At 42.4% G+C, this 72,089-nt stretch overlaps 1 protein-coding gene across 1 annotated transcript; it reads right to left on the reverse strand.

The window, feature by feature from the left end:
• Positions 1 to 33,315: 33,315 nt before the first annotated feature.
• TNFSF11 (TNF superfamily member 11) lies at positions 33,316 to 57,992 on the reverse strand. The gene is made up of 5 exons (XM_054207056.1): positions 57,677 to 57,992; positions 49,617 to 49,784; positions 42,951 to 42,996; positions 42,770 to 42,868; positions 33,316 to 35,635 (listed from the first exon to the last, which is right to left on the reverse strand). The coding sequence occupies exons 1-5, from the start codon at positions 57,896 to 57,898 to the stop codon at positions 35,214 to 35,216; spliced, it is 957 nt and encodes a 318-aa protein (XP_054063031.1). The 5' UTR covers positions 57,899 to 57,992; the 3' UTR covers positions 33,316 to 35,213.
• Positions 57,993 to 72,089: the final 14,097 nt, after the last annotated feature.

Raw genomic sequence — 72,089 nt, forward strand, 5'->3', positions numbered from 1 at the left:
CAGAGTCCGTGGATCTTGCTAAGTGAACGCCCTGCTGTCTTGTATTCCAGGTTGAGCTGTTTCCTACTATCTCCCATGAAAGCTGCTGAGTCTTGGCTCAAGTACTTTATTCACCAGGTTGAAGGGAAAAAAAAAAGGAAAAAAGAAAAAAAGAAAAAAACACTCTACATGCATGAATGAACCTATAACCTCCTGTACAAACCACCAGAGGAATAAATAGGGTTTCAAGCCTGGTTTCCAAGAAAGCGTTCTTGCTTATGCAAACAGTACCTGCCCCAGCGTGTCTGTCCTATAACGTTTAAAGCCCTGTTCTTGGAGATGGGATGCTCAGATTTAAATGTACCAGAGAGCAAAAGTATTGCTACTTAGATATCCTGCAGCCTGGGAGAGTGCCCTCACCATTGATCCAGGAGGGTGGCGACAGCTACCTCTGTGTTGTTTTTGTAGATGAGGTTTTGAATTGCTTTGCCATTATTAAAAATGAAATTAAACTATTTTGTCTGTACCAAGAAAAGCTCTTTTTTGCCCTTTTTTCCCCCCCTCTTGCATTCTGTTTAACAACAAAACCAGTCTGTTTTCTTTCAGCATTATCTAAATCAGTTAGCTCTCTTTATTTGGGTTCTAAAACAAAACTCAATTATTCACTCAGACTTTATTCATCAAACCTCCAGCCTGTAGCAGAGCTGGTGCACAATGCCAGCGCTGTGGAACAGGGATCTGCTCTGGGAATTCTGGAATAGAGGCAGACTTTCTCCCACCATCCTACCCGTCTATTTAGATATTCCATCGTTGTTTGCTGTCTATAAGTAAGCAGCTTTCCATCGCATGAAAAAAAAAAACAACAAACAGAATGAAAAACAGTTCACAATGCTGATGGAAAACTATTTGAAGCAGGAGCCACGTGGGCTCTCAACATGGGAACAAAGGAGGATTTGAAGTGCTTGCTAATCCTTGTGGACCTTTTTATAGGGCCAGTTTCGTTCACTGACTAGAACAAAACACAACAGATGAAGACTGTTAATGTATGTTAAATTCTCAGACAGCATTCTGCAGTACAGTTTGGTGAAATCTTGCCGTTTTGCCCGATAGACATGAAGTTCTTCAAAAACGGGACAGGAAAAGCTGACCTCACTATAGTAAGCAGAATAAACCAGTTATACTTAGTCTCGTTGGTGTTTATAAGAGGTTTTAGCTGGCTTCCTTCCTGACTGGCTATAATTGGCACAAACAATTTCCTTCTTTGAGAGCAGCTGTCACTGGTGTAGTTTCTCTTAGGGCCAGGAATGGAATAAAGCATTTTTCCTCTTGAAACATCCCTCTTCGTGTGGAGGCCTATAAACAAAGGGTAACGATAACCAGACATTCATCAAATTGTGGGAAGGCGATTAGTGGGCTGCCACAAGAATTAGTGTTAAGCCTAGGTATAATTAACATCTTTAGTCTCTTCCACAATCTAATAAAACCTAGCTGCTGGAAAAACTTTTTTAATATTCATGCAATTTTCTAATTTTCTTACTTCATAGTGTCGACGTAAAGATTGTTAGACCACCTACAGCAATTCTTTTTTACTGTGGATTTTTCCACTGCTTGAAAATGACTGACTTCGTAGACGTGTCTGTCTATACTAGAAAGCAAACCAAAGTAGTTTAAAAGTAACATGCCAGTGAAAGAAGATGTTGCTATTTGGTACAATTCAAAACCTGTAAGTCCAGTGGGGCCACTGTGTGTAAGCCTGACTTTTATAGAACTGAACCAAAGGCATTTTTCTGAATTAGGAACAGAGAACATAGAACCAGATAAGATGTGTTGAGCTGATGAGTCCATCTCGGGCTTGTGGACAATTAGACCAAATATCTCCTTTTAAAACTTATGAGGTTCTATTTCTAAGAAAGCAACCTTGTGTCTTCTCACCATTTCTTCTGGAATTCTGTCCCAGAACCCCATAGCTCTGTCATTAAGAAAATTTCCAACTCAAATTTATTCACGTCCAATTTATGACCATACATTTGGAGACTGACTGTAAGTTTCTGAATTAGGAAAGAGAGTTTATTGTGAGAGCTTCCTTAGAGGTCAGGCTCTACTTGCAGTTTAGACTCTAAAAAGCTTGGGGCCAAGCCACAAAAACTTACATTGCATTTTTCACAGGTCTGATTTTGCTAACTTTGCTATATTCCCATATTCCCATAGCTGAAAGTGGGAAGAAATATCTCCCTTATTAAAGCATTCCAAAATTTTGTATAGGAAACCTTAAAATATGTGTTTGGTCAATGAGAACAACATAGCATTGGTTTGTGCAATTTCATACAGAACTAAACCTGCAATTAAAATTTAACATTAGGAGGTAAGTGTTTTTGATCATCTAAAAGAAAGAGTACGCAAAAGCAAGGGTGCAACTTGTGTTGACGACAAATGAAGATTTGATAGTTTAATTACGTATTAAATACTCCATCAGCTTAACAAAATATGAAATCAGGTTAATGAGTTAATAAAGATTACAATTAAGCAAATACTTTATATATATACATCTCCATAAAAAGAAAGTGATAATTAAATGCATACCATTATAACAAAAACATTTTGAAGAACATTTGGGGTTTTGGGCACTGTTACACCCCGTCCCACCAATGATTGTTGTTGTTTGAACTAAAAAGCCCTATATGCGTCATTCACGATTTCTTTACCAATGTTTGGCCCAAATACAGGTATTTTTACGTAACTGGCAACTGGCTATTTAGTGGTCTCGCTAAAAACAGAACCTACATAAAATGTGTACAAGTGCAGTGCCACCTCTAATGTATCATGAAGATGTAAACATCTTAAGTCCAACACATGATTTGCAAGACTTAACTTGGACCTCAAATGTTTGTAGATATGGACACAGTTTACAATTGAGGAACAGCGTTTACCAACGGTAAAGAGCAAAGCAATGACCAGAGAAACAAATGGGAAGGATTTTGGTTAATTATCCATAATGAATGAGAAGAACAGCCAAAAAGAACATTCCAGTGCAGAGCAAAACCAACATAGGAATAACCAAGAAGTTGTGGTTATTAATTGTAAAAAAATATGAAAGTGCCTAGATTGGAAGAACGTTACAGCTACTACATTTTACTTTTATTTTTTTTGTCACAGAATATGGCTTTTTTTTTTATTATTATTATTCATATAAGGCGTTAAAAAATAATCCCTGAAATGCATTAATTCATTGTACTGAAATGAGTTTAGAGCTGAGGAGGGTGTCTGATGGTAAGTTTCTATTAGGATATTTATGAGGTTGTAAATAATAGCACAAAGGATTTTTTTTAAATACCAGTAAGGTCATTGTCCCCTTACTACGCTGAAAATATGGAAGTTATGTTTGATGGATAGAAGAAGATATCCAAATACGTTCTGATATGTATGTAATGAATATGTGATCAATATATGTTGGGGCATTAAGTGACCTATCTGAAGACACTTTGGAGCTTTTCTCAGGATGATACCTTGGAAATCTGTTGATTTTCTTTCTTTGCCAGGCCAAGAAAGGTATGAGTATAAGAATGTTAGCAAATCACAACCGAGATTTTGTTTTGTAAGGGTGTCTTTTTTATATTAGTGCTAAAGGATTTTAACTCCTAATCTCTGCTTACATAAGCAGAGTTTGTAATGATTTTTGTAAGCCTGGATAGAGTTGACTCTAGAAAAGTATTGAGTGGTAATTAAGTTTTATCTAATCCCAAACAAGTCTGATGGTTAAATCATTTTATGTCAGCACCGTTTCCTTGATGTTCATCATGGCTTTACCTCCTGAAGTATTTAGAGAAACTACATTCTTCATTTTGCTGTAATAAACAAGCCTCAATTCCTTACGGACAGTAAGATTTTTGTGAGATTCCACTGATCATTTCAGTAGCCCTTATTTCTTCTTCCATTTATCTTGAATATGGTTAACTACAATTAAACCACAAACGGCTGCAAGGCTTTGTAAAACAACGTTAGTACTTTACCTCTACAAAGAACATTTTGTGCAACATACTCGAGGGTCCATTTGTCTTTTTCATAGCCATACCGTAGTTCTGACTGATGGGATGCAGCTCCAGAAATGGACTCCAAAATTTAGGTGTCTGTATGTGTGTGTCTATATTATAGACAATAGCACCTAGACAGCTATTTATCTCATCCTTAAATGAGCCTCTGCAGACTCCATTTTCTGTAACGACTTGATCTTTCTTGACTATATTGGGACCTCGACAATCCAGCTCACATTGAGGCACATATGTTCTAGAGGCTTAGATTTATGCGTCTGAATCCACACCCCCATTTTACACCACATAACTGGCTAATACATCAAGGTCTTTTCTTTCATAAAATCGTAGAATCATACAAATTAGAGAATAATTCAGGCTGGAAGGGACCTTGGGAGATCTTTTGTCCAGCCTTCTGTTCAAAGTAGGGTCTACTTTGTACTATTTGAGCTATTAGAGCAGTCCAGGCTGTCCAGGGCTTTATCCAGTCAGATTTTCTTCATTTCTAACTGATGAGCTTCAAGCAGTGACCTTCACTTTTGTACTCTCAAAGCCCATTCTATTTCTATTTTTCCATTTCTATCTCCTTGTATGCATTCTGGAAGGCATTCCAGTCTTTCCCTCAGATTCAATTTCTCTTTGAACTTAAATATAATTTCTAAAATAAAAATGCTATCTTCACCTCTAAAAAAATCCAATGACGAATTCACCAAAAGCCTTGGTAAGTTGCTCGTTACCTTCTTAAATTTGGTGAGTTCTAACTTCCAACCCTGCATCTAACCATTTCTTCAAATGATGGATGGAGGAGCCTTCAAGAAGAAACTTCCCATTCCTTTTTTGAAACCATATGTGAATATAGTATATTATGTTATGCTATGCTTTGCAGACAGAAATCCAGTTCACCGCTTTATTGCCACTCACTGGGGAGCAACTTCATCAGGTAAGAGTGGAGGGCAAGGCACATCCATCGGGCTACAGCTGAAGAGTGGTAACTCCGCAAGGCATTTCTGGAGCTCTCATCCACACTTAATGAACTTCTTTAGTGGAGAAAAATCCCTGGAACACAGATGTCACTGCTGTATATAGCACTGCCAAAAATGTCAACAACAGGTAAGCATCCAGGCAAAAAGTACCAGGATGATGAATGATCTGAAGAGAAAGATTCGCAGGACAAGTCAGAAGGACTAAATGCAGATGTATGGTTTGTCTAAGTGACATCTAGGAGAGGCTGATCTATGGCTTCATCTGGTTTCTTCCAGTTGTATGGGCTGAACAGCCTTTCTGTTGCAGGCTTGGACCAAAATAGCCTTTAATATAATGACATCTGCTTCTCTGGCAAATGTTTACTTATGTGAGAATGAAGTATGTATGTGGCTAGTGACCGGGAGAGGTACAAGAATGACTACATGTTCCTATTACTGCTGTTGCTTACAGCCTGCTTTAAATCCCCACCAGGGCCCTGGGGGCTGAGATGGGCCTGACTGTCCCTGCCCAGCCCCCTGGGGCTCCCCACCACCCTGCCCAGAACCCCATGTCAGCCCCCCAGGGCCATCAGCCCCTGTCCCAGCAATGCCACAGCACGGCCGGCCTCCAGCTCCCCACAGACCTGCCCTGCCCGGCCATGGGCCCCCGTCCCAGCCCAGCCTTGGCCCATCCCCATCCCCATCCCCATGGAGGTGCCTGATGTCTGGGGCTGCCCCAGTGCCCCCCAGCTGCCCTGGTCCTGGCTGGGGTGGTGGGACAGGACAGGCCCTGCCCTGGTGGGGAAGCCTCCATGGCACCCAGCCCCAGGGAGCCACCAGCCTCCGCTGCACCTTGACAGTTATACTTCTACTCCACGTAGTTAATATGACAGCCATCTTCAAGGTCCTCTTTCACTAACATGTATAAAAATCACTTTAAGACTGGAACTTCTTCTAACTTCTTAAAATCATGCCAAATTAACTCCTATATTGTGAGTGTTTTGGTAGAATAAACGGCTAAAGCTTTGAAAGTAACAACCAAAATAATAGGAACAGCCTGATGGAATAAGATAAGCAGCTTGTTATCCCATATATTAATTTGAATTTTAGGTATCATATTAATTGTTATCAACAACAGTTATGCTATATTTTGCTGGTATAATCATCCCAACTCAGCTGTTTCAACTTTCAGGCTGTCACAATAATTTACCAGAGCAATAACATGCTTAGTTATTCTTAACTGAGCTGTGATTCCCTTCAAAACTTTTCTCATAGTGTCTTCTTTCTTTTTATGAAAAAGCTAATTCTGCTGGAATCTGCCCTCTCAGATTAGGTGAGGAGGCACTAAACCATACCCAGGTGACAAAACTATACAGCAGTGGTGCAGTCACAAATCCCAAACAGCATATGGACATGATATCTTCTTCTTACACGGTGTTGCATATTCACCCCAAGGGATTCACTCCCCGGCAGACTCATTGCAAGGCACATGCTCCAAGAAGATCCTATGTAGGTCCCATCAGTGTGAAGATTTTGTCGCACACAGTCCTTGAAACGGTTCTTCCATGACAAGGAAAGTCTTGTCTCTTTGGAATAAACTGTGATCAAATGCACAGCAGGGCTTAGCCACCCAGTCACTGATCTGTATTTTGACACTTCAGATAAATATGACAAGGTGTTTTGCCTTCCATCTGAAGCATCTCATCTCTCATCTAATAAGCAATTTGCTGCCAAATTTTTAACTAGGGCTTCATCAGAAAACATTCTCCTTTGTCAGCAAATCATGCAACATCTGCCTGGTAACATACTTTCCCCTGCTCCCCGATCCAGAGCAGCAAATGAAAAAATTATTTTAAAAATCATCACTTTCCTGCCTACTCAGGAAAAAAATACAGCCCTTCTTCAGTCCTGACTGGTATTGCCTGACTCCCAGATGCGTCAGTCCTTCCATTGTTATCCCCTTCTTGTGTTTGGAATTGAACAGAGCTGCCCTGAGTAGTGGGTGGCCTGGGAGGAGGCTTTCTTTGCTTAGAAGAGCAAAGAGCCTTAAAGCTGGCTCTGGTTGCTGTGTGGGGCTGGCTGGCAAGGCTGGTGGGTGAGCCAACCCCATACAGCACAGTGAGGACACCCACCATTCCTAGGGGACAGGAGCCCATCCAAATTGCACGGCTCTTCCCTGTGACCCCAAGAGCCAGACATGTCCCCATTTGTATGATCGGTATGGGTCCCATCACAGGGAAAGAAGATGCCAAAACCGCAGTTGCCCTCTTGTATGCGCTTGAAGCAGCTGGACTAGCAGGGGGATTCAGGGATTCTGCAATAGTCTCATTTTGTCTCCCTAAAAACATGCTCTTGGGAACATAACTACGGAAATTCCCGCACACGAATTCTTGTTGGTGTGTATGGACATCACAGGGTATCCACAGATGGATTTATACACATTAAGAAGACTTGTAGCAGTTTCTAAAAATGTAATCCTTTCCTGTCTATGACTGTGAGGCCTCAGAGAGGAACAGACCGCCCAGGCTATCAGGCCACCCTGCTGTAAGAGGCAGCTATACCTTAACACCGTGCCATGCACAAAGATGGCCCAATGATTCATGTGAAGGAGACCTTTTCTCCAGAGGATTCATCAGGAACCTCACATGCTAAGCTCTGATGATTCATCTTGCATGAGAAGTGTGGGTGTTTGGAGGAATCCTTTGGTCCTTTCTCGTCTCTGCCCGCAGAAACAGAGCCCAGCTGTGCATCCATCTTAATTACAGCATTTGCCTTGCAGCAAATGAAAACAGGCAGACATCCCTCCATTGTTTCGGATGCCACAATATTTGTGATGCATAATTTACATGTGCAGATAGGTAGACCCGGTCCAGATCCTTGGAAATATGCAGGTGATTAGGGAGAATTACACTCCTACACACCTTCAGAAAAACAGATTTTCATCCCCCAAAAGTGGTATTTGCAAGCAAATTCAACGTTGCCAAAGTGTTACCTTTAAGCCATTGGTATTCAGTAAAAGCAAAGGCATTGACTTCAGCGGAAGCAGCCACGAAATGACCATTTGACAACTGGACCCCAAATACACAAACAGTTAATGTTCACTTGCCCAGAGAATCCTGCCTTCAAACTCTGCCTGGAAAATAGGCTGAGATAGACAACAACATCTGAATTTCTTTTTATTGCATCAATAATTTTCATGTGGGTATTTCTTTTCCCTAGCATCAATCCCAAACACTACTTAAAAGCAATCTACTCCTTGTCCTGATTTCAGAAAAAGCTGGTTTACTACTGTTTATATAGCAGTGAAATCAAGTTTATACCCCAATGCTATCAGTGTTTCTTTTATATCACACATGTACATAGAAGAAACTTCCTGGGGAACTACCATTTCTAAAAGGTTCATTACTGAAATTTCAGTCTTGAGTATTACTTCTTTGCACAATCGCCGGGTCCATTCCACTTGGGTAGCATTATTCTGCTACATAGATGGAGGCAAGATATTTCCATTATTCACTAAGCTAACTAGTTCCTCAGTTTCTGCTGACAAGTTTGTTTTCCAGCTACTCCGACCCCAAAAGCTGGCAAGAGTTTATTAGGAACATAAAGACACAACCCTCAGGATTAGTCACTGCATCTATGCAAAATGTTTTTATTTCTGTTCTTAGAGACCTGGAAATATGGTAGATGGTGAAACTGTGGCTTCTATATTTTATAGTTGATACAACAAAGCAGTAAGGTCTTAAGTTGTGTAGGATGAGTTTTCTCCTGCAGGTTGCATGTTCACACACTGACAAAGCCCAACCAGTTTTTTGCCTAGGGGATACGTGCTTTGTACCAAATTTTCAGGCAGTTTTAGGACAGTCTCTATAATTAGTGGTCTAATTTTGTCCTGCACAAATGACTTTAGCCACCCAAGTAGGAACACAAAACTCGTATTTGTGAACTCAAATTGTCTGAATGTGTGTCCTCAAACAAATGTACTGTCAGTCTGCTGCATACATAATATTAAGTATGGCAGACTCTGAAACTATAGTCAACAAATTAATAAAAAACACTGCAAAATTATTTTGGTGCAAAATAGGTGAGGCTAGGAAACAGACCAGAAGGAAAACTTTGACTTTCCTAAACTGGCTCCTGTCCAGATCCCCCAAATATGAGCAAGTTCTCCCAAGAGAACATTCAGAGGATTTTGCAATGTCGGTGTGTTGCCCTATAAGGGTGTTAACATTTGGTATCACGATCTCATCATTGCTTGAGCCTAGCAGGATCTAGGACCCCATCGCTGGACCTCGTCCTTCAGAGGCACCTTGAGGCCATGCATGAAGGAGGTCTATAAACCCCTGTGAACAAAGGACTCTATAATAAACACCAGAAAGAATAGATTACCGATAATTCCATTCACCATCCTAAAATACATTTGCACCCCACACGTTCTGCACTGGCATTTGCAGTCTTGATTTTCATACTGTGCCTGTTTCTGTGTTTTATAAGCTGCCTACCAGTACAGCTCAAATGCTTGATGATTCTTTAACAATTGTCCATTCCTGTTTCCAATCTTATCTCTTCCGTTGAATTATCCAAATACGACTAAAGGAAAAAGTGATGAGAAATCATTCTGGCAAATAATGTGTGAACCACTAAGGCTTGATTCCATATGTGTTTCTTGTAATATTCCATAGGGAAGGATAGTGCAGTTGGAACAATTAATCTTATTCACCTACCAAATATGTGGGGGTTATACACCCTTCTGATTTTATTCTTGTCTGCACCCTTTAGTGCTATCTTCTCTATGTAAGTAGAAATTGTAATTATAGCAATTATTTTTATTATTATAACTAATAGCACATTACTTAAATTGAGGCTATTTTGAGTTATAAGAACACAAAAGGCTTAAAAGAGGTGGAATGATTTTCTTTAAAAATCACAAAACACAAACCAAAGTAATCTTTTTTTTAAGTTCTCTTTTGAGCTAAAAACATTGTCAAGTTTCACCCTAGAGCAAATATCTATGGATGAGTTATAAATCTCTAAATAATGAGGTTTTTAATGAAAACAAGACTAACTCAGTGTGAACTGTAGCAGAGCAAATTGTGTCACTATAACTGTAACTTAATGGAAAACTACAGAATATTGAAAATGTTTTCTGATTATTGCTTAATTTATCAAAATCCTATCATTTACAGCACACTCCAAATGAGGCAAAAGCATATTCAAGGATGTGAAAGAGATAATTATAAAAAGGACCAAGCAGCCAAGTAAAGAGTAGGTAGAAGAGTAAGTCACGTGAGACGAGAAAGTATTATTAGGCTCAATGTAAATCCGGGATTCCGATGGTTATATCAGCTATGTGTATGGGAGATGGTGGGAAGAAGTGAGGACAGGGGGTGGTTAGATGGAGGGAGGGATACAGAACACGAGCAGAAACGGCTTTGTGACTGGTGAGTTACTAACATCCTCTGTAATGTTTTCTTCCTGGGGTACGGTATAGCTGCTGTACATGTAGGCATTTCTAACTGGAAGCTCGAGATGCAATTAAGCAAATGAACAGCTAAAACCAAAGTGCCCCAAAATATAGGAGAGGTTGGCAAATTAGCTCTGAAGTAAATAGCACTCATCATTTGTGCAGCATTTTACATTTTCAAGGCATTGTACAAACATTGACTAATGAAGGGCCTTTTTCTTTTGTTCTCCCTGGAGTTCACAGGAATTAAAGCATCTACAAATGAGCAGGAACAGGCCCAAAATGAAGTAGTGCATCCACCAAAGATAACAGAGGAGGGGATACCAAGCAATAGCTGACTACTAGGTAGACACATGGAAGATAACAAACCTAAAACAACCATTAATGGTGCGGTGTGGAGCTGCTACAGAGCCAGCTGGTCCCGTTACCTGGTGCATTAACACTGTGCATCCGTAGAGGCTGCACCTGAGCGGAGAAGTCCTCCCTCTCATCCAGGCAAAGCGCTGTGCTGTGACCAGCTATTTCTCCATCAGCCCTGCCTCTGTGCCTCTGAGCCTCTGCGCCTCCGCTCCTCCGTGCCGCTCTGCATCGCACATGAAAGATGTGCCTGAAGCATCCCGTAGTGCACCGAGAGGATTACAGACCAAGGAATCGCATCGAACAGGAGCTCATGCCAAATGCAGGGAGAGCCCACAACCACCACACTGACAGCATTGCTCTTTCCTCTCTTGAAATTCAACCACCAGCCAGGCAAGAACGGGAGATTCGTGGAATGGAAAACACTCTGAAGCCTAATGCTTACAGAGTTCACTTGCTAAGGGAACAGCCTGGTTCCTGGGCATTGATTTTATGTTACAAACTCTTACAATAAAAACACATAAACTGCTGTGGGAACAGGGGAAGGCACACTTGCCTGTGAATGCCCTTATCATAAGATGATTTCTCAAGGGCTCCCTCCAGTCTCACAAATCTTTCCATTTTAGTTGTAAAACGATCCAGTTTTCATCTTTCTACTGTTTTTCTTCCAACCAGAAATTTCCCATAGTACCCTGGATTGTGGGAGAAGAAAGTACAACCCCTTTGTAGCTGAGGACACCAGAAACTTGGTTTTACCACCTCAGCCAATATTCCAGCCACCAACCATTTTGATGTCTCCTCTTTCTTCTGAACAAAAGCGGCTTTGATGGCCCACCATCCTGCGAGCTCAATACTCCCCTAGTGTAACTTAGGTGTGCTAAGAACAAACCTACCAAACCTGACTGCTCAGGGTTTTGGGCACAGACAGACTTTTTGGATCCCACAGGGGCTTCAGACTAACCCCACACCCAGCTGAGAATGTAGGAGCTCTGAAAATGGACTGTCAAGGCCAAGCAAAACTGCAAGCACTTGAGTATTCACTTCTACTGAGGGGTTTGGCACATTACTTGTGCCTCAGTTCCACCTACATAGCATTTGAAGTACATAAGTGTCTTTTTGGATCTAGGCATGAGTGTTAGAGATGACATTAAAAGCACACAAGCAGGAGCCCTACATGTCCTGAACTGTCAAATGTTGAGTTCTTAGTAACAAATATCTTCTGAGCCGCGAAGGCTGGATCACAGAAAGACATGCTGAGAGCGTACAAGTCATTTTGTGACTGTGTCGTGGCTGCTGGTGCAAAGCATATATTTTCAAGTGTTTCCAGGACTACAGAAGCCTTGCAGCTGGTTCTGAGTCATTCCGAGCACCAGAAAAGGTGATGAACATTATAGGAAATGATCTCCAGTTACTTCAAAATATTATTCTGGAATGGAAACTTCTGTGAGCTATTTGCTCTCGGAGGTATTTTGTGGTTATTAGGCTCATTTCTGTTCTGTTTTTACGGAAACGCACTGCCTACTCTTGCCCAGGACTTTGCAGTGATAGGTACAGCTGCCTCCCATGAAGACTATGCAAAGCATCATTTAAAGAAAGCCAGTAAACAAAACAACAAATTACAGTTCACCCAGCAGATATTGAAGATAACGTCTCATGCTGGCACACGGTGGGGTTCTAACTCCTTATGCCACTAGAGTGAGTATTCACCAAAGCTCTTGCACATCAGCGACTACAGCACCTAAGAGGACCAGCCCCAATTATTAGGAGCTGCGCCAGCAGATCCACTTAGCAGCATCACCACCATTCTTCCGGTTGCTGTCAGTTTTCCTCTCTGTGTCCATGCTTCCAGGATGATGGTCTGTTCCTTCCTGCAGTAATTTGTCTTCTCAACTGTTCAGCCAAGGGACGATCTAACACGGACACATGAGGTCTTACTGCAGGTGGGGATTGCTCTGAGGTCTAGGAGCTGAGACATACAGGCCAGCAGCTGGGACTACCTGCTAATAGTAAATGCAGTGAAGATACAAAACACCAGTCTTGCAAATTTTCAGAGAAAATTTTCCCGAAACTGACTTCTCTTCTATTGAGGTCTAATATCTCAAAGGAAATGGTAGAAGCTTCCTGACTTTAGGCACGTAAGCCTCAACTGCTGAATAAAACTTAACAAAATAGACTGCAGTGAGCAGCTTTTCTTTGGCAAGAGACAGCCTCATCATAAGGGCTTGCCCTCTCGCACGTCTATGATTTCTGACAGATTACAGTTAGCCAAGTAATTAAGGTAAAGAAAGTAGCTTAAACGGGAAGCTAAAACTGCAAGAAAGAAGAATGATTATAAACGGTGCAGACTAAATTAAGGGATTATAGTAAAAAGGAAAAAAATGCCTCAGGAGGATTAAAGTGTTAAATAGTAGTTAAAGAGCAAAGAGGGAGAGAGAGGAAGAACACAGTCTAATGCCTCTTTTTTCTTTCTGGTTTTTCTTTTTTTTCCTTTTCCTTTGTAATCCAGATTTAGCAGCAATTTTCAGATGTCTGATGCCCTGGTGTGTGAAAATTGGATGCATTTCCATGAGATTAATTTCCTCAACAGGAATGGGGTCAGGTGAGGGAGTTTTGTAATTTCTTACTGCCAGACAGCCACTGGGACATTGATGGAGGTCTTGATGCAGGTCTTACACCTCGCTCATCCCTTCGCTGAGGGGGAATATTTGCAGGAAGGAATGGTTGTGCTTCCTGGCTCAAGCTGAGCAGCACTGTGAATCATAGAATCATAGAATCATAGAATTGTTAGGGTTGGAAGGGACCTTAAAGATCATCTAGTTCCAACCCCCCTGCCATGGGCAGGGACACCTCCCACTAGATCAGGTTGCTCAGAGCCCCATCCAGCCTGGCCTTAAAAACTTCCAGGGATGGGGCTTCCACCACCTCTCTGGGCAACCTGTTCCAGTGTCTCACCACCCTCATGGTGAAGAACTTCTTCCTAATGTCCAGTCTGAATCGTCCCATCTCTGGTTTTAATCCATTCCCTCTAGTCCTACCATTACCCGACAATGTACCCAACAGTGAGTACCACTGTTTACTTGAAGGGGGTAGATGTGGCACAAAACAATCCTTTTAGTATCTGGTATCGACAGAGAAAGATAGATAATCTTAAAAGAAAGAAACAGAGAAGACTTGTCTAAAAGTGAAGCACAGATTTAACAGAGGACACCTTATACACCCCTAATGGCGTGGTAACCCAAAAAAAGGATGGATTTCATCGGAAAGCAGTTTATGACCACAGCTGATTTACAAGGTGAGTCACTGAAGCACGTACTCGAAAAGAAGGCAGTGCCCAGTGAAAGTTGACTACATGTGGCAAACCACACGTCAGCCCTGCCCCAAATTCATCTGCGCTGGCTATGCTCCTGTGTCCAACCTCTGTACCAAACCTATCCCAGAGCGAGCCAACACTCCTCTCAGGCTTGGCAAAGCCTTGGACAAGATTTTAGCTCGGATTCAGCTAATATGTATCAAGCTATTTGCACTCTGTGCCTTTGTCAGTTGAGTGAGGAAAAGAAACCAACCGAGAATCTGTGTTTAAATATAATTTAGCCTGTCAAGCAAGAGTGGTCCTCGGTTGGGGGTATTTAAATGGGAATTGAGGCACTTTTCACGAAACAGCAAAGTCAAAGGCACTCCCCCGCTGCTGTTTGAGCCCTGCTTCCAGCTCCACGCCCTGGGGCAACAAGAGAGGAGCCTCAGAGAAGAGAAGGCAGCACCTGGGAGAGCCGAGGAAGCCCTGCCGCAGGGGTGGGAGCAGCCAGCTCCTGGGGCTTGCGTTTCCTGAGGCCAACATCCCTTCTTGTTTATCCTCTGCTGCTACCCACCGCCAACGAGCCTGTCTGCCCATGCATGTGTGCAGCTCCAAAATCAGCCGCCTCCAGAGGTTTTCCCCATGCGGAGCTCCCAGGTCTGCCTTGGAGAGGCTGCCACCGGGGAGGGAGACTTACCCCCTTGCAGGCATGGGGACTGGAGCGGTGCCAGAGCACCCTTTGCACATCCTGCTCTGTAGGCAGCCAGCTGGCAGCAACCGAGCTACCCTAACCCTTAAAAAAAAAAAAAAAACACACAACATTCCAAGAAAAACACCTCCTTAAATAGTGGTGATTTGGGTGACTGTAAAATGCCACCCCACTGCCGCATAGATCTGCTTTCTGTGGCTGAAGTTTTCTGTACTGTCATTCACTTCCCATTAGTACTGAATCTTGCATCTCCAGCTCCGTGTATTACTTTGAAAATTTGCCCGTATGTATCTTCCAAGATCTATCAGCTCAGTTTACTGACACAATCAAAAGTTTACTGCTTTCAGCGCTGCAGAGCCAATATAGCTGAACAGCAAGCTATATCTACTTCTTGCAGCATCATCAAAATTGCCAGCTAAATTTTGATTTCTGAGGCCTTATTATTGCAATGAAGATGTATGGAGCAAAAAAAAAAAAGCTTTCATTTCCAGATACTCACCTGATTCTTGAAACTGACATTGAAACAAAAAATACCCACCTCCACCACCCCAAAAAAAGAGGACATATTTTTCCTGAACAGTAAAAGAACACCTAAAGGCAAGAATAAATTATATAAGGAGGAACCAATAAGTCATTTTTTACTTTAACTCCATGTGGAACTAAATTCTCAAAAACAACTGTCAGTATTGTGAGCACAAATTTTGGTGCCCATGATTATAGGCAGTTAATAACTGAAAATCCTGACATAATCCATAGCTCATCTCTTTAGGCATCCTCTATGTATTTAACTGAATGTACAAATAAACATAAGCACAATTGTTCTTTGCAAAATGTGGGATGGCCTAGTGAATATCTGGTTTAAAAAAAACCCAAACTGGTTAAAACAAACAAACAACAAAAAAACCAAAACACGTTTTCAAACTAAATGCATCCAGTACAAGGACCGTAGGGACTAAAGACTGAATCATCTGACTTGTATGTCCCGATTCCTGACGTGGCATCTAGGACCCAAAGTTCGGTGTTTTGGGACTTCTTGAGCTATGAGCTGCCCAACTGAGTTCACAGTTCACTGGGGATGAGAAATAAAAACCTGAGACTTCTTTTTTTAAAGGCTTTTCTACAGGGTGGCTGTCTCCAACCCCTTGCCTGGTGGTTAGGACTCTTCCTGAGGAAGGACAGCCTTGAACTTCTTCATGCTGAGGACGGACCAGGAAGCAAGCCTCCTGAATCCCCATTTCCCTCGTCTCAGAGCTGCTAACCAGTACCCACAGTCAGAAGGAAGGTGGGGTTTAAGAGTCTCTGTTTCCTGCCTGGCTGGTTGGCTTCTTTGTCTTCTTCCCATTCACACACAGCCCCATGGGCACCTGATGTTGAAAAGCAAGGCCCATCCCAATGAAGCCATCATCAGGACACAACCCAGCACCGTCCTCACACACTTCTTCAGAAGTGACTGGTTTTAAGCTGGAGAGTGTCTTAGTCCTGCACATCTGAGCCTACCACGGCTCTTTCAGATCCACATCCAGGTAGTGCTGAGCAAGAGTGGAGTCGGTAGGGAAAGCAAGCACGAAATACTATGGACAGGAGGAGGGCAGAAAAGGATACACGTGAAGGAGAAATATATTTAGGATAGCGAGGTTGCTGCTAGCGATGAAATCCCGTGGAGGTCTGAGAGACCAGAAAGATGTCTGTGCAAATGTACCTGCTACCCACTTAGACCTGTCAAGTCTCAAGCTTTATGTCCGAGGGGTATTTGTTCAGCTGCCTCCTGGACTGGTGCTGTGCAGCCTGGAGAGCAACAGCAACACAGATTTTTCTCTGTCTTTACCTTCATTGACGAGCTATATCCAGTGCAGGAGGCACAAGGCCTAGGGGAGGCTCTGGCAAGGGACAGAGGCAATGGAGTTTGTATTCCCATTGGGCCCTCACTGGTTGGTACCCTCTGGTTTCATCTAGCAGCCACAAGTAACGTAACATAGAGCTGGATGGGGAATATGTGGAGTCAAAAGTTCGTTACCTCAGAAATGGCTGGATGTCAGTGCCAGGTGAAGCGATTCTTATGTTGAGATTGTGAAGAGCTTCAATTTAATAAAATAAGGCATTATCGTTGTTGTTGTTATTACTATTATTGTTATTATTATTATTCTTATTGCTTGTTTGGCACACCTTCTAGTTTTAAAGGCCTGGAGAAACCTGACAGCTGATATGGGGATTAATGTTGTCATTTGCTATGGTTACCAGCAAACCTTTCATTAAATTCATTGCTGCAAGGTAAACTGTATTTCCACAGTCGCTCTGGTTCTATAGCTGCAGCAAGCTGTTAAGGTAGGATTTGGGATTTGGCTGTTCAAACAGAAGTGTGGGCAACTGATTCATTGTAATTTGGCTGTCATGCTATTTGGCGTTCGTTGGGTTTTTCCAGCACATACGGATAACGATTACTGCACAGGCAGAGATATTTATGCTAACTTTCAGGGACCCTCAAGGCAGAACTCCGGTTCTGATCCATCTCTTGTCAATAATTCTTTCTGTTTTTAAATAACTGAGACACATTCTTCAGTCACCAGGCATTAAATGAAATGTATGAGATTGAAACATCTACGGTGAAAATAACTAGATGGAAATAAAAGGGCAACTACTTTGTAGTTATAATATTAAGCAGCATTTATAATGCCCATTTCCGTTAAAATATTGCACATTAAAGGTCACAGGAAAGGCCACACTGCAGCAATAGTTTGATTTGTACTGCTTTTCTCCATAGAGTATGTAAGTCCTGTCTTAATTTTGTCAGATGAGATGCCAGCCTAGAAAAGGGTATGCAATTAAGAATGAAAAAAGCACAAATAAACAGTGCCATCTTTTGGGCACCGCTTAAACTCCACATTTATTGAAGTCCAGATCCATGCAATGTATGAATTCTATACAGGAAGGCAGATGATACACACTTATCTGTGTGGCAGGTGACTTTAGGGTATTCGCTTTATTGTGTCTAGAGGCGTAGTGATAGGGACTCAAAGCCTGAATGTCTCCATCCAGGTCTCTGCTGCTGGACCTCTTTTCTGCGGTGGCACCCCAGGCTCCTGCAGCGTAGGGTGCAGAGCGATGCCTTTTTCTGAGGCTGCCCGTGGGACCTCCCTGGTGGATGTAAGTCCCATTGAGAAGCAGATGGATGACTGAGCATCCCTTGAGAGTTTTTGTGTATTGAAACACAAGGAATATGAAAGTAAGCCAGAAACGCAGTCTTTTCATTTCTGAATGGGGGAAGAACAGCTTCACGTTTTACCACCATGAAGTCCGAATGGATTACATGTAATATCAGACTGTTAACCTCTGGGATAGGTTTGCCAGCCAAAGTTGTCCCCCTGCTTGATACAGGCTTTCCCTCTGTCACCCACACTTCCAGGACTGCTGGGCTTGACTATCACAACACAGGGCAACCGTGAGCTCCAACCCCATCAAAATGAACCTCCCAAACCATAAACACCACCATCCCCGTGCCCCAGGCACTGCCTTAACGTTTTCTGAATGCCACAACAAATTCCACCGGTTAGGAACAGCCTGTGCAAATAACTCCAAAGGCAAGCACAGGTTTTCAGGTGTATTTATATTTCCAATGCTCATTTGAACGGGAGCCGGGTACTCAAAAATCCTCTGAGAATCTGTTCTTACCTTGAAAGGAGAGTGGCTGTTCAGCCACACTTTACTGAAAAGGTATCCATAGAAAGAGTTTATACAAGATTAAGGGCTAATTACAGAACGTTGGAAAAGCGTTGCGCTTACCAGTGATATGGGCATTGCAGCAGTCATCGCCATTGTGGTGGGCAGCATCGTGGCTGGTGGTAAATCCACCCCCTGAACCATAACAAGGGATTAAGCAGTTCTTCAAACATGCAGGAGCACTCTGGCCAAGAACGGACTGTATAAGGAGATGTGACACCACTCAATCTGCTCCCAGGTAAATGCAAAATAATCATTTGTACCTGACTTGGGTAGCCTGTACATCTCTGATCAAGGTTGTGTTTAATCCTGAATAACACTTCAGACTCAATATTCAGTGATTCTGCACGAATTGAATATACTATGAAGACCAGAAGGTAGAGCCCTGGCAGCTCCTTCCCTGACTTCACTCCCTGGAGACACGGCACTAAATCCCACAGTGTTGTGCAGGCACTGGCATGCACTGGAGTCCTGCCCCCAGCTCCACCAGAGTAAGTGTGGACAATAAGGCAGAACATTCAGAGACAGAAGAAGTCTTGACCCTTGAAATAGTGAACATTGCAGTTAGGGACTCCAGAAATGCAGACAGGCAAAGCCTGAGCTCAAGATAGAATCATAGAATGGTTTGGATTGGAAGGGACCTTGAAGATCATCTTGTTCCAACCCCTCTGCCATGGGCAGGGACACCTTCCACTAGACCAGGTTGGTCAAGTGGAAGGTGAAAGGTGAAGATGCAGCGTAAAACAAAATAAATTCTTCTGTGCCACAAATTTTTAAAGATGTTTAGAAATCAGTGGTTGGTTGGCTGCCTCTGAGGTTTGGCTTTACAACAATCAGGTTTCTTTGACAGACATGATCCTGCCCATATCCTGTGTCTGTGCCCTCTCTCCTTTCTTTCCCCTGCACAGCTCTGTGGTGGAAAGGCAGCTGTACCCCACTACATTTCCAGATAAAGATACAATTCCTTGACTTCTCTCTCAGGAAGGCCTATACAGAAAGTCATATTTTGGGGAAAGGAGAATTAGACTATAAAGAACCAAGACTTGGACAGGGGTCCAAGACTAACCCATTGAATTTTGACATCTCCAGAGTCCCACTGCAGTTCTTTACCTGAGCTGGGATCTGGGTGATGCTTCTCTCTTCAGATTAGTTTTCTCCAGCTAACACTGTTCTGCTCTGGATTTTTCTTCTTACCACCCCCAGATGCTGAATTTGCTAATATTTTCCCAAGAATGCAGAGAAGTTTGATGATGTGCTCTCTTTATTTCTGTAAATTGATATGCTCCGTTCATTTGCTCAGAGGAGCTTGGCAGCAGTAGCCACAGCCCATTTCTGCATGGCACACAACGCACATTGCAGAGCCATCGGCATACAGATATGCCTATTCTGCTTACCAAGCGTATCGTTTGCTGCTTTGCAAACAGTGAGAGGCTTGATTAAATTCAGGTTTTGTGTGTTTGCCAACCTGGCTTGAGGTCATGGTTGGTGGAATCAAAATCTCATTAGAACTGAAGTGTACACTCAAGAATAAATCATTATCTTTTTCATCTGCAGACACTCTTCACTGTCTTACATGCATTGTTTCTGTGTGCAGTGTCTTTTTGTTGAATTGGTCCTCAATACTAAACACTATATCCACTTACTTGCTGGTGACAAGAAGACATTGTTTGACACTGTATGGCTCAGGTAGATTTTCAGGTTGTTCTCGTCTATATTATTGTTACGTTGAAGGTGCGGGATCGGCAAGGAGGGATGCCACAGTAGCCATCTGCTACATGTTGCCTGGTCAAGAAGAGGGAGAGCGTGATGCCTTCTTTAAACAACTGGATGAAGTCTCCTGATCTCAGGCCCTGGTTCTCAAGGTGGGGGTTTATCCACTCCAGTATCTGCTGAAAGGGCAGCATGTGGGGCTCAGGCAAGCCAGGAGATTTTTGGGATGCATTGAGGACAATTTTTTACACAGGTACTGGACAGGACAGGGAGGTCCTAGGGAGGGTCTCAGTCAATTCAGCTGATCATGGATAATTGAAGACTAATCTAGGAAGTGATAGCCGAGAGCAGCCTTGGCTGTGGGGACTATGAGATGGTAGAGCCTAAGATCCTGAGGGAAGTGAGGAAGGCAACTAGTGCAAAAATTATTATGAATTTCAGGACAGCAGACTTCATTTTTTTCAGGGCAGTAGTCAGCAGGATCCTGTGGGAGGCTGTTCAAAAAGCCCAGGAGAGCTGGCTGAGCGACCACCTCGTTGTACAAGAACAGTCCACCCCAATGTGCAAGACAGAGCACGTGGCATTGACACAGCAGGAGACCGGCCTGGTTGAACAGGCAAACACTGAGTGAACTCACGTGCCAAAAGGGTATATAGGGAAGTGGGGAACAGAGATAGGCTATGAGGAAAGAATATGAAAACATTGCCAGAGCATGTCAGAGGGAAGGACGGTTGAAACCGGTGAGGCACGTGAAAGGCAAAAAGGAGCGGAACAGCTTGGACGGTCATGACACTCTGGGCTCTCCAGTCCTTGAGAGATTCACCCCACACAGAGCTGTTGCCTCACAGTGTAGTATGTCAGCCTTGCACCAGTAACACAAAGACAGCTGGAATTATTTTAGTGAGAAAGTAACACCGTCCTCACAAAAAGGCAATTTTCCATGAGAAAATTTTCAATTTTGCTCAAAAATGTTTTGATTTTTCTGTCAAGCAAATCGAGCGGACAGCAACCCAGCTGCTGACTTGGAAAGCTCTTTCAGCTGTGTTTCATAGTGGCAAAAAGTCAAATCGACCAAAGCCTGCCAAAGGGTAAGCTAAAGGCCACATTCATCCTCTTTGGTTTTCAGTTCGCTCATCTCCCTCAATTTTGAGTGTCCAGCAGGGAAGGGTGAAGGCCTCAGCCCTCTGCCTCGCCAGCTCGTGCTCTGCACGTTTCCAAGAAGAAGGGCAGGAGGGGAAGGTGGGCAGCCCCAGCTGCAGCTGCTGGAGCTGTGGGGACCAACTCTTTGCTCCTCCCACACCCAAGCCCTGTGGAAACCGTCAGCTGATTTCACCTGGCACCCACTACCAAGAACATTCAGGTGAGCAGCCAGAAACTTTCCCCTGACGTTACTTTGGTCCTTGACATCCCTTTTGCAATTTTCACCTCTACTTAGCATGTTTTGCTGGATTTTTTTCAAATGCAAAGACATTCCTTCTAAGGAACCACCAATCTCCAGGCCAGAATGACCACAAGTTGCTTCTGCTGAGTCCTTCAGGCCACATCTACACTGCTACACAAAAGAGGCCCATGGACAAGTCTGAGGCCAAGCCCGCAGATGGGCTCCCAGCCATCCTGGAAGGAGCTATACCCTGTGCAGAGCAGGGCTCTTTGGTGGGTGGTAGTAGCTGCAGCATCTCAAGACGGAGCCACAGCTATGCAGCACACAAAACAAGAGAGCCTGTGCTCAAACTTGCTCCCTGCTCCTCTTTTATTTAGCAGCGCGGCCATACCCTTTGGCACAGACCAGGACCTTGCTGCAGACCACTCCAAGATAGGTGCTATTGCCTGACCGGGGGATCTTACAGCATCTTCCGAGCTCTCCCTGCTCCTTTTGCCACTGGCAGGAGTGATCTCTCCCTCTGGGCTTTCATCTTCCGGGGACCCCGTTTTCCCCTACTCTTGGCAATTTGTCCCCAGCTCAGGGAACCATTTGTCTGTGCTGGAAAGCTTCTGTGGGGTGGCCCCAGAAATCTGGGATTTGCCAGTGATACCGAAGGCTCACCAGGAACAAACAGGTCCATCTGGATAGTGAAGTCTCCTGGAAGTGTCTAAAAATATAGTTAAACAGTTAATGCCGAACTAAATATGGAGTCTCCATGAGCCAGTGAGACAGACACCTCCACAAGGAACATCCTCCCACCTTTTCTATCTCCTCTTTTACGGCAGATTTTGTCTCTACTTAGGGCATCTGCTGTCTCCACTGACTCTTTGGAGAGTGTGGATACAGGCCTCATTTAGATGGCTGAAACTGAAGTGGCTTCACTACTAAGTCGATTTCATACAATGCTCTTTACTCCGATTTGTGCTAAAATTCACCTCCTTTTAAAGGGACAGCCCAAGGCCTTTTTACCTCTTCAGTCTCTCACACACCTCTTCTTACATCTTCTGGTCCTGTTTGTGTCTTTACATGGGATTTAAAAAATGTAGCAGAAACCTAATCCTCTTATGACTGGCACTAGAAAGGCCAAAGACCATTGTGCCCTACTGTTGCCAGTCCATTTTATCTAATCAGTTAATGGTAGTGCGTGTCTCTGACATCTATAATGTTTAAACATTTATTAAGGGTTATGTCTCATCAGACAGCACAAGAACTTTCTTGGACTCATTCGTGCTGCTGTGGTCCCATGGAAACAAAATGCACAGTTAGTTCAGAAGTGAAAATTTTCATTTGCGAGTGTATACCTAGAAAATATGTCTGGACGTATATGTATATATGTGTATTTCATCATAACCCTACTGCCTAATTTACATTGATACCTGTGACTTTCAGCTCCTAGACGAAAGCCGAAAGTGGCATTTTGGGGAAATAACCTACAGATAACAGAGTAGAGTGTGCGTGTCTACACCTTTACTGGGAGAATTTAAATAGCTCATCACAACCGAGCTGATTTCAAGGACTGGAAGGCAGGCGACGAGTTCTAGCATGCACTGAGGTTATACCAGATAACAGCGTCATTTGAAATTTTACCAGATAACCCGTTTCCTGCTTCAGATTTTTATTATGTAGTTCAAACGAAGAGGAAATTCTAGGTAGTGCAGCTGCCTTGCTGCGTTATATGACTCCAGCCTGCCAATGGCTGATTTCTGGTGCAGTTTTAGCGCTGTGGATGCTGGCTCGGAGTGCGATAAGCAGCATAGGTCCCGGTTAATGCAGACACTTCCTTTGGTTCTGCGACCGAGGCCAAATCAGATACTGCAAATATCTCGATATCTACCCCTTGCTTGCTAAGAAGCAGCTGCCAACACACTACACAAAAAAAAAGGTCACTAAATCTGGGCTCTTTATGGCACGTCACGTTTGGGGAGCTTTGTGCATTTTAGGGTGAGGAGGAGATTGATAGGAAACAGGAGTCTACTTGGACCTTCGTGGTATTTAGATTTTGGACACAAAATAGGAGAAGGAGGCAGGGTGTCCCCACGGACTGTCACTGGAAAAGTGGGGCTAACACCTCCCTAGCCACAGGAGATGGAGGGACCCTGGGAGGACACAAATTCTTAGTCATCGAAGTCACTGCAGTGATGCTGGGAGAGAAGAAGAGAGGATGAGTACCCTCCACCTCCCTTGGAGGGATATGTGCTGTCCCATCCGTGCTGCAAAGAGGGAAAGCTTTCCAATGCATAGATATAGGAGTGGAAAAAAAACCCTCACTTGTCTCATCTACTGACCCACTGGGGCAAGTTACTTCAACTCTGTGTAAAATATATACTTAGCTCTAACTACAATTACTACAGCAATGCTTAAGAACTAACAATGGATCCCACCAGACTAGGGGCTGCACGGACACAAGGGAGAGGGCTTTATCCTCAAAGTCTGTACCCAAAATGTGTGTTGATAGGGGCAGGCAGGACTCACGGCAGATGCAAAACAAGTCATCATGGCAAAGACCGCATCAGTCCCGAATGGATGCAGGGCTTCTGCAGGGTGGGGAAAGGGTTGTTGTGGGACAGATGAGCTAAGAAAGAGTGAGGAAGAGGGAGAGGGTACAGAGGAGAAGAGGACCCAAGCCGAGCAGAGGTGAAGCGATGGGGAGGCAGAGACGCTGCAAGGAGCAGGATGTGAGCAAGCAGACTGTCAGCGCAAGGGAGAGAAAATGAAGACGGCAAAAGTCCCGCGGCAAAAGTCCCTGGCGTGTTTTTCTCAAGCCTGCTGGCCGCAGGGTTTCCCCAGGACCCTGAGGCGTAACGTATGTTCCCATGCAAGTCAGAGAGGATTTTGATTCAAAAGGGCTCATCCCCTCCCCACCAGCCTGGGGCAGGAGGGAAGGTACTAGTTCAGGAAAATGTGGCCTGTTTTATTTCTCCCCAACAGCCATCCCAGCATTGTTCATCATCCCTTACAGACATTAGTCTGGACGCTGCTCTTTCCATCCCAGCATTGTTCATCATCCCTTACAGACATGAGTCTAGCCACTGCTCTTTCCACCCAGCAGACAGAAGGACTCAGAGGAGAAAAGCTCAGCCCGTGTTTTTCTGAGCCAGTGAAGCTCAGCTCTCAGCAAAATTAGTAGCTAGACCCCTGAGTTTAGCTTCAAAAATCTCAACCAGATTATTCATTGCTGCTGTTATTCTGTATTCAGATACTTTTGGCCAGGCATATAGTTTATGATCCTGAACTTATGATCCTGAACTTATGATCCCAGTTATTGTTTGCTATGACACCAAGTTAGGACATAATGGGAATGTTAAGAAGAGCCTCCAGATATCAACCCTTTCTTGAACAGAGAGCAATGCTTGCAGGAATCAGCACAGAGATCTCAAATTGTCAGAAGAGTTAGTTTTAGTCAATTGATTCCATGGACGTGGTGGGCATCTGAGGCTGCTTTTCCCATTAGTGAGTCTAAAGAACCTATTGAGCGTTCTAGTTTTCAATGCATAATTCCCAAGAGCTACCTACTTTGCGTGGTATTGTGAGGATTATTAATGTTAAAATGACTTGATGATGATTTTCAAAAGTGAAGTTTTACTTTTCCTCTCTGACCCCTGCAAACCCAAGTGACTTTCAAGCTTGGAAGAGCAAACCTCCCCCTTACTTACGCATTTTACAGGAATGAACCCAGAAAAGTCTGTGTTGAATATTCCTGCTCACAAAACTTTAAATGACTCAGTATCAGCTTAAACCACAAGAAGCATCAATGTTTGCACCACCAATTATTTTCAAAAGGAAATACATTTCCATTTTCATGAAGTGGAGGAAGATAAAGCGATGTTTTATGAGCTTCTCTTATGTGTCAGGCCGGCTTGGTTGATTTTTTGGATAGCACTTAATCATGTTGGGTCTTTTCCAGGAAATGATAATTCACAAGCTTTTGAAACTCATACTCCCCCTCTTCACTAGTCAGAAAGTATGACCCAGTTTAAGTTACAGCCTGAAGATGTGACCTAGTTTTACAGGTAGCCTGCACCCATTGTGCTCAGCTCAGCATTGTAATAATTTGGAAATCTTCTCTTCGTGAAAAGTGAGCTGGACTGTCACCTTGATTCATTGCTCCTTTTTATCTGTCCCCTGAAAAGTTAACAGTATTGACCAATTTAGAAAGCTCAGGACAAAAAAATTTTGGAGGTACTTTATCTCCTAGATTCCAGATTCTCCAGAAATACTTTGCTGCCCAGCACCGGTGATCAAAAAAGGCCCCGGGGGCATCCCTGCAAAGGATGGTTGTTGAGGGTCACAGTTTGAGACCACTTCGCCACTGAAGACATGGCTGGGTTGCCCAGTGGTTGAGGAGCTCAGGCAAAACGAATGCCTGTCACTGCTGACAAAGGAACAACCTGGGGGAAACACAGAGGGACATGGGGGGAGCACAGCTGCCGGATTTTTCCTTCTCACACAAACAGTGTGCAATTACAGAGGAAAACGCTTGTCCTTGCTTGTCTGGTCTCTCTATATCACGGCAGAGTGTTTATGCACCTCTGAACATCGAGCAAATGCAACGTTTTATAAAGAGCCTGGACTCACTCATGGCTTTGACGCTACCTTAGTACAGCAGCAGGCTTATGTCCCCTGGGGCAGGGAGCACCAAGTGTGCTCTCTCTCTACATCTCTACCTGGATTAGGCAGGAGCTGCTGAGGTGGGGGCAGTTCTGACCATGGGCAAAATCAGAAAAATTGGCATCCTTACAAGCAAAGAGAGATGGTGATGGTAGGTCCTTCCACACAGAAAGGGCCTGGCGGGTTTTCTGCAAGCAGGCTTCCTCTTCAATGCTTTGATCCTAGCATAGCATGTCACAGCCCTAGCAACGGCGTCAAAACCTTAATAAGTACGTCCTAAGTGCTAATTACCATTTGCAGAGATCTCCATGCGCTCTCCTACGACTTTTCCAGGCTTTTCACTGCATTGAATAAGGTTCTGCCTTAAACGCTGGAAATAACTGGGAGCACTGCTCGTTGTCACATCCAGACAGATGAAAAAGAAGAGGAATAATATTAGAAAGAAATGTTTGTATTGATTAATCAAGGAAGCGTTGCTGCAATTAAAATGGAGGTTCCTCTATGTGGAAAACTATACATGATCGCATCTATCACATCAGTGGCTTTGGAGTGACAAGCCAGGCATCCAACAAACGGCTCGCTTCCATAGCAGAAGAAACACCAAAACGTGCGGCACTGAAATTTAGAAGCGATGGAGAACCTGAGCCTTCAGAGGCATCTACTGAGTTAACTTTCCTCTTAACAAAAAATAATTACCCTACAAACACAAGTGCGGGGGAGTCATGGTGATGGTTATTTGTCACCTCCTTTGCATATAAATAGGAATGGGTCAGGTGAACAGGGTATTGCAAGGGTTATTTGCACCACCTAAATCTAGGTCACATCAAGAAATTCAAAGAAAACTTCTGAGTTTACTGATACATTTTTAGTAAATACCACAGTTCCGAGTATCCAGGAGTTGATAATATGAGAAACACCAGTATTTTGTTTAGCTTAGCCTTTTCTCACTTTAAAATTAGTGCTGTGGTGAACTTTTGGGTAAAGGTTATATAATGTGAAAGAAACACGTAGGAAGGAGCTTTGGTCTAGCCCAAACTCGGCTGCCTGTTTTCATGGCTGAAGCAGCACGACACTCACTGTCACCTTCAGTCCTATTTTACTCTCCATGAGAAGCCGACTGGCATGTGTTGGTCTTGATGTCCAACCCAAGCTACTGACTCCAAACAAAAGACCACGATGAAAGATAGTTCATCGGTAACCGTTGGGCAACATCAGCTATAATTACTTCGAGAGGAGGAGCTGGTATTAAACCCATGGTACATTCTTGGTGTTGGTCCTTATTTTAGTGGCTCTTATAGTCTGTTATTTTTTCCTCCCTCTAATGGCCAAGAGGGAGAGGAGATCCTGCCCTGGCAGCGGGAACTTGCTCCAGCAGACTCTTTGGTAACCGGCCCGTTCCCATTGTTGATTCAGACTGTCTCGTGTTGGGAGCAAACCCACATTCATATACTTTTTTCTTTTTTTCTTTTTTTTTTTTTTTTTTCTGTAAGAACTTAAATGGCTTTTCATCGAATGTGTCTCCAGCCCATAATGGTCATAAAGGCCATCTGTGATCCCGGGCATTTGGCTCGCAAGTGGAGTACAGCAGATGCCGACTGGAGCCTCCTCTGATGTCTGCCTTTCAGTTTCATGAGTGTCATCCATACCTGGGCAAAACCAAGAAAAATAAACAAAAAAAAAAAAGCCTCCCTACCGCCGAGGCAAAATTTCTGCTTGGGTCATATTTTACACACATTGCATAAGCACATTTGACAAGGCAAGGTGAAAGTCTCTGGCCAGTCAAGTGTGTCACGTCTCTTCTGCCTCACTAGATCATGGCCTCAAGAGTTAGGACGGAGCAACTATGAGCCCTTGTTCCTGTTCTTGGCCCGTTCCTGGCTGGGGGGGCCGGCAAGAGATGTGTCAGTCTGGACATTTGGTGAGCAACGACAACATTTCCATCACCTGTTCGATTGTTGTTGATGCTGCCAAAGACATTCAGTATCATCCTTTTAGTATAGGCACAGAAATGCCAAAACAAGTTATAATCTTCCTTCCCGGCAGGTCTCACGAAAGATACAAAGATAAGATGTGTCACCAAGGAGCAAATATTATTCCCAAATATCCCAAATATTATTCTTCTCAGTTACATATAGACTATATATGCTACATTTGAAATAGATACAACAAACGTATCTTACATCGAAGAAATATTATTTGCATGGTTGCTATGTTTTAAAGCAGTTTATACTGCACAGAGTGACAAGTACAAGCATACACTAAAATAGCCACCTCCTAAAAAAAGGCTTAAAAACCAACTGTCTCATATAAAACTATTTATAATACCGATCTTATTGATGTCTGCAGGGAAACATCCACTGATTTTAAAGTGAGAAGCTAAGCCCTGTCTTACCAGTACGATATTAACCAAGATTAATAAAACTGAATGAATTGTAACAAGCAATTTATGTATTTGGGGGGAATTTTTCGCATTCAGCAAGTCTCACGGCACAGCTGGGCCAATGGCGTTCTCAATTATCTTTTTTATGTGAGCTGCTTTGTCTCACAATCTCACACATCAGCAAAATTCTGCGAGTGTGCAGATGGCACATACCAGAGAACAAGAGCAAACTTGAGGAAATTTGTTTGAATGTTTTCAAATAAATCACGGGAGCACTTCTATTTGGCTCGTGTTTTTGAAAAAAAAAATATATTAAAAAGTTTTTAAATGTTATTTTTAGCCAAATTGAAAAAAAACAAGAAAAAATGGACAGATAACGAAGCAGAAATAGATATAACAGAAATAACAAAGCCCGCCTACAAATCCCCAGGCAGCAGAATGCTGGACCACCGTCCGGCACGCTTGATGCTAATTTATAATATTACTTTTTCTATTTATAATAAGGCTAATGAGGTTTAAATAAAATAGTCTCCTCTTATTCATAGTGGTATAATAGGACTGTTAGATTTGAGAGAAAATGCAGATTCACGTAAATAGTAATTCAACTATACACTTGCAGGTGACAATAGACGGTAAAATAGCTGCTTTCGGGAAATAGTAAACAAAATTAAAAATGTTTTGTGCTGCCAGATTATTCTGTGATTTATTCCTCTCTGTTGACAGCGCTAGATCAAGGAGGGAAAAGGCAGAAGCTCAGGCCTGGACCTTCGTTGCCCCACACGGGTTGCTTTTAGCTCCCTTGCTGGCTCTGTTTTGATCTGCTTGGAGGAGCCCTGTCTGTGGAGCCCCGGGGGGGTGCAGCCCATACGCTCAGTGTCACGCCATAAAAACACAACTCGGGAGTTTCTTCTGCTTAAGAGGGAGGCTGGCTTAAGCTGCAAGGCTGTGGGCCGCTTGGTGCCTCGAAACTCCAGCCCTCTTCCAGTTAGAAGGACAGAAATAACCTCACTATCCATTTCCAGAACTGCAGTTGTTTTTCCAGAGCAAAGATCTGGAGCCCTGACGAGTGATAAACCATTAAACCAGATGGACCTTGTTTTCTTTAAGCTGCGTTACTGCCTGTGATATTGTACCGCAGAAAAAAAAAATAATGAGTGACGCTCACGTCCCCAAATGCTGCAGGTAAGCAGGGAGCTGCTGAAACTTTGGGGTGACACTGAAAGCATTCTACTAGGGAGAAGTTTATACAAAAAAAAAAAAAAGAAAAAGAGTCGAGAATCTGCAAATGGTTGCTGACTAAAGCAGTGTCATTAGTTCCCAGAGGGCAAAATAAGTATTTACAGGTTACGCCATTTGCCGTACATCAGCTCCCCGGGACGTCAGCAGGGTGGAGACCTGCTCTGATGCCGGCCCCCGCTCTGACGCTGGGGTCAGAGCAGACACATCAACCTGCACCAGGCCAGCAATAAGCTATGGACCAGCAATGAAGATCTGTGCCCATAGGAAGTTGCCATTCTGGCATCTGGCAGGTTTTTTTGTGACACGGTAAGGAAAAAATCATAGAATCACAGAGTGGTTTGGGCTGGAAGGGACCTTAAAGATCATCTAGTTCAGGGACACCTCCCACTGGACCAGGCTGCTCAAGGCCCCATCCAGCCTGGCCTTGAACACCTCCAGGGATGGGGCATCCACAGCTTCTCTGGGCAACCTGTTCCAGTGTCTCACCACCCTCACAGTAAAGAATTTCTTCCTAAAATCTAAGCTAAATCTACCCTCTTCCAGTTTAATACTGTTACCCCTCTTCCTATCGCTACAGTCCCTGATGAAGAGTCCCTCTCCATCTCTCCTGTAGGCCCCCTTCAGGTACTGGAAGGGCGCTATAAGGTCTCCCCGGAGCCTTCTCTTCTCCAGGCTGAACAACCCCAGCTCTCTCGGCCTGCAAGCATTTAATTCCAAGCATTTCACTCAGTCAAATTAACAGTGAAGTGTAGGTTAAAATCCTTCAAACTGGTGGCACATGAGGTTAAAAGCATTGTGTACAAGAGAGTATCTGAACTTCCCAAACTGTTTCCTTTCACTTGGTCATGTTTCAGTGCTCCAAAATCTGTGACCTGCTGGGAACAGGGGGAGAAGATCCTGCCTGTGAACCCCCCCCCTTATGGAGTCAGAGTCCCCAAAACCGCCCACCAGGCAGCCTTACTCACAGCTGGTAGCACAGATTTAGGGACTGAGTTTGGGACCTACAAGATGAGGCAGCAGCTACATCATGGTTACGAAAGCACGACAGCGCCTAAAATGTGAGCTCAGCAGTCAAAGGAGGATTCGGGCATCCTCTGCTAAAAGAACAACCAGGGATCTCTCATGCGGTGAACAAACCAAGAACCAGAAGGTTGGAGAAACTAATCTATCCTTTGGTGACTTGCAGCATGCAAGGAGCTGAAAGCAATCGGAGTTCCTGCTTGTCTCCTGTCACAGCCAAACATAAATGGATTGGAGTTTGGTGCTGTGCGGCCCAGGGAAAAGCAATGTGTCTCACGCAAGAGGGCAGGAGGTGGAGAGCACACGGCTCAAACGCTGAAGGAATGGCAGGAAAATACGCCCTCCCTAAACTTCACGAAACGGATCGCGAACAGAGAGCGGTAAATCAAAGATGCCCAGTCCCTCACCTCCACCCCAGCACAAACACTTCCTCGGAAACACCGCTAGAAACCCCAGCACACGTTCAGACTTGAGGCTTAAAAAAAAAAAAAAAGGCAGAAAAATGAAACATCCCAAGTTGTCTAGAAACTTGTGAAATCTGATTTAAACAACCTCAGGCTGGCACAAGTTTCTCAGCTTTTCATGACCAAGCTTTGCTTTGGAGCTAGTCACAGATGATAGCGTTAGGCAAAGGTCTGGGATCTACAGGGTCAGACCCCAGTGAGTTAAAAAAGAAAAAAAAAAAAAACAACAAAACCCCACCACAACAGTTGGCTGAGTGCCCGGGTTGACATCCCAAATACCAGCAACCAGGAAATACTGGACAAGAAACCAGTACAGAGAGGGAGAAAGAAGAAATTGTCTGCGTGTATGCATAAGAGCGCTTTCTGCTTTAAATGGGATTTTTCTCAAATCACCGCAGCAAAATGCTGCATCCGGTCACGTTTGGGAAGTTTTGCTGGAGGCTCATTTTGCAACAGCAAAAATATAAGCACGCGATAATTGTCTGGAGCCCCCCAAAGCTGGTACCTCAAACCACAGGGCAGTATGGACCGCTCCGTGCGTCCCATCTCCTGCTTCCTTATTCCCCGACTACTTTCCTTTGTTCCTATCCAGCTCAACCCTCGCATCGACGCTCCAAAAATCTTTTTGACGAACATTATTGCCGTTTTCCATCCGAAGACACAGCAAAGCCACCTGAATTGGGGCCAAATAAGGGGAAGCATACCTAGACCTGACCCAAGGCTGCTCCTACCGCTGGGAAAACAAGCTACGAGTCGGCGAGAGCGGGACGAGCAGGAGACACTGGGCAGCTGGAAGGAGCCGGAGAAAAGGAAGTGGGATAGACAGAAAAAGAAACACTCACTGGCTGGGAAGAGCTTGGGAAGGCTGGGGGGGGCGGGGGGAAGAAAGAGGCAGGGGGGGCGGGGGGAGGAGTAGCCAGGTGCCAAAACATGCAATCACAACCCCATGTATGAAAATTTACATTTTCGGCAAGAACACAGTAAGAATATACAGATGTTTACATGCACTGAATTCCAAATAAACGATTTCCAAGTGGTTTGGTTTTTTTTCAAACTTCAAATTTCAGCAAATAATCATCCTCTATCCACAGACCAAAACTGTCTTTTGAAGATTATAAAATAAGAGTCACGTGTACCTTTCTTAGCCAAGAAAGCATTAACCTTCTTCTCAAGGTAACTCTCTTCGTTAACGGATTAGTCTGCTCTTTTCATTAATTGTGTCACAATGAAGCAATCAAATAAATGAAGCAGACAGAAAAGAATGGACGCTTCTGGAGGAAGACTTGCTTTGGGGAAGGTCAGTGCTACGGCAGGTGGTTTTAACTTTATCATCTTGGCCTCCGTGCCCAGGCTGCCTCAAATGACGCTACTGAAGCTTTTCAACCTGTGGCTGCTCCGATATAAAGCACAAAATCAAACTCTACCAACAGCTCTACGTGGAGCCTCCTGCTTCCTTCTGAATGTCCGTAAGGGTAAGAAAGGGACGAGGACAAGGGCCAGGGCAAGACAGGCAGAAGAGGGCCTCCTACTTGCTTCCTATTTCTATCATAACCCCCAGGGTAGCCTACAGAGCCCCATAAGGACTGTTTTCTCACATCCCTCCCACCCAGTTCTGGCTTTCAACTGACAGCTGTTTGGTGGACCCAAAGTCCTCATTGCCAGCTAAATTTCCAACCCCTGATGATGTAACCCTACTCAAATGCAGTGGATGCATGTTTGGATCAAAAACTCCTTAAAATTCACTGTAAATGTATCAAAATAGGCAATTTATGCCTCAGTTCTCTTGAGTGAGTTATACTATACCCAGCCCGCATGTTCTGAAATATGACCAAAATGATGAAAGCTGCACAAGAAATACAGCAACACAGGAAAATAAAGAAATCACAAAGTTGATTTTTTTTCTTAGAAATATATTTTGTAAGAAAACAATATTAACATTAAAAAGAAATGTTTATTATACAGTATAAAATAATTGCTTGAATTCAACTCAGTTCCTTATATAAAAAAAAAGCCTGAGGATTTGTATGAAGCCTCAATTCTTACAGATTTGATTCTTTCGCCTTCTGTGATCCCTACCACATTCAAGAGCGAGTTTTCCCCACATCATCCTTAGAGCACCCAGACGAACACTCCTCAAACCTCCCTCATTCCCCAACAAGTTGCTGTTCCCTGCCCAGATATGCTCTAAACATCACCCATCCCTTCGATGTCCCCCATACCCACTCTCAGATTCCATCCACCTACCTCTGTTGGCCAAGCAACTCTACAAGCGACAACACGTGTTGCAGCTAGCTCGGAGTCTCCCCGTATTAATTTGTTGGCTAATTATGAACAGTGGCCAGCCACTGACAAATAATGTATAATGACTGAGTTGTTCTCAGCTCTCTGTTCTCATAAAACCTGTAAGAATATCTCAACGCTGACGTTCATCTGCCAAATCTGGCAGAAACATGCAGTTTTCAAAGCTCGAAGGGGAGAGGACAGGCAATGCAATGACATAAGCTTCACTTTTTCAGAAAACTAAGCTAAAAAAGTCATTACTCAATTGCAGAATTTACAACTTGCAGGATTTTGTTGTAGGAAAATACGCCTGTTCGGTAACTATAAATACCCCTAATGCATTTCTGTGGCTTACTACATATTAATTTCTTATTTACTTATTTTTAGGTAATGCCAACTTTGTAATGTCAACGACCCTCCAGGTTTGAAAGGCACCCAGTGACCAGCATTCTGGTGTAATTAATTATTCATTACGTTGGTGTGATTTTCCCCCCTCCCAATAATACTGACAAGTTTAACAGAAATCTATTAAGTTAAAAAGAACAAAGATATATATATTACATTTGCTAATTGCAAACAACCTCTTTTAGCTGCAATTTTTCCCATTGGGATTAAAAAGTGCACCAGTTTAACATGTCTGTACATTAAAAACAGTTTAAAACATTAAATATACAAACAGCAAGAGATTTTAAATATTTTGTATCAAATACTATAGGACAATATAATTTACATTTTTTTTAAACACAAAACATTACACCTGAAATATAACTTTAGATATTACAGAATATAAAAATACATACTTTTTGTCTAAAAAATGTCTTTGCAGGTTCTGGCACGACGTAATACTTTAAAGGCACACCGTATTTTGGCAGTCTATATTTGCAATTAACTGTGCAACAATAATAGAAAAGACCTGTAATTAACCTTTTAGAACTGCAAGGCCAGATGATCTCCCTTCTTCCTGGAATAGCCCTTTTAATCAGGTAAAAACTTAAATTGAACCGTTTCGGTGTTTCTGCAACTCATTTCTGCCACGGCCTGAGCTCTCCAACCCTAATCCAGCAAAGCTAGAAGAGGCTTAATTAAGCATGTGAAAAGCCACATCAAATGCAATGGGATTAGTCACACTTTCACAATCTTTGCTGTCTCAGGGTCAGAATGCTCAACCCCAAGCAAAATTGAGCCCTACGTGCAAGCTGGGAGCCAAGTTGTGTCTTGCCCTATGTTTGCGCCAAAACTAGTAGGAGTAGCACAGGTTAAAAGTCAGGGCAGAGTCTGGAAACAGAAGTTCAATAATATTAATTTCTCTGATTTCAACTACACCAATGTTAAAGTCATAATGACTCTACTGAAGGCAGCGGAGACATACTAAGTAAAACTGCTATAGGACTAAATCAGGAGAACTATGCAATTTTGCCCTTCTGGGCATTTGTGGGACTCCCGCTGGAGTCAGCACTGGGCAAAAATGTGTCTTTAGAGATATATGGCTTATACAGATGCAATTGGGTTGCAAAAGGTTTTCAGTTCTGTCTTCAAGTTGTTTCTAAGCCACTAAAAACCCAAACAATTTTCAGCACACTAAAAAAAGATTCAGTCTAAATCCCTCACTTTAAACGCCCCAAAATAAGTTGCTTCTTGTGATGAATCCAGTAGCAATGGGTTTGATACCTGGATACTTATCATTTCACCAGATTTTAATTTAAAAAACCCTCCTACATTGACAGAATAAAAATGAAATTCTGAATTCCCTGACCAGTATTTGGTGCTTCCTCCCTTCATCAACACATCAGAGCGCCTTATCTTAAGGTTTGTCTTAATCATATATACCATCAGCTGAAGCCCTCTTTTAGTCAGGTTTCCTGAAGTTTCGTGATGTCTAAAACATATGTTGGCATAAAGGTAGTAAAATCCATCTTGATTAACAATTAGTTTTCCGTCATTGAATGTCATATTTGACAAGTTTGCCTGGCCCTTGTCATGATGCCAGGATGTGAGGTTCACTTTGCGTGTTCCTGAAGAGGGGAGAAAAAAAAATAATTATTTATAAACATTTAACAAATGTGCTACATAGATATGCTAAAGGGAATATTAGACAATTATGATAAAAATTTGTAAGAAATTTCCTTTTTAATCATGTACTGCCATATTTATAACTGCCCTCCCACCAGAACATCTGCTGGACCATGGTACAAAACACCCGCTTGGCCAATAATTTGATTACGCTAAGCAATCATGCAACAAGCTCTGTATAGAAATTGCCTTCCAACTAAAACTTTACTCAAGAGACAAATACTTGAGAAGAATTTGAAACAAAAAATTACTAATGAAAAAACAGCAAATCTTGTTACCTGTCTTTAACCTGTGTTTGCAAAAAATAACTAAAAATCTGAAAACAAGTTAAACTGATGATTCCCTAAAGAGAAAGCTTATGAAACCTTCCCATATTTAATGTTCTTGTGACTGTAGTGGTACAAAGGTAAACGTAGTTTCATTTAAGAACACAAAAAAAATGGGGGGGGGTGAAAATCAGTACAATTGTGTTACCTTTAGTACTACAAAATAAGTTGTCTAGACTTTAGACAGCACTTCAAGAAACCTTTGTACACAAAAACAATTTTTAGACTTAACCCAGTGCCTGCATATGTCAGAATAAGGCTCCACAATCTGTTTTAGTCACATCCTAGATATCTAGGATAGTGGCCCACACCACAATCCTAATTGTTTATTAATTGTACAAATACTAATAGCTGGGCAATTATACTTGTTTGGAAGGTAAACTCAGATTCTTTGTCTAATATCTAGAGGAAAGTCTTTAAAAAGCTTTAGGAGACAGATGTGATTCTGGACACATTGCTCTTTCCTTTTCTTATTTTTGTTTATGTATCTTAAGTTTCAAACTGGAAACAATGAGCTAATATTCCACGTTCGGAGGAGAACAGTCCCCTTCCAATTGTCTTAAAACGGAGATCCACAAATTCGGAAAGAAAATTAAGATAATATTCTGTCTCTCCATAGAGCTTCAGGCATGTTGGAATCAAAATACATGTACAACAGTTACCAAGTCTCCGTACCAAAATGACAGATTAATAGAATTAACATGTGTAACTAAGCATTACTGAATTCCTTCTAACAGGTACGCCTTTTCAGCTCTGCCTGCATGATGGTGGCCTGGTAAACAGGAAGCTGTCCCTTATCTGTTAAAGTGACTGAATGCTCTGTGAAGAGAACGAAAAAGAGCTGAGAGACTGGAGATGTTTTGATTAGTTTTTCATCTCAGCACTGTCATTGAAATCTGACCACATATGCAGGTACAAATGTCCCCCAAGAACTCTGTAGTTCTGTAGTAGCCACTTTGTATCACCTCTTGGAGGTTTCAAGCTGGTCAGATCTCAGACGTCATTTCACACAGATCCTGGATATTAGGAAAGTGTTCTTTGGACATTAGGAAAACGTTCTTCATTAAGAGGGTGGTCGGTCACTGGAACAGGCTCCCCGGGGAAGCGGTCATGACACTTCTCAGAGTTCAAGGAACGTATGGACAATGTTCTTAGTCATATGGTTTAGTTTTAGGCAGTCCTGCGAGGAGCAGGCAGTTGGACTCAATGATCCTTATGGGTCCCTTCCAACTCAAGATATTTATGATTCTACTATGGAGGCTGCGCTAAGAGGTGGCCTGGCAGGAGGTCAGGTAGGCAATGAGAGAAAGCACTTGAGTCTTCCTTCCAAACCTGGGCACATTTGACACACCAGTTTGGTTTTGGTGGCACAGTGTTAAGAAGCAGCCTGCAACACCAGCCCCAATAGCATTGCTACTACAGCACATGTATTATGTAGAGGTTTATCACAATATTTTCTGTTGAGGAGCATGCCCTGCAGCATACATCCCATGGTTCCTTCCACCTCTCCAGCTTTCCGACCATCCCATTATAGCACCCACCTCATCTCATAGCCTCTGTCTGCAAAAACAGAGGAACAGGCCATGGCATGTGGCAGGGCACAGTGCCCCCTCCTCCAAGCACGTATCGAGGCATGCCCCAGAACCACCAGTACTCACAAGTGTGTTGGGGAAAAGCCCCAGGTATATTTGATCAGTTAAAAAGATGCCTCCTGGATTTGTTTGTGCAGAAAGACGTGAGGGGAAGCAGGGACAGGGGAATTTGAGAGCTATGAGTCTTCCCTAACTGGCAAGTGCAAGCATCTTCCGCATGCGACAGGAATACTTTAATAGTATTCCAGAACAAAAAGCTTCTGGCGTTCTTCCACAAAGACTTGAGCAAAGCACAGGCTGTCAGAGGCAGATCATAAATAGTTGCTCCCCTATGGCTCCAGAAGAGCCAGGTAGAAATTATACAAACAAAAACATACCGAGAAGCCATCCTCTGTGCAGTGCCTCAGAAAAAAAACCTTCTGAAAACCATCAATTAATTGGAAATGACACTAAGATCTTACGTCTCTTATCTTGTAATTATTCACCTGCAAGAGATGCTGAGATAGGGGTACCACAGTACATCTCTGAAGCACTGGGGATAGCTGAGGAAGTTGTAGAACTTCTTGTGCACAGTGCCGTCTGCCAGAAATACTGCCCCAAGGAGCATGGACTACCTTCAAGATGAGGAGGATAGGCAAGAAATCACTGCTTGGATCGGAGAAGCGGCACATCAGAGATGTGGGACAGGAATGTATACATATGACAGAACAGAAAGGCATACTGGCATGCTGTGACTGACTGGTGGCACACTGGGTAGATGCTAGGCAGATTTTATTTACCTGGCAAGTAAATTTTTTCGTTGCTACTTGATTAAGACTGGCAATTTTGAAGAAATCCTTAGTGGGAATGCAGAAGGGGGAAGCGAGAAAATAGGTGCCACAGTTGCTTGTAATTGAGATGCTGAGAGGGACTCTGAGTGAAGTTTGGCCACGCTGTTTCGGGGTTGAGGGCAATATGCATCATCCATCCATGGTCAGGCGGAGGGACAGGCCAAGAGACGATGGAAGATGATCGTATCTGTTTTGAGCAGGGGATTTGCCTAGATAACTTCTGCAAGTCCCTTCCAACTTAATACAATCATAGCATTATAATTTAACGGAGGCAGATGGGCATTTTGCCAGAGCTTCAGAAGAGGCACGCCACAAGCCAGCAGCACAGCACAAAGATGCATTGGTAGGAGTTATGCCATGCAACTAATGGAAGGAGTGAGCAGGCTCCCAGCACTTCTGGAGGTAATACACCCAAATTTGGGGACACCAAAACAACCAGTATCTCATAACACAGGCAGAGGAGAAAACTGGAGCAGACAAGTGCCAAATCAGCTGTCCATATATCAGAAAACTCTGAAACTTAACACAGGCCATGGGAAAGTCAGAAATGCTGCAAAATAGGATCTTCTGTGATAAAATTTATCATGGAGCCATAAAAAAATAGCACAAGGTAAGTCACGTTGACAGAGAAGGAAGAAGTCAGAGAGATAATGAGCAAGATAACCTTCCAGACACGGTAAAAATCATTAAATAAAAAAAGTGAAGATAATACACAGTTTTTCTAGTAACTGAAGACAAATCAAAACAATGTCTTGGGTATTCGTGAGCGTGAACTAAGACAAAGAGAAATGAGTTTCAATAAAATGAATGAGTAAGAAAGAAGATGATGGGAGGGGAACAGAGGAGAAAGTAGCCCTGTGTTGATAATTTGTTTGCATTCTAGTAGCTTTCAGGTATAAATAAAACCTGAGGGAACGACCAAAGCACTGTTTGCTCTGAAAAACTGTTTTGGAGGCAAAGGGCAGCTAAGCCCAACCTGCAGCTGTAAATAGCTCAGAATACTACAGCGTTTCCTTAGACAGATAAAGGTATCAATTCACATCCCAAATGATATACTTAACATTGAAATTTATCTCTGTTTGTGATTTTCGCCTTTAAACTCTAATTTCTGTAATCAATTTATAAACGAAAATTCACTGTTTTCATTTAAAACCTAGGTAGCATTTATAGTGAGCTCTGGTAAAAAGCAACCAGCAAGCATCCAGCTTTAACCTAAGGCAGCAAACCTAAAAAATACACACAGCAAGCCAAACCACTATGGCTTCTGCAGCCAAATGATGGGTGGGGACACCAAGATCTGGGAACGGATATTTTTTCCCCTCCCTTGCACTCCCCTCAGCTGCAAAACTCCACTTGGGGCTTGATATTATTGTGAACCAGGTAAAAGGAAAATGTTCCCTCACAACATACTGCTCAGTGACCCTTTGTGAAGGGTGTTCAGCGGCAAACTACTTAAAATAAAATCCTGTTTGACAATAATGAAGATTGTTGAGGTTTTTTTTCCTGACATTATCTATTTTGGGTCAGAGTGATGACAGTAGAGAAGCTTAAAATACTAAGACCAGATCTGTCCAGACTCGTGAATGGCATAAAACAGTTTAGTAGTATTTCAGACACACACGGTAAGGAATCAGGGTAAGAAAACAGAAATTGCCACTTGCAGTCAGAGGAAACAGGATGGTGACCCTCAAGCAAATTCTTTGTCCTTTATGCCTGTCATTAACCTCTATGCCACACAGCCAATTGGGTACTGCCTCATACCAGTGAGCATGCCACTAAAGTGCCTCACAACCAGTAGGTTCGGGGTCCCAGCTATCCATAACGATGCAGCCCCTCACTGCTGCAGTGCCCACAAGGACCGCAGAGACTGTGCTCATGATTAACATCCTGGCAATGTTCTTCCAAAGGAGGCAGAAGCCATATGTGCCGGATCAGGAGGGAGTACATCCAACTCATCACACTGGTAAGGGGTTGGTCTGCTCCAAGGAGAAACAAAGCAGCTTGTTTTCACAGCCACTGTATTTCTAAGAGTTCTGGCAGCCTGTGCTATTAAAAAAAAAAAAGTGAAGAGAGCAAGCAAGAGCTATGCCTCCCTTGCCATTACGCACAGATGTGCTACTTCACTTCCTAGAAGGTTAATGCAGTGATGCACAACAATAAAGATTATCAGCTGCTAGCCCTGATAAAAATACAGTTTACAGCAACATCCAGGTAGACAGCAAATAAAGTCCCCACAGGAAAAGGTGGATTTCATGAAGTGTGACACTGACACACTCCACTTCTGTAGATATAAGTGATCTGTCTCTATGATTAGCAAATTAATTGAATCTTTACAAAAATAAAATGCTCAGAGAAGTTTACTGATACTGCATCTTCTACTATTGACCTATGTCAAAAGCTAAAATCTGACTGAAATAGAAGCTTGTCAGGAGGCATTTGAGCTAATAAGAAAGCTTGTAGAAGTTCTAACTGCTATCTGACAAGTTGTTTAAGCTCTCTGCTTACAAAGCTCTGGATCTTGGCAATGCCAATGCACTTGAAGGGAGAAAGAATCCTACCCCTCCAGGCAAGAAGCTAACTCCTTGTGTACGAAAGTTCTTTGTCTTTAAATAGAGCAAGAGCAAGGTATTACTATGCAGGCTGCTGAAATCTCAGATTTCAAGCCTCAAGACAGCATTCCCTTTTGGTTTGGTTATATAAAACAGAAAAGCAATGCACATAGCTTAATTAACAAGGAGTTCAGCACTGCAGATTGTATACATCTTCAGAGGAAGAAGACAGTGGTGATCAATGCCCCCTCCTATCTTGAGATCCTCTGCCCAATAGCTTCAGAATAAACTCTGGTTTACTTCTCTACCACACCAGTGATGATTGTTGCGTTGAGAATACAGAGAGAAAAATCTCAACTGACAGTGCCCCAGGGCTAAAAAGGAAACAGTACTAAGATATCTTAAAATTGCAGCAATGAATCTTTTCCTCTGGAGACTGTTCTAAGACAGGCTCATGTCTTGTTTCCTCCTATTGTACTAGTGAGGTTATTCCCAAAGCCACCCAAAGATACCTGTGGGTAGAGAATAAGAGCTCTGGCAAGATAAAAGAATGGACCCTCTTACCATAGGGGCGGATAAAAGCCACAGGAACATTCGTCCCCCCCGACTCAATAGTTCAGAAACACAGTGCATCCAAGTCAACACACTGACCAGAAACCCTGTTGCTCAGAGTACAATGCTATGATCTTTGATCTTCCTACTACTACACTAGATGGATACAGACAGACCCTTGTGAAGTTTTAGTATGCCTGAACCTCAAGAAGGCCCTGGGAGTCTTGATGTGAAAAAGTCTATACCTACAACATAATAATGAATGGAATATGACAAAACCTTTTCAACATGCCATTAGCAGAAGGAAACACTTGCTATAAATTCAACCTTATGCTATGACAGTGCAATGTACCCACAGAGGGCAGGGAACTAGCAGGCTAGTTAGAATAACGACATTGGGACTGCAGTTCTAGGTTTTCAACACCTCAAAATGAAAAATGCGCTGCCTTTATGGCAAGTTCTTACACTGATGGGCACATGACATGCATGTGAATTGTGTATTCACGTGAGATTCTCAGCTTCCAGATCCACCCTGAAGACAAATGCTGCGTCACCCAGTACAGAGTACATTCAGTACCCAGTACACTTCAGCACACAAAAGGAGTGTTGCAGTGTTGCTTTGAAGGGCTGAGGAGGTGGACATAAGACATTCTTGAATTTTACAACAGAAAACAACAGATCTCTTCATCTGACAAGAGAATATAAAAATCTTAGACTCAATGGAAGGAAAACATCTTCCAACCTGCCAGATCTGGATTCTGGCCAATCTTTATGCTGGTATATCCTTCTATGTATGTGTATATGTATGCATATATCTGTGTGTATACCTACAGCTGATGTCCAGGGTGAGTGAAGAACACCAGATGGACCCTACTAGCCTACGAAAATAAACTTCAGAGGAGAGCATTCAACGCATGTCTTCATTCCCCACCTGAAGACAGCAGAAAGAGGCAGGCCAAGCCCTCAGACCTTGATCATGAAAACTGGGCATTTGAAATGGAGGCCATTAAGCACATAACAGACTGATGTAAGATACCCGAGGGAAAAGGGCAGCTATCCTCCTGTTAACATTAACCCTGCTGCCTCTGAAATCCTTTAACACACCCAATTTGTTTTCATTATCAAAAGCCATTTCCGAAACCCAGTCTGTTGCTGGTATTGTTGAACTATTTGCATGTATTTCACTGTTTAATCACATTGGAAGTATTCACTTAAAACTGAACTTACCAGATGGAATATTCTTATCATCAATAATGAGATGGGCAAAAGGCTGCTTCTCAGGTTTACTTCTCTTGTACAGATCCATTCCTAATGCCTCCATTGCAGCTAGAGATAAAAGAATTGCATTACCTCAGAAGGTCAAGTTTAGTAGAACTAAAGTATTTCTTACTCATAAAACAGCACCTACCTTTTTCTGGTCTTGGTGGCGTTCTTCCCATGACACGCTGGACTTCCTAAAATGAGAAAGAGGCATTGCTTTGATGCTGTCTTTGTTTTGTAGTATTGTGTATTGCAGGTAGTTATGATGGTGTGTATCACTACACTATTTATGGAAGTAGTAGTGACAGGACATTTATAACCTTTCCTACTTAATGCACTTGGAATATTTCTCCAAGTACAATGGAACAATCATTGCTAATAATGCATCACATAAAACAACGGAGTTTATGAACTGATTTAATTACTTGGGGTCAAAAGGTAACAGAAGAGGCAGTTCTACACAGGGACTAGTGTGCAATCACACTAACAACTAAGGAAAGCTAAGCTCTGAATTTCATTTGTGATGAAGTAAATGAAAACCTCACACTTGACCACTAACAGGGAAGGTTGCAAGACTACAAAGCTTTATAATCAAGGCTCATTTCCAACAAGGTATGCAGGAACTGAAGGACTAAGCATCTTCTACATCTGTACTGGGCCAGAGGGACTGGGTGCCAGAGTCTGGAAGTATGCATTCTTCAAAACTGCAGATGAATTTTAACACCAATGAGCCCCATGTTACACAAAACCAAGAACAGCACAAGTAACAGACATCAGGCACCACAAAAAGCCTTGCTTTTAATAATCCACACCTGTTTTCCTCTTGAGAAAAGACAGAAACAGCAGTTTAAAAAAAAAAATTAAGTAGTCTGTTCTTGTTGCAAGCCTAGACTGAGTCTTGGTAATATTAGATCCAGTCCTCAGTTCCGTCCCCTGTTTCCCCCATGACTCTCTTCATCTTTGCTTTCTAAAAAACACAGGTAATATTCTACTTGCTATTCAGAATACCTTATACCACGGAGCCATCAAGAAGATGTTCAGTAAAAGGAAACATTTCGCTGAAGATAGCAAATCATATCTCATCTTTGAAACCTAAGGGTGGTCCTTTGTTTTGTTTTCATAGAATTGCCTAGGTTGGAAGGGACCTTTTCAGATCATCTAGTCCAACCATCATCCTAACTCTGACAAAAACCATCACTAAAATATATCTCTAAGCACTGTGTCACACATATTGCTGTTCATCTGATTCAATATGCAATACGCCTCAGATTTGGCCAGATCAGCAATTTTCCCACTGTGCTCTCAATCATTGTGGTGCTTTAGAATTTGAAATCCTGCTTTGAAAACACCTGAAGTCCTGCTTTTATGTAATTTTGCAGCCACAGTGAAAACTAACGCCTTAGCCAGTGTATATATTACTCTCACTTTCCCCTTTCAGTAGGTGTTTAAAGGTTAAACCAAAATGAAAAGCCACAGCAGTATGGAAGTTGTAGTATGACTATCAAAGTGTAATACTTCAGCAGAGATATGCTGATTTTGTAGATAAGAATCATTAAGATACTTTCTGCTGTAGAGACAAGAAGAAAAGCAGAAGAATAGCAACTTCAAAAGCAGCAAAATTCATGCCCACCTGCCCCATTTGCATTCACTTCCCCTCTCTGATCTTCATACTTCAATGTCAGTTCTAGGAGCATGAAAATGAAGCTCAATTCTAGGAGCTGCACGCCAGCATCAGCCTCTAGCCACACTTGAGCTCTTTAACTTCATCAGAAGTAGGGAGACAACAAAAAATTGCAAGTTCTAGATACTGAGAAAAGTGACAAAACGCTCTGAAGAGGACATAAAGTAAAAGAGATTGGGAAGGGAATCACACTCTCAGAGATTACTGTGCCACACTTTCTCCCAACCCTTTCCCTCGAAAGAGGAGACTCCTTTGTTTTCTTGTTTTCTTAATGGAAACTTCTCAGATGTGCAGCCTGCTTTAATATCCTTTCCTTCTGGGGGATGTGATAATGCATTTGCATGGAGAGCCTGCTGGGGCTGGGCAGATCCAAAGAGAGCTATGTACATTTTAGTCTCCTATTATCTGAACTAAAAAAATCTCATGGTTGGTAACTGCACAGCCCTTGAAGTCCCTGAACTGGCCAGTCGCTGTTCTCCTCTTAAACTACTTTTTTTTTTTTTTTCTTAGGAGTATAGGGTTCTGCTTTTGCACATTTCCAAAGATGCTCTAGCTTGAGCAGCTGGGTACCTCACCTTCTGAGATCTAGCAGCCTGACTCAGCTCATCTTTCATCCGGAAAGGCTCATGAAAGGCAGTCTGAGCTGCTTTCTTTCTAACTGTTGGTGGTGCTGTTCATCTGCAAGATCACCACTTGGTAGGCAGAACAGCTACCCAGGAAGACTTGGGTCCACAACTCTCCTTGTCCTGAAGGCCTTGAGCCTACTTTCCTGTTTCCTAGGAGCATTTCTCTCTGAGAGAAACACTCTCCTGTACTCCTCTTGAAGCTATGCTACTATGCAATTAGGAAGGCGAGTGCCATTACAACAAAAGGGAGATTATAAGCGTGAGCCCAACACTGACACGCTGAAAAGAGCTGGAGACTGGCTCATGTTCATTGGCTCTTCTGTGTGCTTGTCACTGGATTAGAAGTGGCTAGCCTGCGGCCAGAAAACAGAAATCATCTATCAGCCAAGTTCTCCAAACACTGGACTACTGTCAAGTTCTTTACTTGATTCTGACCAGCCCCACAAAATTTTGACGTTCCTTTCTGTTCTGTTGCCCAGACTTCCAAAAGGAAGCTGAAACACATGAACTAGTCCATAGAAAACAGAAACGGAGCTGTGGGTTTCCTCCTGAAGGATATGTAGTTCAACACTTCTCTTGATTTTTTTTTTACTTCATGTTTCTATGGTTCCAAGGTGCTGATACACAACCTACCTTAGAAAAGGATTTTAGCATGTACTTCTGACCCTGAAGGATTCAAGGACCACATTTTTCAGTGGATGTCTGAAGATATCCAGATGTCTAAAGACGGCCTTCTAGTGGGATTATAAAAATCCCCTCGTATCCTTACTGCAAGGAATTAAGAGCTAGGATTTTCCAAATCTTTAAAGTATCAACTGCATTCTTTATCACCTGAATGTCTTTAGGCATCTCATACCTAATCACAACGTACACTACCATTAAGACAGCAGAAACAGATCAACAGAACTTGTCACTAAGACACTGCTATAGTGGCATGAGAACTGCTGACAAAATATTACCAGTGACTTCTCTTAACAACTTCCACCCACAGAACCATGTGTGCTACCAAGCTGTTGAGTAATTTTTACAAAAACTGCACACAAAAATCACACCACTCTGTCAGTCTCATGATAAGCTGCACCTCTACACCTTTGCATCATTTTCTCACTGCCCACCAAGTCAATTCTGCTGGCCAGCTTCCCACATTCCAACCTCCTTCATACGGTTACTGTTTAAACAACAGACAAGCAGCTAGTCACAAAAGTGAAAAATGTGTCTTCCTTCATTGAAAAAAAAATTTAGAGGCCATTAGGAAGCTGCAAAACTTTAACATTTATAAAGCTAAAATCATGCTTTAAGTGCCTGGAAATTTGGGAACTGCTCTTTCCTCATCCACAGCAGGCTGCAGGTTTTAACCCTTAGCATCTCAGCATCTGCAAAACAAAAACAATTCTTGCTCTTCAAGTTATGTCCAATGTTGAGGATGCAGAGACAAGGCTACATTTGAACACATGACATTTGTGAATGTTTTTTTTCTCTTTTGGCTTTTATAATATCTCAGTATCTACTTTGAGCATCTCTAAGCGGCCTATTGAGACCAATCAGAAGAAAACCCCTCCAGACATTCATGTATTGCTTCAGCTTTGATCTTTAAGCTCCTTTATGCAGTTGTTTCTTCTGCTACCTGAGTGCTTTAAGTCCAGCTAATACCAGGAAGAAGTATCTGATTATCTTGCCGGAAATTCAGCAATTTGAAGAATGCTAATCAGGAAGGAAGTGAAATAGAACGTACATGAACCAATATTCATCAGAAGATAGTTTAGAGATCAGCACTACAACCTCTATCCAAATGAGCAGTCTATTGCCTGCAGAAAAACAAAAAAGGCATGTAAGGTTGTAGGATGGAAACTGAAATTTTAACAACTTACAGCAATCACTCATGAAACCTTGACTTTGTCCGTAATTATGTGCACTTTAAATGTCTGCTAAGTATATGGATCTCCTTATAAGTGCTGCCCTGGAGGTGTAGCAAAGTACTCTGTTGCCATGTGGGAGACTGGTTTACGCCTGAACTCCCCAAGCTGCTAGAAGCTGGGAGTTTTGCCAAGAAAGTTACTTATGAATTGACCCAAGGTATGTTTGCCATCCTTTCTACTTCAGGCTCATAACAGACTTCCTAAGAACTGTGGTTAGTGCATCTGGACTGCGAAAAGGTTTTTAGGGTTACATGCAAAAAAAAATAAATTAAGCAAACAGACGGGCTAGGGAAGTATATCATTTGACTCCTTTAAAGTTAATATGCAATATGAGTAAGCTGCTCCCTAAGCAGTATTTTTATCCTGGAATATGTTAAGGAATTCACCATTAGATTTTGGTTAAAAGAAAGCTTTAATTATTATTTTTTCAGGAGACAAATGTTTCTAGACCTGACCTTGCAGCCCTACTACACTGGTTTTCACAAGAGCACTTTCATTTTCAACATCAATCCCTGCTTTAGATTTAAGCACTAGGTCTACAGGTGTGCAAAGAAAACAAACGAGAACCAGCGCAGTAAGCTAAAAGCTGTAACCAGACCATAAACCTGAGCAAAAGCAAGTTGTCTATTTTCATTTCCTGAACAGCTTGAATTGCAAAAGACAAAAATATTGAAAAAAAAATCACAAAACTTAAATGGTATTTTTAAGTGTTCCGTTTCAGTTACTTAACATGCTGCCAGTTCAAATAAGGATACTGGTTCTTAAAACACACACAGGTTAGATTCTCCTTCAGGAAAGTGAAGAAAGCACAGACAATAGGAAACCTATTTCAAGTCACCTTAGCTGTATTGCCACACATGAAGGACAAGCACAACTGGAGTAAGATTCAGCTGCAACCCTACCCTTCATTGTAGCAGAGCAAATGAAAGGCAGACCTTACAGAACATGATAAAGTATAATTTTGCTTTAACACTGTTTCCTTCACTTCTCTGATATACCAAAAAGATGCAAATGTAGGCCTAGGCAAGCATTTTCCTGTTTTTTCTCAGTGTCATCAACATATGATGACAAAGCATGTACAACACTGACCCAGCTGCTTAATTCATTCTGTTGCATTCAAAGGAAATTCAGAGTCTGATTGCTTTGGCAACTTAAATTTTATTGTTCTCAGACTAATGGTTCATCAGCAAAAAAAAGTTATCCCTACTCACTACTTATCTTGGCCACGGACATTGCAGCATTTAACCTCCATCCAGAATGGCAGGATATGCAGCCTCAACTAAAGCCAATGCCTCTGTTGAGTAACCATCAGCAAATGACCAGAATACAGGGCTTCCCATTCACTTACTGTAACAAGCTCCTTCCTCTGTCATGGGAGCTGCATGAACCAGCAGTCTAGTACCAGCAAAAAGAATAGAGAAGTAGGCATAGTGTAAGACAGTCTATAAAATGCTGGAAGATAGAACTAATCCTACAGACCCGACTTTTTTTGTCCTTAAGCTTTTCAAGGAGATGGCTAGCAAAAGGGATAAGACATGAACTCCTAGCTTTCTTTGGTTTTGTTCACAAAAAGATATGTCACTTAGGGTACTCCATTAAAAGCAAGCATTAGCAGAATTAAAGTACCATATAATTAACTCAAGTACAATTCACTCTGTAAAGTGTACATGAGTTCAGCTCAAATCTAATGTAGTATCCTGTATGAAAAATTTACAATGTTATGGAGATAAGAAGAAGTAGTAATGGATCTGGTAAGCCAGGAAAACCAAATACCATAGCACATTCAGCTTTTAAACAGACCATAATTAGCACTAAACACTATCATGAACAAAGAGATCAAAGGCAGTAAGTGGCGATTGTGACAATTATTCAGCTCGCCTAGGCTTCTTCATTAGGGCTGACTTCTTTAGCTGACTACTTAAGTAATTTGTATTTGGAAACAAGCTGTCATTCTCAGCTGCTGGGCAAAGACTGCCTGGTTATTGTGCTATGGCAAAATAGCTCTTCTGCTGGTGTGGGTATGGTCTGCAAGAACAGAGAACTGGCAAAGTGAGCTAAAAAAGAAAAAGAAGATACTATCCCTCAATTTTGGGTTGCAGAAAGAGTAAGAAACAAGAGCAAATGTTATCTCCTACTTTTTTCAGGCAATATTTTCCTTGTTGATGATATTGACTTGGAAGAATCTCTGTCAGAAACAGAGTCAGGAAGATTGCTTTGGAAATAATGTGGAACCGTCCATTCTTATGAACATCCAAAGTGTTGGCAAACCTATACAAATATTAGGATGAAACAACTAACTTTCAGACCCATCCAAATGCCAGAATGGCCAATCAACTAACTGCAATCATAGTTTTCTCAGTGCAACTTTAAGTCCTCCTTGCTTAAAAAAAAAAAGTGTTTCAATACAGAATTATTTAACCACTATCAGGTTCATGAGCAAACACAGTATGATCTTGGATGCAACTTCACATATTACTTGAACACCAGAAAATATTTTCTAGAACTTACCTCTGAATACAGATTTTGGAAAAATTGTTCTAAGTTCAACAGGAGCATAAAATAAAGGAACACACAGTCTATCTGCTACTTACCTTCTGCACAGCTCTTTGGAGACCCTGTTTCATGCTTCTACATGATTCTGGAATTAACTTCACTTCTTGATTTTCAAAGGATGTATCATGCAAATCTGTATTTTCTTGATGTCCAAAAAGTGTTCTGACACAGTGTGCGTGTTCTTTTGAAATTCTAGTAGGGTCCATCTGAAACAAAAATATAAGCATGACAACAGTTTTAAGTTTCTGTCCAAGAGACATTAAGAGCATTTAAATCAGGGAGAATTTTCAGCCATCTAAAAGTCTGGGACCTAGCTAAGTTTATTACCTAAACTTTCATTGTAAACAATTCAGAGAGAAAGAGTTCCCCACATGGAGCTTTATTTCATCCAACAAGCGCGACAGATAGCAGAACGAATTATCTTCTGGAGCTGCCCAGTTTATTTAGCTTAGACTGGATATCTGACTTTCAAAAGTTAAAGATAAATCCCACTTTTACAGTAAAATCAATAATCATGAATTTCATTTTTTTGACCACTTAGCACAAAAATCACAATTATTTTAGCAGGCAACATACACAGCAATCCTATCATAAAAAACATAGTTTGCAGGATGACACAAAAATGCCAAGTAGAAAAACTTGGGGAAAGTACGTACAACACCTAGCACATCATTTTCAAGAGGAGAAACAGAAGAACAGAAGGTAGTTATCACCAAAGCTATCTTGTAGGCAAGAGATATTGCTGCGTTAAAGTCACCAAGTAGAACAGAATGACCAAATTCAGAAAAATATAAACATAAAACTACTAAAAAACTCCTCCGCCTCGATGGGACAAAGATTGGTAAATCTAGAATATCTGCAAGATATTTTTAGCAGTCTTTGTGATTGAATCAAATATACTTTTAAACTGTAAATTTAGAATACTCTTGAATTCAATCAGTTAGATAAATTGGAAAGATATTCCAAAGATTAGGACTGTCACATGGCAGAGTTTGATTGCATAAACATTATTTAACCATTTCTCTCTCTCTCCCCACACTCCATATACTTTACACTCAAGAGATACTAACCACTATCTTTCAGAGATGGCCTAAGACTCTCAGCAATAGCTCTCAACTGGTATTTATTCTGCTTTTATTTCAGGCTTGAAGAAAGGTTTGTGCACTCAAAACCTTGTCTAAGTCCTCTATCTGTATCAACTGGTCTAATAAAGAACATTTACTTCAAGGAAGGAACAATTTTATCTGAGAATTACAAAAGGTAATATATTATTTGTAATCTTGATGAGGGAATGCCGAGACATTATGGATAGTGCCTGACCTGTGTTAAATTTCCTTTAACATAGCACTGAACAAAATAGATCATCAAAAGAAGTTTTGCAGAATACAAAACATGCAGAGTGAATGAAACGTGTTATATCATTTGTTCACATGAACTTAAATTCAACTTCCTAACCCCAAAAAAAGAACAAAGTTAACTTAAAAGCCTAGGGTTAGGACCACAGAGGTGAATTTAAGTCTACACCAGCCAGGCAGCCATCCAACAGGCACACACTGCAGAGAAACATTTGTTGCACAGATGGCAACACAAAATGCTGCCTCATCCATCACCATCCTTCTACTGAAGTCTCCAGAGGAGAGCTGTTTCCCTGATTCATTCAGGTCAACATCAGCCCCTATAACCTGGTTTAGCTGTCTCAGCTACCCCTGCAGATCTGGAACGAAACAGGTCAGAAAAGGTTCACCCGAAGATCAGAAGATGCCACAGCTTTGAGCAAAGGGGTAGAGATGAGTTACAGAATGGCTTGGAGGCAGTAACATCTTCCTGGGGTGGCCTGGCACAGCTGAATCCAAAAGAGAATCTGTGTATAGCCTTTACAGCTCCATGAATTAAGCACTAAAAACTACACTAATGACTTCTGAAGTCAGCTAGTGCTGTGCAGCCCCATTAACTGCTTAAGCTGATCTAAACCAGCACCTCTGTGCTCTTACCTCCTTCACCACAAAATTTTATTCCTGGTTCTCAATCTCCTCTTCCAAATCAATAACCTGTGAGGAATTTTTGCTGGTCTAATTTCCTGAAAGATTAGCACCCTGAAACCAACTCACTTCAGGTATCAGACAAGCATCAGAACCTGTAGAGGCACAGGAATGAAAGAGCACAAAGGCACCACAAGGTTTAACAACTGTAAAACTGCACCCTAAAAGCGTCTCTCCCAATATGTTCCACTACTATTCAGAATGCAGAAATTCAACTGTAAACTGAAAGAAAAAAAAAATTAAGCACAAATTGTTTACCAACAGCTGCAAAAAGGTAGTTAATACAGAATGACCTGGGTTGGAAGGTACCTCTGGATGTCTCTAGTCCAGCCCCCTGCTTGAGGCAGGGCCAACTTGTAACTTAGGTCAGGTTGGTCAGGGCCTCGTCTAGACAAGCTTTCTGGCATTTCCATTGATGGAGTCTTTCAACCTCTCTGGGCAAATTGTTAACCACTTGCATTCTAATTTAACCTTAAGATACCAGTATCTTAAGGGGGCCTACAAGAAAGCTGGTGAGGGACTTTTTAGGATGTCGGGTAATGGTAGGACTAGAGGGAATGGATTAAAACTAGAGATGGGACGATTCAGACTGGATGTTAGGAAGAAATTCTTCACCATGAGGGTGGTGAGACACTGGAACAGGTTGCCCAGAGAGGTGGTTGAAGCCCCATCCCTGGAAGTGTTCAAGGCCAGGCTGGATGGGGCTCTGAGCAGCCTGATCTAGTGGGAGATGTCCCTGCCCATGGCAGGGGGGTTGGAACTAGATGATCTTTAAGGTCCCTTCCAACCCTAACAATTCTATGATTTTGTAAAAACATCGATTTTGATGTTCGGCTACAGTTCTTGCTGCCATTTATGATTGCGCCTCTTGTTTTTGCTGGGTGCTTCTGAAAAACCTGACTCCATCTTTAGGTGATTAGCTTCCCTCACCTTAGCCCATTCTTCTTTAGGTTCAAAGAATACAGTTCTTCATTTCTGATTCAGTATGGTCCCTACAGTATGGTCACACTGGACTTCTGCTGGACTCTTTCCAGTTTGTTGCTATACCTCTGGTACTGAGGGACCCAAAACAGGACTCATTATCCCAGATGTAGCCTCTTCTGTTGGGATCATTAGAGACCTGAGGGAATTAGAATCTTCAACAGGTTCTGGATGTCTCTCCCCCCCTCCACACACACCACACGTTAGAAGACAGAAAGCCATAGCAAATAACTGCCAGTAGATGCTCATTTTTATCAGTAATACTACTAGTGAGAGACTATTACCCCAGTTTTGGATTTATTTAAACACATCCTCTGCAAAGTAGACAAGAAAACCGGATTTCACAGCACAAAGGTCACAAAATTTGTAAAGGCCTGAGCATCCAGCATGACAAGTCACAGGTAGTGTAGACTTAGAGCTATCACCCATCAGCAATCAGTCAACCGTGTCACACAACACTGTGCTAGAACAGTAACAGCAGGTTGTACAGAAGCACTTACTCGGATTATAGTTTATCTGCTGCAGGCTTAAGACAGAAAACCAACATCCCTGCACCCACAGCTAAAAGATTGAAGGCTCAATGGAAACACAGTAACTGATAGCTCCAGCAACTTAAAGCTATGCAGCGGGTTCTGACAATCTGCAAGTCTCTCGAGATTTAGTGTTTGATAAGGTGCAGCTCTGATCTTGGGACTAGCTAACCTGCCTGATTGCCCTTACCTTTTTCAAAGAACACCTAGTCTTCACCACATTTAACCATGGAAATTAGCTCACTTGTCTGAAAAGGCATTCTCAGAAATCCTGTATCTTTTATCTTTACAAAGAGCATGTACTGAACTGCCGTGGCTGTAAGCAGGTATTACCAAGCACTGAGACCAAAACTGTAGGCAAGAAGTGACGCACAGAAAAACTTTCAAGTTTGCGTGTTTTGAGAAGAACTTCTAAAGAGACAGATGAAATACTAGGATGGTCTACAGGAATCAAACTTGCAAGGCACTGAAGGTGAGTCTTTGAAAAAACAGACATTCAGCATCAAGTCCTAAATATTTAATACCTGAAAGAAACATCAAGATGCAAACAAAAACATCGGAGAAAGCTTTATAACACATTAAGTAAGCTAAATACCCTAGAGAAATTAACCTATTTAAATAGAGGAGTGTCTAGCTTATGTTTCTTATGTTACTGTTGTATATACATGCATCATGTCTGACCTTGGAATCAGATCAAATCTTTCAGTACCCCTTAATTTTCAGCATCATCCATCATTTAGCTGCATCGCTGGACTCCTTTCACCTATATTAGGGCAGCCAAAATGAACTCCAACATTGTGGGTGAGACCAGATGAACTCACAGAATTAAGAACCGATTTTTTGATGTTAAAAAGATTCATTTTGATTTTAAAAATATAATACATTCCAGCCAACTTTGCCTATTAAATGTTGCCTCATTTATGAAATGTTACAGTATCATGTTCTGTATTTACTCCTTACAATAAGTGTTTACCATTTACACGTGTACTTATTTTTCAAACCTAAACCAACTTCCAGATTATCAAATATCACTTTGCATCCCACGATCTTTCTTAACCACCAAGAAGGGCTTCTTCCAGGCTTCCAAAAAGTGCTAATGACCCCAGCAGGCTGTTTTCTGTTAGCCACTGCTCTAACATGCTCGCAAAACTTTAGATGAAGTCTGAAAGGTGATTGTTTAAAAACATACCTTCATTAAAGTCAGAGTTCCACAGATGCATGAAATGACAATAAAGAAAATCTGTTGTCCATGTCCTGAATTAACCAAGGGTGAATTCTTCAGTGTGGTAGGATACTTCACATTTCTATAGATTTTTTTTTTCTTTTAATGGGAAAAACAGTTAAGCTCAGATTCTGGGTTAAACTATGGGAGTTAGACATCCAGCCCTCACATCTGGATTAAGCACTTTCAAGCTTGTTCCACTGCCCTGCAGTTCAGTCAACGTTAACCTAAATTCTTACTCTTTTATGATCTAAGTACATTAAGAAAATGGGCCAGAAATATAAGTTTAAAAGCAAAGCTTTTGGAGACTATACCTTAGCATTTATCAGTGAAAGTTAAATACTTCATTTGCTCGCTTTGTGCTGTGCAAGAGTCTTTATCATGTGATGATCTCCAGCTGCTTCAAGTATCTAAATTTTCATGGCATTTTCACTGATCATGAGCAAATATTCCTCATGAAGTGTAAGCAAAATAAACACTTACACCAATACATTTGGTAAGTGTTTAATTTCTTGGATTCAGTACATTGCACATGATGGTCCAAAAAGAAAAGCTAGAAGATCTTAATGTTTTTACATTTCAGAACACTATTACCAGAATATTGGTAAAATTAAATTCTTAGCTTTTCCTTTCTTTTTAGATATAGCAGCTCATTGTCTCATTTGCATGGCACTGCATTATTTCTTGGCCACAAACATGTGTTTACCCGTGAAAATCTAGTGTCAGTCTTAGTTATGTGTCTTGTGAAATTCTAAATGCTCAAGCCACAAAATAAACAAAACTAAGGAAAAACCAAAACCTCAACTATTGTCTCAGCTCTTATTGTGTCATGATCCAGCCCAAACAATTTTATGCAAATACAGATAAAATGTGTATGGTAAAACTGAGTCAGAGTTTACTCAGCCTCTTAGGTAGACTTTTAAAGAGCTTGTAAAACATATCATTTCTTGATATCAACCTATACAGTCAAATCTTGCTAATTCACATTTAGTTAATTCACCAACCAAACAATTTCAATCTTTTTCTGCACAGCTTCTACTGTGAACTTCTCATTATTTTAACAAAATACACCACAATATTTAATCTCCATTATTAAAGTACAAATTCAGATAGCTGAAATTTGTACTGAAAAGTGCAAATTAAGATAGCTTAATACAACTAAATTTCACAGCAATCATTTCAAGAGAAAGAGGTCAGATCATATCCCATATAAATAAAACAAATTGTAAGACTTAAGACTTAACTTCTGCGGGACCTACTATATTTTCCATCTATCTTATTTCACAATGAGAAATTGGTGAACAAATATGGATAGCCATATCTTATTATTTTGAATTATGTACTTACTTCAAAAGTATACTTATTATTCTATTTTTCAGTGATCTCAAATAAGACATTTTCTCCATTAGAAATTTTTCATGCAATGACTTCAGTCAAGTCTACATCTAGCTACATCATCTCTGTTAGATGTTTCGGAAGTTCAAGTTTATAAAGGACACCATCCAACAGCATTACTCCAGATCTACAGAATAAGAAACTGGCAAGAGAATTAAGCTGCCAAATGCAGAATTACACCCGGACTATGTAATTTTTTAAATCAAGGAAGCAGAAGAAAAACAGTCATTATGGTAAGAAAGCTCTTTTTACCCTTTGTTAGGCTTGTGTGAGGCACTGACATGAACGTACCAGAAAGAGTCCTTAATAAGTGGGGTGTAAAGAGAATGGAAAAACAGGGTTTTCAAAAAGTATACTTTTATTAGTTGTTTTGATTGCAATGGTTCTCTTGCCTACTGATCAATGTATAGCTATGCATTTCTAGGAGATATGTTTTGACAAAGATGTGTTTTCAAGTACATGCAGATCTGGAGTGAAAAACATTTCTATGCCACAAGCTGAAGTAGGCATTAATTTATTTCACTGTCAAGCAAACAAGTAGCTTTAGGCTACTTTATAATGAGTCCCAGAATTTAAATGTCACTTTTCTGAAGCATACAGGATATGATTAACTAAGTTCCATTTTATTTTTGTAAAAATGGCAAACACAAAGCAATCATTGTTAAGAAAACACAAATTGGTCTGCATAATAAATGATCAGCAGCACTACTGCATATTTGATAGTCATTCATCTATTTAAGTGGGTATACATTTGTGCAACATCTGGTTTCGGAGTGCACTGTGCTAAGAAATCCAGTCTGCTACATCAAGATCAAGGGCATCTACCTAGAAAGTAAACCGAAAGAAACAGGTTTCCACTCCCCACTGACTTCAAACGAAAAGCACGCACAACAGAAGTACCACTTCCATGAAGGCCGTGAGACCTGTATTAACAGAGCTAATTAGCATACAACCAAAAAGCCAATCAGAAAGATAACACCTTAGCCCCAAGAAGCAACCAGCCGGCAGCCCCCCACTTCCTCTGAGAGGGCTCAGCCCCGCTGGGGTAAGACAGGCAACAACGACTGAATCCAGCCAGATGAGACGTTTCCAAGAAGCAGGCTCTTCTTCTCTCTGAAAGCCTAACCGCGCGCATCACCTCATCTTCCCCCAACAGCGACAGATACCTCCCCTGTGCTCCTTTCTGCATGCATCCCTGCCTCTTCTGAAGCATCCCCGTGGCCAGCTTGTGGCCTGGCGGACAAGGGATGAAGGTTCTCTCTCAGAAACCATCTCCTGAGCTACAAGCGGCACCACCGGCCGGTGCCCACTAAGGCATGGACACTGCTCCACAGGGCCCCTGTGCAGCCTGAAGGACAAAGGATCCCAAGGGGTGTTGTGTGGTGGCGCTTCCCCCCCACACTTCAAGGCATTTCTCTCCCTGGTGAAACACTTACGACAGCTGAAGACCTTAGCCACGTCAAACCGCTCTCTGGTGAGTGACTTGAAAGCCAATCATTAAAAAACAAAGCCTCTCAAAACTTCACGTGAAGGATCATCAAGCTGCTTCATGAGTCTGACCTCGCTGAGAAACCCCCCATAGTCACCATTAGGCCACAGCACCACCCAGACCACCTCAGGCCAAGCAGCTCCAGCAACCAGGGGGTAGCGCAGGCCGGGCAGTGCCCCTGCAACCCACCAGCCCGACCCCTTCTCAAACCTGGGCCAACTTCAGAGCCAGAAAAAGCTGCTCTCTGCCCTATTTTTTTGTTGCTATTCATCCCCTCAATCCCACCGACGCGAGGACGTTCCAAAAGGTGCGAAGCGGCCGCTCCCGCCCTGCCCCGGCCGCTCCTTCACGGCGCGGCGCCCGACGCCAAAGGCGGGAAAGGGACCGGACCGACCCCCCCACACTTCACTCTCACCCCGCCGCCTCCGGAGCCGCCGCTTACCTGAGCTCGGAAGTAGAGGAAGAGGGCGACGCTGCAGACTACCTGCCCCAGCCCCAGGAGGACGAGGGCGGCGAGGAGGGAGCGGGAGGCGGGCGGCGGGTGCGGGTGGGCCGGCAGCGGCGGTGGCGGCGGCGGCGGCGGGGTGCTGTCGTGGGCGGCGCCGCTGCCCAGCTCCTCCGAGCCCCGCAAGTACTTGGTGTAGTCTCGGCTGGCGCGCCGCATGGCGCCGCGGGCAGCTCCGCACCGCTCGGACGGCTCCACAAAGGGGCTCGGCGGAGCTCCCCAACCTCGGCAAACAACCCCGCCACCCCGGCCGGGCACCTCTTTATAAACTGGGCGGCCAATCAGCCCCAGGCGGCGTGCCTCTGCTCCCCACCCCTCCTCCCCGCCGCCCCACACAACACCACCGCCCCCTCCTCGTCTCCCCTCCCCGAGCAGAGACCTGCCCCCGCCGGCCCGGAGGGTCGGGTCGGGTTGGGTCGGGTCGGGCCCGCCCCTGCCCCCGGAGCCCCGGCCTCCAGCGGCGGGACGGTCGCCCGGCGATGGCGGTCAGCGCTGCTCCTCCTCCTCCTCCTCCTCCTCCTCCTCCTCTTCGCCTCCCCTCCACCATGAGGGAACGCAAGTACAGGCGGCCCCGCCACGGCCGGCTCCTGCCGCCCCGCCGCCCCCTTGCCCCTTCCTCGCCCCGGCTCGGGTTTGTGATCTACCCTGCAGCTGAGGCCTCTCAGCCCCTGGTCGTGTCTGGAGGGGCATTTTCCCAAAAATCCCGGGGTACCTGGAAGGGGCACAGCCCTCCTGGTCACCCCCTGGCACCTTTGGTCCAGAGGCCTGGCAAGCCCTCCATGCCTGAACTCCCTTCCTCGGGCCAGGCTAAAATGAGCACAAATGGTGCTGACTTGCGCTGCCCGAAACAGGACACATAGTTCAGAGTCTTGTGAAAGGACTAGGGTAAAGAAACAGCAGAAAGCTGTGCTGGCAACTGGCTCCTGCTGAAACCAGACCAGAGCCTCCCCATCTCCCCTCACACAGGTGGTCTCCTACAGAGGCATTTCCAAACGCTTTGTTAGGAACAACATCTTCCTGTGGTCCCCATGCCTCAGCTTGTGTTCAGCACCGAAACTGCTTCCTTGTAAAGTCATGATGCAATTTGTAGGCACTTTCTTCCTCTGGGGGTCCTGTTTAGGTCAAGTCTCCCCTTCATATACTTGCCCATTTAGAGTTTGTCTATTCGTTGTCTTTCCCACCTCCATGTAGTCTTTCCTCCCTCTGCACTTCCGCTCATCAGTTTATCTACACATTTGGAGGTGTGACTATCTCTTTGGTAGATCCATCTTATGGAATCACGGAATCACGGAATTTCAGAGTTGGAAGGGACCTCTAGAGATCATCTAGTCCAACTCCCCTGCTAAAGCAGGATTGCCTAGAGCACATTACTCAGGACTTTTCCACTTTGTGGGAAGCGTTCTCCTAAATCCTATGAAAGTGCTTGTTGCAAAGGCAGTGCAGGTATATTAGGTCTGCAGCACTGTAAAATTCCATGGGCAAATGGTCCAGACATAAAAGAAAGTGAGTTGAAGCCCAGCTCAGGCTTTGAAGAACATGGGAGAATGACACAGATCCATGTACATCATTTTGACTGTACAAAAACAGTCCAATTTTTGACTCTTGAATATGACAGAAATGACAGAATATCCTGTTTAGGTTTGCCTAAGCTAAGAAACTGAGAAATTTTACTTCCCAAAGAGGTTGACTGAACCAGACATGATTGTGTGCTCCAACACATTAAAGGAAACTGTCTGCAATACACCAAACCACCATGCAACAAATTACTATCAAAATAAGCTGGTATCATTTAACACTGGACCCAAATAATGCAATAACTATTACTTCACCAACGATGAGACACATCTGAGAAACAATGGTGAGAGCACCTGCTTCCCAACACCACCCACCAGGAAGTCATGGAGCAATACCCCAACCTTGAATGCCTAACCATCTCTCTTCTTTCCAAATGCTTACATTTACGCTTGGAAACGTTGTAGCATTATGGTCTGTAGAGAATTGGAGGAGTTGTTTCTCTAAGTGTGTCTCAACTTTTCTGTAAACAAAATGAAGGTAAACTAACCACCATCCCCTGTAAAATAGCTGTGAAAATAACCTCACATTTTACTGAGCTGGACACCCTTGAATGAATTTTACACTGGTCTACAGTAACAATTTTTTCAGGAGAGGAATAAGAGTGAAATAATGTTTTGAAAGATAGAAGTGGGGGGGGTTTAATAGTCTACGTAGTTTTTAAAATCCAGTCACCAATTAAACAACTGATAAAGGAGAAATTAGGATAACGTCAGTGATGCTAGCAGATGATTTTTGGTGCTTTCATAGGAGAAGGAACTCAAGAAAGAACCCTTCTCTTTTCACTTTGGAGCTCAAATCTCTTCCTAATGAAGAAGGACAAAATTGTGTAAACCCTTCTTTTGCCACCTTAAGACTTTAATGTGCTCTTCTAGATTCTTACAGAAGGAAACCCAAGGGCACTTTTGCTGAAGAGCTATGAGGATCTGCTGACATCACCTTTAAACACTTTGTTATCTATGAAAGCAGCTTTCTCCAGAAAAATGTGCTTCCTTTAAGATCACTGCTTCATAAACTATCTTCTTACTGTCATCATCTTTTGTATTATCATCACTATGCCACACCAGGGAAGAATTATGCCTAAGCCGCACACGTGAGTGATACCAGCCTTCTAACTGGCATCTTATATATGTATCAACCCCACCTATTTCATCTTTACCCACAGCCATTTCATCCTCACCCACAGCCATTCCATCCTCACCAAGTCACAGATTCAACTACAAGCTCCCAGGTACTTGTATCCAAGCACCAGGATACCAGGCTCTTCAGGAGTCACCTCAAGAAAAAGACTTTAACCTTCCCCCATCCAGCCCGGTTTCCTAGGATACACTAGGATACATAGATGACATCTGGACTGAAAACTTGGATTCCCTCATTGATTTCTACCACAAATTCAGCAACCAGAATTGTCCATCAAACTACCTCTGGAAAACTTACATCAGCATCCACTTTCTAGACACCAAGGTCAACATAAAGAAATAGCAACCTTCAAACTACCATATGCAGAAAATCCACAGACCAACACACCTCCTTCCGCAAACCATCAGCTATCCAAAACACACTAGAAAAACTGATATACAACCAGCCCACAGACATCACCTCATTTGCTCTGAGGAGAATATTCATGACATGCCCTCACAAAGCTACAGATGATGTTCGTCCAACAGTGACACTCCTCTACAATCACATATTTGAAGAAGCCGCCTAAACCTTGTACAAATGTACTACAATACAGAGAGAAAATCCCCTACCGGGTATCACGTACCACAATATGCAAGGAATTTATACTAGAAAATGTTAACAAGCTGCAACTTGGGTTGGAAGAAAATCATAGCTTGAAATTATTTTTCCTAGAAACACCCCTCCCTCCTTTCTGATGACATGCATCATCATTAGCTATGTTATTGAAAGCAAATTTACGGCAGACCAGCATATGCTGGCTAGAACCAGATAGAGAAAATCAGATCCAAATCTTGCCACAACCCTCCTGATAAATGCCTGCTGCACCAGAACGACCAAAATCCAGAGATCCTATACACGTGCATCCTGAAATGTCATAGGCATTGCACGATGCATTCACTGCTCTTAGGGAACTCTGTGGGTGAAACCAAACAACTGTCATATGCTACCTAATCAAGAAAGAACAGCGACACCTGGTTACCATTTGGAAAATTATATTCCCAAAACAACTACTCTGTCTCTAACCTTGCAGTCCTGGCACTGCAAGATCAAAGATGGTCCAGAGAACTAAAACGTGTAACTCTATGAAATACCAGACACCACATCAGATGGATTTGAGACAGACCTCCGTGTTTCCTCACATCTCAAGTCTTGCTGATCTTTGATGGGAATTACCATTTCCTCTGATCATTTAGCTTCTGTCATCTCTTATACTCTTAGCAGGGTCAGGATCACTCTCTGCTTCCAAAATATTAAGCACTTTTCTCTCAAATGTCTGACCAATTAAGTGCAATTCAGAGCAGTTAACTACAATTACCTTCAAATTCTATGTTTTGGACCCAAAGAGTAGTTCATCTACCTGCAAATCAATCTGCTTTATCTAATATCTACTTTACCCAACTGTATCTTTTGGCCTAATAAAAGATATTCTCTTCCTAAAAAATGTGGCTTTCTTTGGATTGTGTGAGGACTAATGACATCGGTAACAGTTCCTGTGAGCAAAGTCCTGGCGCTGTAATGCGAACTCTTGGCCCCTGAGCAGAATACAGCTCTTTGCTATTGTCTACAAAATATTTGTGTTGCAGGAGATGACAATGAATATACTACCTTGTTGTTATGAGACTGCATAACTGCTACGATTTTTTCATCATTTTGCTTTGAAGCAAAACAGGAAACATAGTGTTTACATAAAAGGCTGTGTTGAAAGTAGGTTCTCATTGCAAAGTCAATGCTCATTGCAAAGCTGAAAGTCTTGAAAAATCTGAAAATGTCAAAGAGCAGTGGGCCTGCAGGTCAAAGTAAAACATTAGAAAAGAAAGTCCTTTCTTTTATTTTAGTTTGTTCTCCTTCAAAATAGGGAGAATCACTAAAAGGTCTCCCAACCTAAAGTGCAAATAAGGCAGCATTTATTAACTCCGGAGAGATTATGCAGCTGAAATATTCCATTTCAGTAAAGCAGCAAGTGCATCCATACAACTGTGTCATTTTTTTAACAGGTATTGTTAAACGAGTATTGTATTCTTACACTGGTGCGATTTTATTCCATGGAGAGGTGCTCATAACTAACTTCTCTGCTCTTAGTATTGGTTGGAATATTGTTGGCAAAATTATTTCATCAGCAAAAGGTTGTTTTGGACCTGCCGCGAATGTTTCATTGAGGTGTATCAGTTTTGAGCATCTTATGGACAGGAAGGTTTCCAAGGGACAGAACAGACTCTTTAGGGGATGTAGAGAGATCCTGTACTGAAACTCTCATCTACCGAGTGTGAATAGGGACATTTTTATGGAAGTAGTGAAAATACAGAGAGGTGTTTTCCATGCATGTTTGGAGGAAATGAAATTCTACAGCCTCCAAAGTTGTCATGAAATGGACTTGCCATTTTTTTCACTTCTCCACATTCTATACAGTGTTTAATATAAATAAATGTGTAACTGTAAAAAGAAAGGTGGCAAAATATGGCCAATAGCACTGCCTCACTGAAAACTATTTCTTTAAAATAGTATTCTAGAAAAGACTGGGAAACAGCAATTAATATACCAGGAAATAATTGCTATATTTAAAAACAGTGGAAAAATGCATTAAAATGTCATTTAAATTTCCCAGTGAACTGCCATTCTGCTTCTTTCTAGTCTAGTGGGTATGACAAAGGTCAAAACAATGAAGCTGATTTTGAAATCTCAACAGAAATAATTACTATATTGAAGTCTTTTATGATTATGTAAAAAATCTTAAATTAAGGTAGTAGAAATAGCTTTTTTTTTTTTCCCTGTTCAGGGAAAATATTACTTGAAATGAATTTGTAGGAATATTACATTGTTTTAGAACTGAAGTCAGTGAAGAACAGGGTGTTGTGGAAAATACTGGGCAATAGGTAAAAGAACAGTTCATGTCTGTCTACATTTGCTAAAACTGAAAAAAGCTCTCATTGCTTGTCAGTAGTTAGAGTCCTTAGAGGCTGTTAAAAACCTCAAAAAAAATGGTGAATATATTTTTCAGGATTTTAATAGGTTTTGGATCAGGTTTTTCCAGTCAGGAGGCTCGAAGTCACCTTATATGAATTTGCACAGTTTATTTCTGCATTGTACAGGCTTCACGCATTGGGATTACATCACCTCAAGGCCTCTTTTACAGAAGAGGGACTTCCTGGATGTTTCTTTAAGCCAGATATGCTGAAACATTTCTGAATAGAAAAGATTTCTTTAGCATCACTTGACTGTCATATCTCTTTATAGTGCCAAAGTTTCAAGTATCCTCAGATAGACAAGGTCCATGACTGAGTTACAGGTGACATGTAGAGCTGTGAGACTCCTGTGGTGCCTCATGAGATGGAGTCAAAAGAAGGTGGGAGTCCATCCTGGTGAATGTAATCCATCCCAGGAGCACAGGCACTGAAGCACTTTGGTCAGAAGAGTTTGATATTGCATAAAGTCACTGGTCAAACTGTATATTCAAAGTGTTTCAATTTTTTTTTTCCAAACAAAGCAACAAACCAAAAAATAGCACCATACAATACAATAAATTGATTAAATCAAAGCATTGCAGAAATAGTATTTTTCATTAAATGGTGTTGTCAGAATTAGTTGAGCAGCCTTTCCTTCTCCATGACTTTATGATGAAATACATGTAGCCCTAAGGTTTTATCAAGACGAACTGCCTAAAATTTAAGATTTCAATTAACAATCCAGTTAGGAGCTGTATAACTTTACCTTCTCGTGGCTGTCTTCTGAGGAACTACGTACTACACATCTACTGCTTTCAGCACTGCCTAGAAATGGTGGAATTGCTTTGATGCCCAGGAAGAACCTGTTGCTGCTGTTACTAATCAGATTTCATTAAGATACACACAATTGAAAGTGAATAGTTTGTTGATAGCATTTGTGCAGAAGGACAGTTTTCTCACACAGGAGGATAAGAAGAGCGTACTGAGTCAGACGGAGATCCATCTAGCCTGTGTGGGTGGCAGCTGCTGCAGAATAGGAGTAGCCATGTCCAGCTTTGGAAAGAAGTGTGGCTAGCGCAAGCCCTGCTCTTTGGAAAGAGCTGGGGCTCTTTCCCCAGACTGCAGTTCCCTGGGGACTGTGCTTCACAGGGACAGCTTTGTTAATTGAGCGGAGTCTGGAGCTCCAGCCACCACGCTGGAATTTCTGGGTCTGAGACTCTTGAACTGGCTGGAAAAGTGGTTCAGGCCAAAAAAACCCCAAACCCAGGATCATGCACTAGAACCTGCAGCTCACCATCCACAGTGACAGGGAGTAGAAGAGTTGCATGCTCATTCAACATCCAGGCTCTCTTGCTGCCCAAGAAACCAATAGCCGCAAAATCAATAGTAAGTAAACCCGACTAAGACAAGAGAATAACGTTCTGATTTCAGAAGTAGCAGTGGCCAACAGTCTATGCCCAGGAAAAAAATAAAAGAGCAGGGCAAGCATGTAATTAGACTTCCCAGTACACTCCAGCAGCTTGTGGCTCAGAGCTGTCCAAAGCCAGTGGTGGTATTTTTTGTGTTTAAGACTGTGCTTGAAGATGCCTGAGGATTATGATGGTGTGTCAACATGTGATGGAGCCTCGGTGGGAGTGGAGTCTTGGGTGGGCACGGGCAAGTGGAGGTGACATAAAAAGAAAAGACACAAGACAACAGCAAATGCAACAGAGAATATGAGTCAGAAGCTGTCACACATACCCATCAGTGCTTGTGGCTCTCGAGAGGGGACACAGAGTACCAGATGATGTAGCAAAGATCCCTTAGAGGGGATACTGAATAGGGAAGACCTGGAATCATTAAGTAGTGTATGAAGACCCATGGGAACAGAGCAAGACTGAGACACTGGAGGTCAACACAATAGAGAAGCTTCTTCTTAAAAAGTGACGTCTCTAAATATGACTGCCATTGTTAGTACAAAGTGAAAGAAAGTTGATTGAGATAAATTAACTGTCCGCTTGATGTAGACAAATCTTCATCTTACAAAGGGGACATGGGTTTCCCAGAGCATACGGGAGGAGGAAAGACGATCACCTTTTAGAAGAGAAAAGGCTGTGTGCTCCTACTGTTCCCATTTACATTTTGACAGTGCTCCCATCTCATCCCATCAGATTTCACAAACTGCTTTTTTTTCCGTTCACCTCTCTGGCACCAGTCATGTTGACAGGTGCTCTCAGAGCACTGGACTGGGCTTGGCACAGAACAGCCCTTGGGGAGGAGATGCTGGGCTCTCTCACAGGCACACAGTTTTATCTACTAGGTCATGGATTAGAGCACTCCACAGGATGTGGGAGACTTGCCTTCACATTCCTCTTTTGACAGTGGGATTCAAGCCCACACATATTCCAGGATCCTCAAGAAGAAATCCTGACCACATATCTGTGTGCTGGCTGAAGGATGGGTTCTCCCAGTTTGCATGGCAGTTTTAAGGATTTAGAAGAGGAAAGGAACAGGGAAAAGGAGAATATGTGTATGTGTGTGTGTGTGTATGGTGTGTTCCCATAAAAAGCACAATCTGCCTTAGAGATAATATCTATCTGGAACATCTGTCTTCATCTCTCACTTCCTCTTTTCTCCACATATTTCAGTGGTTAAAACATGGGAAAAAAGCATCTGGATTCAATTCTGCCTCCATGAAGGAAGGCACAGCAGCATGTCCCACTTCCCTGGAAAGTGGTACAATCATCTGCTCTTCTGACGTGGGAGCAAAGGCCATTTGCGTAAGCCCACCTGTCAGAGCCGTTCCACATAGCTTGAAATAATTAGAAGGAAAGCAAATTGAGGCTTTCCAACTTAGAATGCTCAGTGCAAAAAGGAGACAGCTTTATTTGGAGAAGGGTTTAATGTAAATTATGATATGATGTTGAATGTATAGTCTGAAAGCAGGGATGCAGGGCTGAGGTGTCTCTCTTTGCAGATGCCTGCCCTAATTATCAGCCTCTCTCTCTCTGTTTTTCTGCTTTTCCCCCACAACACAGGGGAACTCGCTGCTCAGCACCGGTCCCTGAGAGTTTCATTCCAAGTACCTACTATGGAGAACATAGACTACAGACCCAGTTCAGGACAGCGTCCACCAGTGCTTTGTCAAGGATCACGTGAAGTTTGGTGTCACAGTGCTCAACGTGGCAGCCACAATGCACTGCAGATGATCAAAGCCTACGTGGTAGACAGAGTAACCTGCTGAAACACATATCCAATGTTTTTTTCCTTCTTTATGATCTCATTTGATCCTGCAGCCAGTGCCACTCAATAGTTGAAATAAAGACTGTGATAAAAGCTGCCCAGAAGCATTAAAAAGCAGAGGCAGGGTTTACAGAATGAGGCCACCTAACACTGGAGCATAGTCAATAGCAAAGGAAGGCACTTGTACTTGTTACCTTTTGTTGCTAATAATCAGTTATCAGTAGGTCAGTAGTGCCAAAACTTCTATAACCTCTTCAACAAGTGCATGAAGAGTGCACAGAGTCAGCAACAGTTTTAGGTACGATGGAAGAAGAAACTAACTCCCTCACCATCATTTGGCTTGGGGCCTGAAGAAGTAGGACAGTTTCTTCACCAATAACTACTTGCAGAGGATTACACCCTATTCTATTTCATCATAAAAAAGCACAATAAAAGAATGAACCGAAACAGGGAACAGTGCTGTTTATTCTGCCACACTTTTGAAGATCTGGATCCTAATTACATGTCATAACATACTTTGATGCTTCATATAACGGCAAAGTGTGAAAATAATACTTTGCTAGTCGAGAACTTCCTACTAATTATAGTTTGAAATGTTTGCATTTACTTTATTTACTCAAAGGCAATTATCACCAAGCTGGTGAGCTTTGGTGAGACTCCAAATGCAATGCTCTTGTTCCAATTCCCTTTCCATGGGGGGCAGGGTTAAGGCCCCAGTGAGATCTCAATCTGTCCTGATCTGGTACCGGCATTCAAGAAAGACAATTTCAAACTGGAAGCAGAAGACAGAAACACAGAGAAAAAGAGAATATCAGAGTGGTGGAGAGCTTTCAAAGTCAAGGCTGAAGAGGTATAATCGCCAGACATAAACATATTAGGGATATAAGAGAGGAAAAAGAGCTTATTTAAACTAAAGGTCTACAGACAAACAAACGGATATAAACTGTCAAGGAATGTATTTAAGCAGGAAATCAGAAGACAGCTTTCACAAAATCATAGAATCATTTAGCTTGGAAAAGACCCTTAAGATCACCGAGTCCAACTGTCGACGTAGCACTGCGAAGTCCACCACTAAACCCTATCCCTAAGCACCACATCTACCCCTCTTTTAAATACCTCCAGGGATGGTGACTCAACCACTTCCCTGAGCAGCCTGTTCCAATGCTTGGCAATGCTTTTGGTGAAGAAATTTTAATATCCAATGTAAACCTCCCCTGGTGCAACTTCAGGCCATTTTCTCTTGTCCTATCGCCTGTTACTTGGGAAAAGAAATCAACACCCACCTCACTACAACCTCCTTTCAGGAAGTTTTAGAGAGCAATAAGGTCCCCCCTCAGCCCCCTTACAATCCCAGCTCCCTCATTTGCTCCTCGTAAGACTTGGTCTCCAAACCCTTCACCAGTTTTGTTGCTTTTTTACCCATTTAAGGAGTGATGTTCTGGATTTACCTACCATTTAGAGGGGGCAGGGAGCCTTTCTAGATAGACTTTACTCTTTCTGTGAAAGAGATTATTTAAGTATTTTATAAGTCTTGCAATAGCAGGGGTCTATCTCAGAAGGTCTTTTCCAGCCCTTCTTCTGGGTTGACTTCTGCTTATGGATGTCAAACACTTTCTAATCCTAAGGGAAAGATACTGCTCTGCTTGTGCAAGGTGCATGTACCTTGAAGCACAGTGAAATTATGTGGTCTCTAGCTTAGGGGAGCAGAGTATGTGGATCTATACAGAAAGGCTGTGTTTCTTGCAGTTTTGGAAAGTAAATTGGAAAGAGTTTGTATTGGACAAAATGTCAACATATAGGCATTGTTATCGACATGAATGGAGAGGTTTAGAGGCTGAAACTGCAATACAAGATTGCGACTTTAAGCTTTATGCAGCCGCCTTCTCTCAGAGACCAATCCCCGCTCTGCCTGTAAATGGCATAGAACTGAATCCCACAAAGAAAAGGGGAAGTTTCAAACTCTCACAGTAAAATAGACGCAACTGGCGAAAAGACCTCCAGGTTAATCATTTCGCAAATTGGGAAGTGAATCTAGAAAAGAGCACAGGGAGAATTCTGCTCCATGCAAATGCTCTGGCTTTGGAGCCAATGTGCACTGCAAGTCCTTGGACTGTGGATGTAGTTGATGGTTTTATCTCCCTCTTTTATAAAGCAGTACGTTTCCCTGGCATTAAGTCAACAGCTTAGCCAGTTTAGCACTCTTACTTATTTTTGCTCTCCAGACATCTTTTAATGAAAAAACCCACCTCGTCCAAGGTTCATTTCTAGTTACAAGACTCACCATTAATTAAATGGCAGTTTTTCAATCCCGTCACCGCATTTATGGACAGCAGAGTTCAAGAAGTTCATGAACTGGTTCCCCACAGTTATCTTGAACATGAACTCACTGTTTAGTCAATGGCTTAGAAAAACAAGGCTGGACAGCTGGTCTCTGCGCTACTTACCACAGTCTCAGGGCAGGGACGGAGGAAATTTAGAGAATATTTCCAAATACAGTCTGCCAGATTATTCAAATCTGCAACACATCCACATAGACGTTTGGTATTACTTGCTCTAGAATTTAACGTACACTGTAATATGCTCTCTGTTTTATGAAGTGTGAAGGCTGACATCTGAAATTAGTGCTGTTTCATAGCCCGGTATCCAATTGCTACATCTGGCTGTGTCATGTAGTCTGGGGAAGTGCCCTACCACAAGGACTTGAGCCACAGAGGATGGTGAGACAGATGAAGCTAGATAATCTTTTTTATGTCCGTGAGGGTCAGTCTTTCAACACCAAGAAGAAGACAAATAAACAGAAACGGGACACGCTGTAATTAATGGCTCCAGAACACAATAAATCCGAACAGCTTCTTATTTTCAAACCGTGGCTCGCTTCAGACTAATATAAAAGTTTAAGGGGGGGAAAAAAGGTAACCTAGTCATTTCTTCCCTCTGAACTAGTGAATTGGATATTTCTGACAGAACACTTTCAAACTAAATATGCATGTAGAGCACTCCCTACACCTAAGGTCTCTGAATATATATGTCTGCGTGTCTGTGCCAATATGTCATTTGAGAGGCTTCTTCCTCTCCCAGTGTTTCCTCATCCTAAGAAAACACCATGTCCTCACGCTATAACTGTGTAAGAGCATTTCAAAAATGTTGCCACGTGGACTTAGATATCCAATACAATTTTATCCTGCTTAGTTTTTCGGGGGTTTTTTTGGTTTTTTTTTTTTTATTCTGTGGCAATCCAAACCGATTTTCGTTTTAAAGTCCTTAAACATCAGCCTTGAGGAAGAGATGGAACAAATGGCTGCAAAGCTTATTTTCAGCGCGGATCACCACCTTCACACACACATCACTGCAGCTCTGTAATATTACAATTTTTGCCTCATAAGAAACTAAAGATTAACTCAGTGGTTTGATAAGCATGATCGATTAGTACTAGTCCGAGCCCCCAAACCCATGTGCGCGCACACATATATGAAAATTGTAGCGTGGACTCGGCATCACTTTCATCTTCCCAATTGCAGGATTCTGAATCTACATGGAATCTTAATTTATTACATGCTGGTTACTTTAAAGTTTGTTGAGTACAATGGGCCTGAACTCACTGAAAATTCAAAACACACTGAAACCTTTCCATTCAGAGTCAGAGACTGCCTCCTTTTCTTTTACACCCCACCTCCGGCACCCCAAGACATGGTCTCTCCTCCTCCTCTTTGGCTTTGGCACCAGAGAAAGAAGGGAGGAAAAGCGGGGAAGGGGGAGGAGGGACAAAGTGAAATTCCCAAGGAAGGCTGTCGCTTGTGCAGGCTTCATGTTCTGATGTCTGTTCAGATCAAGCCTATGATTCTGCACACTGACTGCCAAATATATACGGCATGATTTGAAGAAAAGCTTCTGGTTAAACATCACTCCTTCAGGCTGGCTCTTTGGTCACATGTTCTTAACACCTGATTTTTAAGTAGTTTATCTCATTTTATTATGAAAGTTCAGGCAGTATCTTCTCTGTGAGATGTGTTAAATCCCCCCGCCCCCCAACTTTTTTTTTTCTTCTTCTTTATTTTGAAGTGCTCCACTCATGTGGATTGTCACTGTGCCAGCCCTTGTTGCAAATAGCACGCTGTCCTTCTGTGCCCCGGGCCTCCTGGTTGGTCTGGGAAATGCAGTGTGCTAGGAGTTTCTGGCCTCCTTTGGGGTTAGGTATGATGGTCTCCGTTGTGCGTAAGCAAGTGGTTTCAATCCTTAATTGCAATGGGGAAGTGGTCAGACAACATACAGTCCTGGCAGGATAATGGCAAAGCGTCTTGGAGGAAAACCAGAAAAGAACAAATACGTTACATATGAAGTGAATATGTATTTCTAACACAACCTGGAAAAATGTGTAACATACAGGAAAGCAAAATACAGTTTATTTTTTTTTTATGATGCTTATTTGAAACTGGAGCATTATCTCATGCTATTGCCTTATTCCTCTTTACAGAAATTAAAGAAGTGGTCTAAACATTTTCTTCTTACATCACAATTACACAAATCCAAACACTTATTATGAAGAAATGGATGTGGGTTTCGAGTATAATTATGAATTCAAAGAGAGCTGTCAGTCATCAGTAGTGAAGCACCAATTTACAGGATTTTGCCTTGTTTTATCTAGGAGAGAGAATTGCTTTGTCACAGCAGAACACTAATACCTTGAACTAGGCAGCTCACCTCTTCCAAAGAGACAGGGAATCTTTCACAATATCATTTTGGTAACTCACTACATCCTTCTGAGATATGTTTTACTTTATTCACTTTGCAGGGGATTAAACGGAGACATGGAAAACTTAGCAGCTCTAAGTCTCTATAATTCAACATGACAGCTGGGAATTACTTCCAGGAATCGTGTTTCCAGTGCTTTCTTACAATCACTTTAGCGATTCTCTTGAAAACGTGCTGGCCGGGATGAAATCCAGCTCACGCTCCAAATCTTTTTTGTGAAGCTGGTTATCTGAACACATACCAGTCATCCAAATGTGATCCCATTTCCCTGAAGGAAAAAAGAAAAAACAAACCCAAACAACAAGCAAGGAACAGCCTCTCATGTGAGATTTTCAAAGTGGGCAGCTTGGCCTCACAGCTCCCACCGCTACTTTCAGGCAAGGCTGTGCATCACATGCATTCAGGTACATTTTTAAACACATCGGTATCACTGTACTCCTCTAACAGATGGAGAAACTGAGGCATGGTCACTTGGTCAACTCTACCAAGAAGCTGTGAATTGAAATTAAAAGAGGTTTCCACTGCCAAATCCCATAGACATCCCATTTGGCAGTGCTGTCTGCTCTCAGCCCATGTCGCTGTTTGAAAATCAAGCCAAAGCTACCTCAATGCAATTATAGAATCATAGAATCATAGAATGGCCTAGGTCAGAAGGGACCTTTCACATCACCTAGTCCAACCATCAA

Source organism: Rissa tridactyla, chromosome 1 (genome assembly GCF_028500815.1).
Source record: "Rissa tridactyla isolate bRisTri1 chromosome 1, bRisTri1.patW.cur.20221130, whole genome shotgun sequence".
Taxonomy (NCBI): domain Eukaryota; kingdom Metazoa; phylum Chordata; class Aves; order Charadriiformes; family Laridae; genus Rissa; species Rissa tridactyla.

Coding starts and splice junctions, on each gene's coding strand:
- TNFSF11 (XM_054207056.1), bottom strand. CDS start 57,898: ATGCGGCGCGCCAGCCGAGACTACACCAAGTACTTGCGGGGCTCGGAG. Junction 42,997..49,616: donor TCCAAAGAGCTGTGCAGAAG/GTAAGTAGCAGA, acceptor TTCTCATTTTAG/GAAGTCCAGCGTGTCATGGG. Junction 35,636..42,769: donor TGATAAGAATATTCCATCTG/GTAAGTTCAGTT, acceptor TCCCCTCTTCAG/GAACACGCAAAGTGAACCTC.